Source organism: Myotis nattereri, assembly GCF_964212035.1.
Source record: "Myotis nattereri genome assembly, chromosome: 2".
Lineage (NCBI taxonomy): Eukaryota > Metazoa > Chordata > Mammalia > Chiroptera > Vespertilionidae > Myotis > Myotis nattereri.
The window spans coordinates 201497571-201569659 of NC_138076.1; the positions used below are offsets into that span (position 1 = coordinate 201497571).

The 72089-nt window shown below is 40.2% G+C and overlaps 1 protein-coding gene across 1 annotated transcript; it reads right to left on the reverse strand.

Annotated features, from left to right (window-relative positions):
• Positions 1–3638: 3638 nt before the first annotated feature.
• Positions 3639–57310, reverse strand: IGF1 (insulin like growth factor 1; the record flags this gene model as incomplete). Its single annotated transcript, XM_081083138.1, is given in 5 exon segments — positions 3639–3801; positions 3804–3909; positions 5281–5462; positions 52742–52898; positions 57248–57310. Coding segments are annotated over 5 exon segments (555 nt in total). The 3' UTR covers positions 3639–3754.
• Positions 57311–72089: the final 14779 nt, after the last annotated feature.

Consider the following 72089-nt stretch of genomic DNA (forward strand, 5'->3'; position numbering starts at 1 on the left):
GAGAAAAATGGTGGTTTTCTGAAAGTTCATTCTATGACCTAAAAATAAAAGTTAAGCGATTCTCACATGGGATGGCCGGGATTCTTTTTAAGTTGTAATTATTTGTAGAACTGGGTTCTTTGGTTGGAAGGGGTCTTAGGTCACTCAGTTCTCTTTTCCCACCATGTGCTTGAAACCAACTACCATATCACTGAAGAGTGTTGGCAGCTGAAGCTTGAAGTCTGGGGAATATGAGACCTACTTCCATTTGAGGAGATCTATTTCTTTTTCAGATGGCTCTATTTTTTAGAATGAAGTAAAATAATATTAACAAAAACTTTAATAGTGCTTACTACGTACTAGGCACCAACTTGTTCACTATCATATATATTTGTACACACACACACACACACACACACACACACACACTCTCAAATCCTCACAACTGTAGATTCAATTAGATAAATTCAACTAGATAAATTCAATCAAGTAGATTCCGACTGACAGATAAGGAAACTGAAGCACAAATAAGTTACATCATTTGCCCAAGGTCATACCACTAGTAAGCTAAGCAGCATTTGAAGTTAGTTACACATTCTCTACTCTTAACCCACTATGTTTTACTGCTTCTACAATCTTTATAATTCTCCTTCATGCCTAGTACAGAGGTTTGCACATGGTAGGTGCTCAATAAAAAATTTTTTTCAGCAATTTTATTTTAGGATCCGGAATCTTTACATATCCCATAAGTTTTACACATAATCATCAATTTTCCCTAAGAGAAGCAGTTGAAATAGTAGAATTTTAAATGATGGCTACTACTCTGCCTACTTCAGGAAAGTATTGAGGGGACTAATAGCTACATAACATTTGCTATAAATACATTTGATTTTAAAGGTGGCAGATGCCACCTTCGGCAATTGTACTTTTGGCAGTAGGTCCTTGAATGATTTCAGTTGAGGCTAGAGAAGGAAATTGTAAACCTGCAACACTTGTGTAAGCACAACTCCTTTGTCCTTTCTTTCTTTACTCCGAACTTGCCTCACCCCCTGTGCAAGAACGAGAGGAATCATGCCATCTCAGCAGTGCTATGTGTTTTTATAGCTGCCTTTCTACCTCTATTCATCTACCTAGAACACCCATTTTTCTGTTCATCCACCCATCCACCCATCCATCCATCCATCCATCCATCCAATCCACCCATCATTCATCCATCCATCCATCCATCTATCTACCCAACATTATATACCATGTATCGCTAGGTGCTTAGTATTGATTCTAGAAAGGGGGAGATGGAAAGACAATGATAGGTTCTTCCTATTTACTTAGTTCATATTATTCTGAAGTCACATCTAGCCATTCAAGATAATTGCTTTAGTGTTGATAAAAACCCATTACAAAAAGAAGTGGGTTTTAATCCATAATCTAGGATTTAAACATTCTTTAGCTAGAAAGTTCTATTGCTTTTTTTTTTTCTTTTGATGTCCTTGTCTTCTTTTTGGATGAAGTTCATCATTGGGTGTACTTATACTTTATCCAAAGTCTTGATTTATAGTTGACATTTATTCACTCATCAATGAAAGAAGGAACAGACAATTCTTTAAGGAACCTTTTCATAGGACATTAACTGTTAATTCTTCTGCTCAACTGTGGTCGCTTGAAGAGCCATCTGTGTTTGCTGGCTACTCTCAGATGGTAGTCACAGTAGGCCTATGTCTGAGGCTGGTCCTAGAGCATGATGTCTTAGCAAGAGTACTCAGCATCTCCTGGATAAGGTGGCTGGCCATATGGGTTTCAGGTACTAGCTGGCTTTCATCGATCTAATAACCCAGGATCCACTTTGCAACCACCACAGCAGTGGCTTGGCTTCCATCTGTGGCTTTGCTATGCTTCTGATTGGACCGTTTTCTCCTAGATTGAGCCTTGGGCATATTCATATATTATATAGGCTGGATTTTCAGTGAACCATGAAGGAAGAATGGCCCTGAAGTAGAAGGCATGGAAGGACCAGGCAGAAAGGAGGTTTCTTTATACCATGACATCATCAAAGTAGGCTACTTGATGAAATGCTTTGCTTCTTGGTTCTTGGTTTAGTCATCTTCTTTTCCCAAGGGTCATCATTTGCTTGGCTGTACACTTATCTCTCTCAACTCTTATAATCAACAATTTGGATGATCTTGAGACTTTTTGCTTTATTATCTGTGAAGACCCTAACCCTACTGTTTAAATCAAGGAAGGTGGAGGAGAAGATCTCTAAGACCTACATTCTGTGATTCTATAGAGCTTTTCTTTTCCCTAAGGGAAATCCATCAACCCTGCTCTCATTTACTCCATTCTTTCTGGTGGGAATATATTAAATTAGTAGGAGACTTCATGGGGCCACTTCTACCCCATCTTTTTCTTTTGGAATTCTTATTAGTCCATATTGATTATGTGCTATTCTCTGCTGGCCAGAAGGAGGGCATCTTAGAACCCAAGCACATCTTTACCCATTTCTGGATCTCAGTATTCTTATCTTTAAAATGAAGTGATTGAACCAAATGATTTCTGAGGCCTTTTACAGCTCATACTATGGTCCTAGAATTTCCATGGAGCTGAAATGCCTAAGATTTCAGATCTAAAAATCTAGGAGTCTATGTGTGTGTTTGGGAGAAAGTAAGAGAGAAACAGCAACAGAGAGTATTCTAGGAATCAGAAGACAGTAATCATATATCAGAAGTCTCCTGTTATGGGCTGGATTGTGTCACTTACCCCAAAATTTACATGTTGAAATCCCAACCTCCAGTACCTCAAAATGTGACTGTATTTGGAGATGGGGAATCAACATACAGGTAATTAAATTAAAATGAGGTCATTATGGTGGGTCCTATTCCAACATGACCATTGTTCTATAAGAGGGATAAATTTGGGCACAAAGATATGCATAGAAGGAAGATGATGTGAAGACACAGGGAGAAGAAGGGCAATTACAAGCCATGGAGAAAGGCCTGGAACAGATTCTTCTCTAATATTTCTCAAAGGGAACCAACCCAGCCAACATCTTGATCTTAGACTTCCAGGCTCCAGAAGTATATGAAAATAACTTTCTGCTGCTTAAGCTACCTAGTCTGTGGTATTTGTTATGGCACCCCTAGCAAACTAATACATCTTTTATGTCTGATTCCAAAGTGGAAAAAAAAAAAGGTTCAATGACCTTCTCTCATAGGTTACCTCACAGGCCTCACAGGCCTGTAGGCAAATACTGGATGCCCTTTGGCCCAAACCAAGACATGCAGCCTCCAAGTTCATTGCAGGAAAGGAAATCTGGGAATTTCTATGACACAATTCAATCTTGTGGAGAATTTGGGGCTAATATTTAACTCTGGACATATATTGACATGAGCAATTCTTCTATTATAGATTCACACAAAATTTTTAAATGCATACAAAAGCCTTGATTTTGTAATCTTAATTTTTTTATTTAATTGTTTTTGGGGAGCAGGAAATTTGACTCTTTTATAATATTTGTTCTTTTTTCATTCTTGCTACTGCCTTTCTTTGGGCTTTCTTGGGGATTACATGCTTCATTTCCATTTTCTCCATGTTTAATAGCTACATTCTATAACAGATTCCTTCAATCCTTCCATCACGGGTATTAGCTAGCTCCACTAGGCTACTGTTCTTCATTTCCTCTAGCATTGCCCACTTTTCTGTATCGCTGTCTGCTTCTCTCTCATCGTCTTTGCCCCTCTCCGCTCTTCTCCTCCATTTTCCTTTTTGCTTCTGTGTTCAGTTTCTAGCTCCAGTCTCCCTCCTCTGCTCTTTCTTCTTTCCTTTCATCTGCTGACTTGCTTCCGTCCCCTCCTTCTGTTTCCCTCCTGGGTGTTTCTTTGGCCCACCTTTCCTTCTCCTCTGAGACTTCTTTTTCTTGTTGGTAGTTGGGGGCTGATACTGTAAACATCACAAAAATAATGGCATTGAGAACAGGTGGTCCCCTTGGTGTCCCGGAAGACAGCCTTAGAGTTAGCTCAGAATGCCTGGGCTCCATGGGATGCGGGAGACAGCACTGCTGTTGGACAGGTGTCTACACCTCAGTCACCAGACCCAACATTCCAGAACTTTGGGGCTCATCTTGGACCCCCACCCTCTAACCAACTAGAAATTGAGAGGCACTGGGTCACCTGGGAAGAAAGAGAATTAACCTGCTTTCACCATCCCCAGCACAACTTTCCAGTCTCATTCACCAAAAAGTAACTTCTGTGGTGCTTGCTCCCTGACCATTGGCTGCTGTGTTCTCTGGACACCAGGTTGTGCCCCGTCTCTTTCTACCCCTCAAGGTATCTCCCTGGAGTCACATCTTTGCTCAACCCTCATGGTCCTCCTCCAGTCTCGGCTGCAGTTTACGACCAGGAAGCAGCAAAGGTGTCATTGTAAACATCTTGATTTCTCATCTTGGGCATTCTGCACTATGCTAGTCTTGGCTCCAAAGATTAAAACCACAGGTGGTATTTTTTTGTTTTGTTTGACTTTTCCTTTTGTCAACAGAATCCCTACGGAAACACTTTCCTTACTCAACCTTCCTCTCTTTCTTCTTCATTCTTCACCTTCTCTTTAGTTCTCATTCTTTCTACCTCATGACTAAAATGTTAATCACTTATATTCACTTGTTTACTCATTCACTCATTCATTCATTCAACAAAAGTTTATCAGGTGACAAACATGCATCAGATGATTTACATGCTCTTGATGGCAGAGATAGTACCTCTAAGGTTTGTTTAAAATCTAGCTTTTAAAAAAGACACCTGCAAATTTTGGTCATTAGGAATTTCTAGGTATTCTTTCAGCCAAACAGAAATTTCTATTTTTAATGTTTTTCTTTAACTATGTTTGCCATTGGATGTGAATTTCAAATAGTTCCCATTTTAGAGTTGTGTTTTTTTACACCTTTGCAGAATACCAGGACCTGAAAGTTTCCAGGTTTTGTTCTTAATTACAATTATGACAGATGTTAACACTTGCCCAACAGCTGTGCTGTGCAGACACATGGAAAGCACTGTATGTGCAGTAAGTTAATTCTCAGAGCGACCTGATGAGGCAGCTATTACCATTCTTCACCACCTGCTGGTCATCTGATTGTCCAGAGCAGTGCAAAAGAGAATTTGCAATGCGGAGTGACCAAAGGGATGGACATCTAGGGTGAGAATGGAGCTATTTTGACCTGTAAGACAGGAGACTATGGGGACTAAATTACTGTTTTGTCCACCCACACATATAAGACACAGATCTCTTGAGGATGGCGGGATCCCACTCCAGCTGGCTTACCTTCTGAGCCTTGGGGACGTCAGTGTGGCGCTGGGCACGGACGGAGCGGGCTGACTTGGCAGGCTTGAGTGGGGCGCAGTACATCTCCAGTCTCCTCAGATCACAGCTTCGGAAGCAGCACTCGTCCACAATGCCTGTCTGAATTGCCCTCCGACTGTTGGAGCCATACCCTGTGGGCTTGTCTGTACAAATGAAATGCAGAGTGGCCTGGCTTTAGAGTGGAATATTCCAAATTCATGGTTCCACCTAGACTCTGAAGACTCTCCTCTCCCCATGCCTAGTCATCCCGCACATTTGTATGTGAACCTCTCTTTGAAGCTTCTCCCACAATTCCTGTTCCTATAGATCCTTCTGGATTCTAGTATGTCTCCAGGAACCTGTATCACACTCGTTTACACTCATTCACAACATACTTTGTGTTAGTTCTCCTGATGTTCTCAGCAGCCTTCAGCCAAAAAACTGTATGGCCCAATCCAACCCTTTCTTTATATATTGGCTTGAGAGGCTGCTAGGGATATTAATAAAAGAGGACCATGCATTCAGTTTCCTTTACCTTTTTAGAAAATTTGCATCGTTTTTATATGCAGGATGGCTCAAATATTTGCTCTTTTGCTTAGTTGCTTCCACTGTATGAACATCAGTGAGATTTTAAATCTAGGAAAGACTCCTACTTTCCTGGTGTGGAGGCTGAAACTCGGGGTTGGGAAGGACTTGCTATAGGTCATTCTGCAGTAAATGGTAGAACCAAGAGTTTAACCCAGATCTTCTCTCTGCCAACCCCAAGCGCCTCACAGAGCCTGGAAGACCTGTTGCACAACTCTGGACAAGTCATTGAAGCTTCCTGAGCCTCAGTTTACTCATTTGTAAAGTGGGATTAATGATATCTTTCTTGTGAGGGTTGTTTGAGGATTACATGAGATAATATATGGAAAGTACTTAGAGTATCACTAGACACATAGTAGGTCCTAAATAAATATTGGGTTGCTTTCTCTGAGCACCCCTTCCCAGGAACTTACATGGTTTGTGAAGAAGCAGTGTTACTGTTGACTGCATCCAGAAACCTTGGAACTTGGAACTGATGACAATACCGATGTGATAGGGCTCTCGCTCTTATCACCCCAGAGAGACCAGAACAATCAATTCTGTCTTCTTATAGAATAACTATTAGACCGAGACAGAATGAACTAAACGTCCACCTTTCCTGTGACCTGGATTGCCCATAGGGAACAGGATGAGTCAAATTTCTCTTGATATTTGCAAATCAATTAGACCTCTTTACTTGGCAAGTAGGTTTTAGTCTGGTTTCATTTTGTTTTGATTTGAATACACTTTTCCTGGCTCTAGAATGAAAAGAAAGGACAAAACAAGCTTACATGGACCTTAAAATGTACCTGGATCCTTTGTAAGCTTTTTGTCGTAGCAGAACTCTTGTTAAAACGAATCTTGCTTATACCAATATATAAAACAGACAGAAGTAAAAGTGCCCTGATTCAGGCAAGGGCAGGGGGACCCTGTCTCAGCTTTCTCTCCTGTCCATTAACTCCCTTGGGAGGTAGGAGGGGCAGGAGGGAAGGAGGGCTGGTTTTCTCCACTGACATTCAGATTTCATGGTGGAAAATGTGTAAAACATTGATCTAGAAGAATCCAATTAATCAATCTGACATATAGTCGATCTTAACTCCTGACACAGGAGACAGCACGATATTTTACATTTAAAAAGTCTGCATTTGCATAATAATGACACTGTTCTTTAGGATGGAGTTTTGAAAGTCGAAATCCACAATGTATATTTTGAACTCCCAGGGTAATAGCCCACCACCAGCTTAGTCTGGCAGCCTTGTGGCCCAAAGGGCCAACTGTTGGTGGCATCCTCTGAGAACACAAATTGTTTTCCTGGTGTTTAGCACAGGAGCCCATTGATGCTTCTTCACAGAAGGCAGGTGTATTACCATTCTTAGGGCAGCAGAGGGTAGTAGCTCAGTGAGGGTTCAGTTTGTGGTCTCTCTGGGTGGGATTTGCTGCTTTAGCTGGAGGCAAACCCTATGGGCTCCTTGTGATTGAGGGGTTTGGGGGAACCAGGCAGCTGGCCCCCACTGGTGCCTCAGCAGGGTTTCCACTTGCCATGGAAGATCAGCTGGTGTAGAAGACTCAGACTATAAAATAGCTGTGCTCTTTTAGTCCACAGATCAAGAATTTAGGGAAAGAGAAATTTAGGACTCTTTAAAAAATGTTTTGTAAAGAAAGTACCTTATGTCCATATTTTTAAAAATGTTGAAACAGTGGTATAAAGACTTGGATTTGGCTATAAATGCAGCTATCAGTTATCTTACCACAATCCTAGAAAGATGTTTTTCTTTGTCTATTCATAGTGTCTACAATGGACTGATTGTACTTCATTGGGCGATATATGAATATAACAGTAGTTATCTATTGCCTTTTAAAGTTTAATTAGTCCTTTGAAGTGTCCTATAGGCTTGGTTTCTGGTTTTATATCAAGATATTTAATAAAAATAATTTCTTGCCAACTGAGAGGCCCCAGTTGAGGGTCCAAGTTTTGCCCTTTATCTTCAAATGCCTCACGTTACTTCTTTTTACAGAAGCAAAATAAAGATACTTATTGCTATGGGCTAACACTAGAAACCCAATACACTGTGGTTTACTAGAAAGGCAGGAACATAATTTGCTCCAGTATCAAGTTTGGGGAAAAAAAGGGATTTTTAATGACCTCTAAATTGCAGCTCTGGTCATTATGACTAATTTTTAAATGTGATAGAGTGAATTGTTATATTCTTTCCTTTAAAAACTTCCCATTAGGCACTATGCAATTCTGCTCCAGTGGGTGGAATCAGACCTTGGTAGGTGAATGGGAAACAAATATTGGCTTAATATAAGAGAAAATTTTTCTAACAATTTGGGCTCAAAAGTTTTAAAAATGGGACAAACTTCTTTTAAAAGTAATGAATTTCCCATTGCTGGAAGTAGTTAAGTAAAGGTGGTATGAACACCTGTGAGAGATGCAAGGATAATATTCCTGTTTTGAACACAGTACATGGTGCTATGGTTCTTTCTATTCCAAAGAATCTGTAATAAGTAAAGAAATGCAGAAGAAAACCCATCCAGGCCAAATGTTCAATATGGTTGGAAGCCATTTATGTTGTCTTCAGGAAAGAGGTTAGAATACTTTCTAACTCAGAAGATGAAAATTTATTTTCTATTCATCATTTGAGCTTCCCTGAGATGCTCAAAACATTTTTCTTTACTTCAAGGGTGGGGAAGGTCTAGCCTGGGGGCCATATGAGGCCCTCAAAATCATTTGGTCTAGCCCTGCCATGGCATTAGGGGTGAGTAAATTTAATGTTTGACCAAATATAGTAGGCTCATTTTTAAGTTGATAATTTTGTAAGGCCCGCATATGATGTTATAAATATCATCATATATTTCTGCCCTTGGCAGAAAAAAAGGTTTCCCACTCCTGCAATTGATGCTAAAACAAAAGACAGGTGACTGAGATAGTTCCTTTTGCAGCTAGGTACAGTCTCAGAGTTCTGTCCTACTGGCATCATGAAGTATCTCTACACTCACTTGGTCATTAGAGTGAACAGGCATTTATAAAAGTTGGCCATTTAATGCAGGCCTTGACTTGTCTTATCGCGTGTGTAGTCACAGTGCACTACTGTATCTTGAAAGTTGGCCAACAGACAGAATTCCAATGGTTAAACAGATGGCTTCTATAATAATAGCATTTCCCTTTAAATAATGCATGATCAGTGGAGTAATTCAATAATCTACAGGGCAAACTTGCTAGTTACAAGGATTTGGGGCAGAATTGTGGCATCATCAAAACCACACCAATTAGCTGAGTCTCACATTTTGTCTGGGTTGCAAGCGCCTCACTTCCCTCCATCCCTGAAAGAGAAGGTGTAATGCTGAGAGTTCCCGGGGGTCATCACTTCTTGAACAGAGAGCTCTAGTCATTAATCACTGGTAAAAATGGTGCTACCTCTATTGGTTCTACATGTGGTTGCATTTCTTCCAGGTTTCTGGGAAGGCAGTTGGAAACGTCCCCACTTGTTTATTGAGAACGCTTCAATTATTTTAATTTTGCCACTAATTGAAGAATCAGTACTTAAATAATGGAAATGGAAACATTTTCCAAATGGGGAAATATACAGTTCTGAAGACATATACTTAATCTTTGGGTTCTGAGGAATAAAACTATTCGCTAGAAATTGCTAACAAAAGGAGGTTCTAAATTTGATCATATTTTGAAAGCAGGAAAAAAAGAAGTAAGATAATTCAGGTTGGATTTCAAGGGCTATTTCTAGAAAATTCACAGTTATGTTTCTTACAGAAAACACAATGGGATTTTCATAAAAAAACTAATTTGCATTTAACTTTGATTAACGGAGGCTTGATTGCATGACCAAATATTACTGTTAAAATCTTTAGAAGGCAGAAAGTTAGGTGTCCTGCACCAACTATTTATCCATAACTTCCAGACATGATGCCAACTTGGGATAACTGTGTATTGCTAGTTTCTTAGCTCAGCATTGCTCCACGGACTACCTTATCTAATAAAAATGTGCTCAGTAGACATAATTTTGCATGGGATAGTAGTAGGAAAGTTGGGTAAAATGTGAGTAATTTTAAAATTGTCTCCATCTTAGCATTTCAATTGCTATTTTCATTTCTGGTAAAATAAGACTCACTTCTCAATATTTCTTACACATTTTGTGGCTTTCTGTGGAAAACAGGACTCCTTTCATGAATTCCTAATAGAAAAAAATAGTGATATGACTATTATCCAGATCCAAAATGTAATACTACCTTGAATGGTTATTATTTTCTGAATAAGTAGGATTTACATTTTACTTAAAGCCCTTTGATAAATCAATACATTACCTTTTAAAAATTTTATGGAAATCACACTTGAGTTAAAACATGTGCTTAGTAAGGATAAGAAAAGAAGCTTTTGCTACCATAACTAGCCGCATCATTATGCACTTAGATTAACACGGGTATGTATACACACATATTCAAACATATAGCAGGAATCAAGTGACTTACCATTAGTATTGGAGCCATTGCCAAACACTGTGAAATCAAAATTGGCTTTGGAGAAGTTTTTCTAAAGTATATGTTTAATGCCTGCCTTATACGGTGCTAGAGAACTCTGTATATTTCTGCTTTTCTGCAGAAAGATTTTTCCAAGTAAGACTGACCTTTGGCATCTGTAAAAGTGAGCACAGAAAATGTTCTCTCTTCTATGAACTGCATGTCATAAGCTTTTCTCGAAAACCTATCAAATGTAGGCATCGATTTCACTTTGGCCCTTGTTAATTTTTAATTGCCAGTGTTTGCTGGTCCCACCACTTCTCAATTGGACAAGGACATCTTTTCTAGGAATCACGACCCTGTTCAATCTGCCACCACCCCCAGCAGCTGTTTCGCAGCTACTAAATCCTCATAACCCCAAAGACCAAAGTCTTCCTGTTGCCCAATCAATCAATGTTTGTATATCTTTGGGTCTAAAAGGAGCGAAGCAGAGCTCCAGGACATTGCACCCGTCTTCAAATCCTTTCTTTTGGAAGCTTCAACTCCAAGGGCAGGTGTGAAAATAGTGCTATTCAGTCTGCCTCTGTCTCCAAGGCCAGGTGCTTCAGCACAAGGCCTAGGAACAATAGAACTAGAGATTCAGAGGAGAAACATAACTGTTTTAGGACTCTTTGGAGAAATGGGCCGACAGAGTGGGAAGCAACATTATATATTACTTTAGCCTGATATAAAGCCCTGGGGGATGATTGTCTTGCCAGGACAGCACAATTTACTAGCTTAGGTCTGTTTCCAGGGCTTAGAGGAGATAGACATAGCCAATAAAAAAATTACACTTTGGCAAGAGAAATACTTTGCTGGACAGAAATATTTTCCTAAGGGAATAGTTTGGTTTATCAACATCTAAGGTAAAAGATAATCAAGTGTCAAGAGATCATTGTTATGTTTGAATTGTTTCAATTGGGTCTGGTCTATAAGATAGTTACCACTTTCTGGTTATATGTCTTCAATTATTTAGAACATATTGTAAGATTTGAGTATGACCTCCCTGTGACATATGTTGGCACTGAAGTGCACCCCATGCAGTTATTTATATCATGCAATGCCTTACCCACCAGTGCAGGAGGCAATATGTGGAGTGACTAAAAGCACAGTTTTGGGAGTCAGACAGACTTGGATTCTGCCACGTGTTCACTGTTCACCTTGGACAAGGCACCAAATCTTCTAAGACACAGGTCCTTTTATGTAAAATAGACATAATAAGAGTAACTCCCAGAGCTACTGTGAAGATTATATGAGAATGTGTGTGAATTATTTTTCATAATGTCTGGTATATAGTAACTCTAAATAAATGTAGCTATTATTATTATTATGGAGTTGAATTGGCTAATACAGCTATCTGGGCAGGTATCCTCTTCCTCTCTTTCTCCAAAAAATGCACCTTTTCCAAAATTGGTTGAAAAAGATGGCCTTTCTAGGTAGAGGAGTTTTGTTCTCCATGAAAATGGATGAATAACTTCTTTTGAAAGGATATCCAAGCTTTATGTTATTTATAGGGGTGGGCAAAAGTGGGTTTGCAGTTGTAATACAAATAAATAATAGAATAATCAATAATTAATAATGCAAGAATGAATGATCTCTGTGTTTCATGTACTCACAACTGGAAAACTTTTGCCCACCCCCTATAGACTGCCCTGAATAGATTAATCTGAAATAGACACTTTATTGGAATGGATCCTCTAAGCAAGGCAAACAAAGCAAAGTTGCATGGGCTTCTCTTGACCTATTGTTACCTTTTATTTCTTCCAAATAACCCACTGTCTAAAATAATTGAGTTTCCAGGATTAGCATCCATTTGTTTATTAAAAAAATGCTATGACCCATGGGATGAACAAAATACATGGTCAGAGGGATTTCCCAATCACTTTCAAGCAGCTTATGTCTTTCTCTCCCCTCTCTCCCTTTCATGCCACGCCTCTTTCTTTTCTTTCCTTCATCTGCATCTTCCAGTCTCCTGCCATTGGTGGCCATTGACCATTCTTTTTATTCACAGATAAACTCTTGGACCAAAGCTCATGCTATGTGACTAGGCAGCTCATGGTGGACTAGGAATTAGAGTTTAGCTTCCTCCCTGGAATGACTAAGAACTAAGGCTCTGTCTCCTGCCAACCATGCTTTGGGGATAAGTAGCTCCCAAGTATACAATGTCACCAGGCCTTCGTAATCACTACTCCATCTTGGACCCATGCCAGAATGGGTTGAAAACAGATCATACGAGGAATAATAAGAAAGGATGTTGAGGAATCACATACGTGGACCTTGGTTATCTCATTTTTTTTTTTTCCAGACTGTGACGGAAATTGTAAGATGAGTCTGGCTCCAACCTGGACATTGTAGCCAAGCCACCAGCATTATCTGCTCTACTTACACTGTTATTGTTAGTTTACTCTTTCAGATGTGGGAAGAGATGCCTTGTAGGCAAAACAGAAGGCCCTCATGAATAGAGGGGAACACCCCTCTTTCTGGTACCACAGAAAGATGAATCAGCCAAAGGGGTATTAAACCACATTCTCTTTATTTTTAGTTTCACTCTAAAGTCTATCATTTCTCTTTTCTTTGCAACTTGGCACCTTCCCTGTGTTCTCTGGGGCCCTGTTCCCTGTCAGTCTCCTCACTCAGGCCTCTGTGTTTTGCTTAGGGTGCATGTGGAGATTTTCCCAGGGGTGGGTGTGACACGGTCAGGATGGCAGGTTACAGGGTAATGTCTGCCAGGGAAGTCTGGTGTGAAGGGAGAGATACATGAGGTGGAGGCCCCTAAGGAGAGGCATCCGGGTCTGTGTCGGAGGGTGGTGGAGTAAGCTGTCGGAAGGCAGCTTCCACAGTGGCAGAAACAGTCCTTGGCACTACTGCAGAGCAGAACAGCCCGAGTCAGCGACACTTTGAGAGAAGGCAGAGGGAGAGAAGAGAGGGTGGGTAAGGCATTGCATGATATAAATAACTGCATGCGGTGCACTTCAGTGCCAACTGGGTTGTGTGTGATGTCCCTTTTATGCCAGTGTGTTGGCGTGCGGAGTATTTCTAGAGCACCAAGCACAGAGCAATATGCAGAGAGAGAATGAAAAGAAGGCAGTATGGTATATAGATAGCAGCAATGGATTCTCGCCCCAGATCCTTCATGTGAACTCACAAGTCACCCAAACTCTCTGAGATGCAGTCTTCTCACGTAGACAACCAAAGTACTAGAACTACATAATAAGATCAAGCACTTCTTCCAACAATCCGACTCCAAGGATTATCTAGATGGTTATGCTACCCACTTTTAATATATATATACTGTATATATATATATATATATATATATATATATATATATATTTTATTGATTTTAGAGAGAGAGGAAGTGAGAGGGATAGAGAGATAGAAACATCGATGAGAGAGACACGTCAATTGGCTGCTTCCTACATGCCCTCCACCAGGGTTTGAGCCCGAAACCTGGGCATGTGCCGTAACCAGGAATTGAACCTGGGACCTCTTGGTTCATGGGTTGATGCTCAGCCACTGAGCAACACCAGCTGGGCTATGCTACCCACTTTTTAATCAATAAGGTATATACGATATCTCAGTGTTTCTCCCTAAAATGAGGGTGATACATAGAGAACAGTGGTTCCATGAGAGAACCAGGAGTTGCCTCTGTTGGCTTTAATTTTAGATAAAAACAAGATTCATGGGCTGAATTTGAAGAAATCTAGGATCAATGTTGAATTTGGTGGGGGGAAAATGTCCAATATGGGAGGTGAGCTGGAGTAAGGGGAAGGAATAAGACCATCTATGGGGATTGCACAAACCTGCTCAAGACAGGATACACATGCAGTTAGGAGGAGGATAAGAAGGATGAAATTCATTGGCGGAAGCTCTTAAAACAGTAGAAAGAATCAAACTACATTTTGAAAATCAGGGTCCTAAAGGCTTTGAGGAATAAGGAAAAGCATTGGCCCTCACTTGCATGGGTGTTTGGAAATGAGAATGAGTGTGAGAAGACTCTTTCTGGAAATCTCTGGTTCTGGCCTTTGACCATCACACTTCCCAAAGCTGCACCTTCAAAGATGAGTAAGTGACAAGCTCTAGGAGGGGCATTAATATTGTTGACCAGAATGTAGAACTTCCTAGTGCTCAGTGAGGCCAACATTTTATTTCACTGCTTTCCTTGGTGCCTGTCAATGGTATATGAATCTTCTGTACAATATTCAGTTCCTTCCAGAGGGACAGATGCATATTTTTCCTTGAAAAGTCCAGCTATGACTACATGTTATCTCATCTCCAATGAAGTGAATGGGCTCCCAGGCAGGTCATCATCTCAGCCTTCGGTACCCAACTCCTGCCCAGAGGACAAAATTAGAAGATGACCATTATAAAGATGGCTTTTCAAATGCTTACCCCCCCCCTTTTTTTGTAAAATAAACTAATGGCAAGGTTATCAAAATTTTAAATCTGTACAAGGAGTTCTCAAGCAAGTTTTAGTATTATTCATCAAAATATCAAGCAAGTACGCAGACTAAGGCTGAATGGTTTATTTAGAAAGAGACTATATTATTTCAGGATAAAACTTTTTCCTTAATATTTTATTGCTCAAACATGACCAAGAGACTTTAAGTGCTTTGGACATGAGAGGAAACTCAAAGTCTGTTTAAGAGGCTTCTTAGTAACCTGGCAATCACGGAGCCTGTTAGCTTTTAGCTACCCTCCTGCACTCCACCCCCAAAACTATTATTTTTCTGAACTAAAGAGGTGATTATGAATAAGAAGAAAGAGAGGTTTTGGTTCAATTGGAGCTTGTCTCCAAGCTAAATCCTGTTCTCTATTTCATCTGGGACCAATATAGTGCTTTACATCTCCAAACCTCACTAACTGCTTTTCAGCAAATATTCTTATCAATCAATAAAATTCTCTGATTCTCTTATTTATTTTACTAAATTCAACAAAGAAAAATATTTTTAGTTTGTGATATTGGCTGAAAAAATCAAACTATTTCTTTTCTTACTATTCAATCATGCTGTGAATGACCACATTGCTCTGGAGCCCCACTCTGAGGCAATGGTCACTTGGCCTCCTAGCCAATCACTCACTTCTGTGAATTTCCTTTCTGAGAACTGGGGACAGTTGCCCCAGCAGTCATTTTCAATTTATCACAAAACCTATGCATGGTTTCAGAATGAGTTAACTTCATTAGGAACAAGCAATGTAAGGCCTAATGTGTCATAGAGCTGAGAGGATCCTTTGGGCCAGAAATATTACTTGTGGGACATCTTATTTCCCTTAATACTTGCCTCCTGTCTGTTCTCTTTGGCTCAGATCTGTGTTGAGAAGTCTGTATGGAGGGACTGCTTATGCTAATATTTAGGCATAATTAGCTCTGTCCTAACCAGCTGGAAGTGAAGGCCCAAGTTCAGGGGCGAAGTGCTCTCTTCTAATGGACAGTCTTTTATCAGGGCAGCCGCCTCTCTTCTCAGATTCCCAGTAAGTAAAGATGCTCCTTGACTTATGATGGGGTTACATTTCTATAAATCCATCATAAGTTGAAAATATCTTAAGTCGAAAGTGCATTTAATACGACACTGAAGAGTATCAATTGTTTACCTTTGTAGTCATGTGGCTAGCTAAGAGCTGTGGCTGGCTCTGCTGTCCAGCATCATGAGAGAGAATCTTACTGCATATCACTAACCCAGGAAAAGACCAAAATTCATAATTCAAAGTATAGTTTACCATCGTAAATTTGAGAAATAATTAAGTTGAGCCATAGTAAGTCGAGGACCTTCTGTGCCTGCTTCTTTGTAACCCCAGTCTAAGCCTCTCACACCTGTGAGAAAGGAGAATATCAAGTCCATGGGCCTCCAGATGGGCATGGTCTCCATAATTACCACGGTGTCAATTAGATGCAAATTTGTATAAAAACTACATATATAAACCGTAAGTTGATGAGAAAAAATGACCGGTCAAGGTCTGGTAGCAGCTCCCATATAATAGGGATGGGCAGAGAGAAGTGAAGATTTTGACTGTATAGTAGCTTATGATAAGAGAGTGTAGAGAGAGCTACATACATCCTCATTCCTGAACTGTGCATTGGAATAATTGGCAATGACTTGTAAAGGAAAGAATAATTAGAAAAAGGGGACCATTGGCTTAGAAACATTTTAATCTACTTCTAAGATTTGCTAAGTTATTGAGTTTTTTTTTTATTTTTAAGCAATTTCTAGTCCTCTTCTTCTTCTTCTTCTTCTTCCTTTGCTTCTGGTTCAAGATGAGACTTTGGTAAAAGTCACTTGTGAAGTCTTAGCCTCCTAGTATCTTCTCATCCAACCAGTACGCCCACCATCCCCTGATATCTGCCCTCGGCAGACATTTCCTATAGTCAGACTATGAACTATCATAAATTCCTCAAATTTTTTCAGAACATCTGTGCCTTCTTTTGCCACATCTTTTTTTTTTTCTGGTACTCAACAGGCCATAAATCACCCTGAACTTATCATTTCAGGCTGTTGATGTCTCAATGCTCTCCTTTCAGCCAAAAATTCTCCTCTTGTCCTTGTCTGTGACTTTTGCCTTCCCAGCCTTCTCCCCCCTGTCTGGGTTGGTTATCTGTGCCCTCGCCAAGAATGTCTCTTTCTCCTAGCCTTCTATCTGAAATTATGTATTTCTTCAAATGTCAGAGTTTCTATACAGACTGTGCTACCTGGTTTGAGCATAATTAAGCTCCCTAACAGGACTTTAACTTAGTAGGGTGACACTCGTTGCAGTAAGAACACTTGAGAAGACACAAATCTAGAGGATACTGATGAGCTAATGAGAGAGAAGAAACTATAAAACTATAAGACAGAGTTTTATCCTAGGTGCTCCAGAGAGTGCCAGAAAGACCCAAAGATATAATCAAATGAGATTGGAAACTTTCCCATTAAACACAAGTTTCTTTTGAGATTGAAATGGGACAATTCATTCTTCTGTTCATTTTATATTTAAACTTATTTATTTGACATTTAGAACAACAGGGGGCCTTACAATAATACACTACCAATAGCTTCCCTTTGTTGAGTACTTTCTATTAAGCTATTATAGCAAATATTACTTTCCATATCTTATCTCCTTTCCATCCTACAGCAACTACATGGAGTAGGCATTATTATTATAGTCATCTTACATATGAGGAAACTGAGGTTTAGCAAGGTTAATAACTTAACCCAAACCATATATCTAGTAAGTTGCAGAGCCAGTTCATCTTAAGTTGGGGACATCTTGAAAGTGGGGAACTTCCAAGGTAAGGAAAAGTCTGAAGTTGACACTGTTACTGGGATTCTCAGAGGTACATAATGCTAACATCCCTGAAAATAAGAGTGAGGTCATCTGAGTCAGCCCACAAAGCCCAAGGTTTGAGCATGTGCAGTAGACAAGAGTTTTCTTCTAAATGCTCCAGAAAGTGCCAGAAAGAATGTCATGCATGGCTTTTTGCCAGAGAGAGAAGTCTGTGTAATCCTGCCATTGAGGGCAAAGCTGGGTATTGGATGCTCACTTTTCACCCAGTACACTGTGACTCTTTGCAGTTTCAGCAGGGACAAGTGGCTCTATCATGCAGCCAGAACAGCTTGTTTCTGATCTTCTTGAATTGCACTAAGTTATAAAAACTTTATCAGAAATTGAAATGTAGACACTTGACCCATAATCTTGGCATCCCAACAAATCAGATTATCTTCATTTTTCCAGATGCACACATTTTGACATAGCTATAGTCCTAGCCTAAATTTAGTGTAGTATTGTTTCTTTCACTTAACAGTATATTGCAAGCATTTTTCATATTGCTACATAATCTTCATAATTACAATTTTAAAGCTACAGAATATTTTATTGAGTAGATCTGCCATCATTTATTTCTTTAACCACTTTCCCATTATTAGACATTTAGGCTATGTCCAGTTTTATCAGGATTTTAACTGACATGGCATTGTCTCTGTGCACATAACTTTCTGCCTCTTTGAGATCATTTGTAAGAATTAAATCCCAGGAGTAGAGTTACTGAGTCAAAGGATATTACCAGACAATCCTATTTTTCTTTCCTGAAGGTAAATACATTTAATATTTTTGATGAAAGCTCACAGTTTTGCAGAAGGACCAGAAGGGAAGACCAAAGGCCCGAAGCCGAGAATTATATCCAGATTTTCCTCCAGGACTAGAAAAGAGACAGCCAAGGTGGAACACAAACAGGAATCTCACCTGCATCCCATGAATGAGAATAAAAGAACCAATCTCTGTTTTCAATTACTAGTGCAGTTTCCTCTGAAAGAAACATGGGTGTAACCAGAACTTGGGCTTAGCATCCAAAGGTTTGCCAAGTAGAAGAAAAACCAAGAGAAATGAAATTGATGACAAGAGACCCTGATTCCCAAATTTCAAAATCACCAAGTACTTGTGGGTTTTCTTCTCTAGAGTGGGAAGAGGGGGAGCCCAAGGAGCCAAGACAGCACCACACCCCATGTAGGGAGTGGGTAATCAATTAAAATATCAATCACTCTGCATCTATGCACCTACTGAACCCTCTCTGGATCACCAGGCTTCTGCCCAATTTGCTGTGTCTCAACCTTCTTTCAAAAAGCAGTACTCTGACAATCTGCCTCCTCACCCAACTCAAAATTGGCCCCACTACATCTGTCCTCCTTCAGCCATATTTCTCTCCTGCTGAGAAGTCATGCAATCCCTACTGTTTATTGAGCACCTACTATGTTCTAGAAACTGCTCTTAATACTGAGGATCTGAAATGAACAAAACAGACAAAAATTGAGATAACACGTCATTGTCCCCTTTATACCCTGATGTCTGTGATAACCGTAAAGGACACCATCGTGCAGGGTTGCTGAAGTCAATGACAACTGCCCAGAGCAATTAAGTCTGAGTTTATCAAGAGAAGTTGCCTTTGGGTCCCTGTGGGAATTCTTGTCTGAGGACCTCGTTCCCACTCACTTCTCTGGAGGTGTAAAATGATTTATTTGTGCATCATAAACTGGCTCTAAACTATCTATTAGCTTTTATTTCCTGTTTCATGATGACTGGCCCAATTCCTCAATTTGATCTGAAGCATCTTCGGGGTAGAAACTTGTCTCATATTTCTGTGTCTAGAAGCACAGCACTGGCCACTTAGCAGGCACTTCATAAATGCTCATTGGTTAGTGGATTGAAAGGTCAAGAATACAAACAGTACACAGAGAGACACAAGGTAAAGAAATGTTTACAGTGGAAAGAAAAACACCAACATCAGCCCGTCTCCATGTCTGTTTCCTTTCTCATTAAACGGGGATGATAATACTATCATATACCTACCGGGTTGTGCTGTGTTAAGGCACGTAAGAGCTGAGAACCACTAGGGTCACAGAGCAAGCACTCAGACCCTTAATAGTTAATCATGAGGCTGTGTGATGCAGTGGTTAGAGCGCAGGCTCTGGAGCATTTGCCTGAGGTTAGACGCTGGCTCCACCATTTCTAATTATGTGGCTGTGGGTAAGTGACTTAACCTAAGAGTTCTCATCTGAAAAGGGGAATGCAAACCCACCTCACAGAGCACTTGTGATGAATGCATGAGTAAACACTTACCAAATATTAGTTATAGTTACTCAGCAAAGAGTCAGTGAGTGAATAGCCATTATGTGCCTGAACTCAGGGTTCAGAATACAGATGAGGACAAAGCGCTTCTCCCCCACCTCCCCAGAACCAACTTCAGAGAGTGCCCGGCAGTTCACAAGTTACTTTTATATATATTCTGCCCTTCAGTCATTTCAACAACCCATTTAGGAGGTAGATGGATTTATTCCCATTTTATAGATGGAAAAACAGAGTTTAAGTGACCTACAGATCTGGAGGTTCCTTTGATTCCAAATGGTAAAAGTTCTCTGCCCACAGGCTTGCCTCCTAACCCCCAAGAAAGGATGAATTTCAGATTCATTGATCTTTGGGGGCTCTTGAAGTAGCCAGTGCTTCTCATGAGCCTGCCTCAGCACCCTCTACAGGGCTGGTTAAAACATCATCACGGGGCCCCACCTCAGAGTATCTGTATCAATGGTTGTGAGCGGTGCCTGAGAATCTGCATTTTCACAAGTTCCCAGTTGACCCCGATGCTTCTGGGATGTGGACTTCCAACATGTGTGTATAATGTATGATTAAGTAGCAGAGTACTAGGGAGGAGGAACAGGTCAATGAGGACTGCAGTCCTAGGAAAGACCTCTTACACTTAAAAAAATCTCCAGAAAGGCTACCTATCTCCTTTGATAATTGCCTGATAAAGGTATCCATATGTTCATCTAGTAGCAGAATCAGTTTTACTGCAAGAAGGAACATAAAAGTCAGAACCCTCCAAAGAAACTAAACTGAAATGAAAAACACATGTTGACCTTTTTCCCTTTCCTGCATTTTTTATTGGCACAAGTCTGTGTCATCCTGACTGCCAGCTAGCACCTGAAGACAACAAGCTAGGTCACAGGGAAGGGAGTCAAAGCTTTAGCAAATTCTCTGGCCAAATGCAGAGCTAGGAACACAGGGATGTCCTATGGTATTGAAAGCTGCCTTTACTAAGTACCAGGTTCACTTTAGTTTTAGGCTTTCAAAATTGTCAGGTGGGTATTTGAGCCAGTCTACACAATTGTCAAACTTAGTTCAGAAGACAGACTTTTTGAGAACCCAAATCTACCTTTTCTTGCTTTCACCTTTTATGTAACCTCCCAGGTGGAGTGGAACAGGTGGAGTGGGTTTTTGGCACACCCTCAGGAACACATCATCAAAACATCCTTTCACGAATCATTCAAAACTCATGGCAAAGGAGATGAAGGGAAATACAGCAGGTGGTTACATAAACCAAGGACATTCAATTTTGCAAAAAGAAAAAAAAAATCATAATTTGTCACCCAGGCTACATACAATCACCAAAATTTCTCCAGCATGTGGCAGAATCAATGCTGCAGAGGAAGCAGAGTTAATGAAGCCAACTGCTTCCATACAGGAGTGGCAGGAAGAGGGCAAAGGCTGCTGTTTCTTTTCTGAGCCCTTCTCCTGAGACTGTGTGAGGCTCCCATGGCTTGAAATCAAATGGTGCCCCGCAGGCAGGAAATCCATATTGGGAGCAAGGGGAGGGAAGCAGGGCCACTGCTGGCTTGGCAGTTATAACTTTCCTCTAGGTCCCTGTTTCCATTTCCCTTGAAAGAAGGAGTTGGGTTTTTAATGATTCCCTTTCTAGTCACTTTCTTCCAGTTGCTTTGCTAGGTCATTTCAGCACACGCCTTCTTCACAGACCTATTTCTGGAAAAGAGCAGAGGGACAATGACCTCATTTGCTAATTGGGAAGCCAAGTGGGCATCCCCAGTGTTTGCGGGTACTTCTGTGTTGAAGGGTCTCCCCACCCTCCCTGGCTATTTCTCAGGCAGCAATCACCACGAGGTGGCAACAGGCACAGGGACACTTATCAGCCCCCCTTGTGTACTGGGCACTCTACCAAGGCTCCGGGAAGTTGGGGGGAGGTAGAACACTTCGTCTGGTCCCAAGATACCCATAGGCTAATAAGAAATGTGGACCAAGAGGTTAACGTGATCTGATCACAGAAACTTCTTAGACTTTAGCACCAGCAGGTCCTTAGGAACCCTCCAGTCCATGGATGAATTTGGTTAGGAGGCCCGTGAACCTTCTGCACCATGTGCAGTTATAGATGTTTGTGGATTTTCCTGGAAAGAGGAAATTTGGACACTCAAAAGATTCTCAAGAGGAAATACTGCCATTTCTGACAACATGGATGGATCTTGAGAACATCATGCTAAACAAAATGAGTCAGAAAAAGTTAACCTGCATAATTATATTAATCAATGTCACTCCAATAGATTCAATAAAAAAGACCCATATGATTTCACTGATCCGTGGGATATAAAACTGAAAGAAACAAGTGAACAAATAAGACAAACAAGTAAATAAAAACTCATAGACACAGACAACGGTATGATGCTTACCAGAGGAATGGGTTTAGGGGGGTACTAAAGGGTAAAGGGGTGTTAAATATATGGTGACGGAAGATTTGACTTTGGGTGCTGGGCATACAATGCAATATACAGATGACTTATAAAATTAATTGTATATGTGGAAACTATGTCATCCTACTAACCACTGTCACCCCAATAAATTTAATTGAAAAAAAAATAAAAGATTCTCAAAAGGGTTCATGATTTGAGGAAACTAGTGAAATACAGGTCCAGATTCCCAGAGAAGCTAGTCTGTCCCTTTCAGAAGCACCCGGGCTGGCCTGCACACTGGCTGCTGTGATTAGAATCATATTCCAAATGCCAACTCCAACATCAAAAGACTTCAAAGCATCCAAGGTATCTCTGCAGCCGGGCATTCACCAAACATGTTCTTTAAGAGGTTCCATCCGCCAAACCGGTTTGGCTCAGTGGATAGAGCGTCGGCCTTGGGACTGAAAGGTCCCAGGTTCGATTCTGGTCAAGGGCATGTACCTGGGTTGCGGGCATATCCCCAGTAGGAGATGTGCAGGAGGCGGCTGATCGATGTTTCTCTCTCATCGATGTTTCTAACTCTCTATCTCTCTCCCTTCCTCTCTGTAAAAAATCAATAAAATATATATATATATATATATATATATATATATATATAAAAGAGGTTCCATCCGAAAAGCTTAGGAATCAGCTGCAAACCTTATCACGCTGGCAAGTCTTAAAGTTCACCGGCCTATTTAAGTGAAGAAATCTATCTGATGCCAGTGAGTCCACTCTCCCCAATTAATGGCCTTGGATCCCTGTTTTCCAGGAATGTCTGTTAACTTTCTGGGGAACTAAAGGAACGGTATTCCTGAAATTCCTCTTGTTTATCACATCTTTTGATTAAAGAATTGATGGAGTCCTTCAGAAATGTAAATAATTTAAGAAGCAGCACATTATCAGCCATTAGCATCCCAGCAAAAGTTAAGTCTGAGAGGAGAGACAAGAGGAAAGTTGGTTTGCTAAAAGGGATTGGTTCAGAAAAACGGAACTCTGCCTGCTAAGCTGTAAGGTCTTTAGAGCCCCCTCTTTGGAGAGGTCTCTCCTGTCTCCTGCTTCTCCTCAACCACCCTGAGGTCTATCATTCCATTATTTCTTTAAAACATTTATCAGGATTTGACATTGTTTATTTATCGTGTTTATTTATTGGTTGACTTGTACTTTGTCTCTCTCCTCCTCCACCACTTTTGGAATGTGAGATCCATGAAAGGATGTCCTCCTCACTGCTCTAAATCCAACACTCACCACAGCTCTGCAGAGAGGAAGTGCTTACTGAAGACATTTTGCACACACAGTGTGCACATTACACTGAATGGGTAGAGAAACTGATTTGTTCAGAGCCCCAGTGTCTATATCATTTGTGCTGGAAAAGATGTTTGTTGAATAAATGAATGGAGAGGGGGGGTCTGCATTGCTTTTCATGTTCCAACTGTGCTTTGGATCTTGGAAGAAATGAATGATATTCAGGCCCTTCTAGGACTGATATACGTTGAGGTTTCTTCCTCAATAACTGAAATAACAGACTAGAATGTTTTTCAGATTGCACTAACGCAGAAAAAGATCTTCAAACATTAGGAGGTAGGATTAGAATTTAAAATGACCTTGTACAATTTAGATATGGGGAGGTCATTAAAAAGAGGAGGATGTTTAAAATGGACAAAAATGGGCTCCAACTGACAAAGAGAAGCACTATAGCTAAATAGCTGTGGGCCCTGAGTGAGCAAGAAAGTACTACAACAAAATTGTAACATGAGGCAGGTGAATATTGGGAATTATGAAATGAAAGCCTAGAGTAATTCTTCCACAAGTCTTGGCATCACTGAGGTTTTAATTAGAGTGGGAACTCAGATTTCACCCTCCTATTTTAAGACTCATTTGGGAAGCTGGAAAGGATCCATATAGGAGTAAAAAAAAAGACTAACTGGATGGAAAATTAAGATTTATCCCTCACAAGAAAAGGCTAGGAGGTGACTTAATCACCACTGCCAGGTATAAGCAGGGCCATTATTACAGAGTATTCCACCTTATCTCCAGGACTCGACAAGGGCAAACAGACTCCTGCTACTTTGAATGTGTTTCCACTAAAACATCAGGAAGAATTTCTTGATTATTAGGGGGAAACGTGCAGACCCCAGGGCACGGTGGGAAGCTGCCCTGGAGATTTTTAAATGTAGGATGACAACCATCTGCCTTGGAAGGCTTAGTTAGAGGCAGGGGACTGGACCTACAGGCCTCTTGGCTTTCCTTCCATCTTTGATTCTGTGTTCAGATTCATGGCTGCTAAGCACCCCCATTCTACAATAATCCTCCATTCCCATCATAAGACAGACCCCACACTGTCAAAATCCTGATGGCGTCCCCTGGGAGGAGCTGGATTGTTCTCTTCTGAATGGGAAGGAAATGGATAGTGTTGCTTCAGCTGCTTCCCTTCTCAAGCCCCCACAGAAAGAGGCCAACTCTTGTCCTGATGGGCTTCTCCAAATACTGGGATGGTCTCCTCTCCGTCTTGTGTGGGATTAGAAAGTGTGGATCCAGTTGGAGAACATTGACACCGCCAAGAAGCAAGGAACATCTGAGCTACAAGGCACTTAAGAGCTCATTCAGACCGATCCCCCTGCTGCTAAATGAGGAACCTGAGATCTTGAAGGATTGAACGAGTCTTTCCAGGTCATGCAGCCAGTTCTTTCCACCTAGGACTGAAATCCAGGCCTTTTACACTATGTCCTCACTACCCATGTTTGTACTTCAGTTGGAAGAAACATTTTTAATGCAGGTAGAATATCTAAAGACATATCTTCATTAGCTGAACAGCAGGTGAAAAAATGAGCAAAGAAGAATAGAAATTCTATTAATAGGTTACGGGATACCTGGCAGCATTATTCAATCTGAGTGAGCAAGGTTGGGTCACCCATACTTTTGAGCAGGTCAATTTCCGCACATGTAAGTGAGCCTTTTGAACCAAGAACATTATTTAAGGCTTATTCCAACTGCAATATGTTATGATTCTGTGATTCAAAATTTTGACTACAAAAATTATAATGAATAGAAACTCAGTTGCTGGGCTAAAGGCATGAGTTCTTGTGCAGATCATTTGTGATGTAACTGGAGGATGCTCAGTCCCTTTAAGACTTCTCCGGTCTCCTACTGCTCCTGCAAAATCCCAGGTACTCATGACTCTCCTGCCTCCTACCCTTGATTCATCTTTTAGAGTGGCTAGAGGGAAGGGAACAGGTGATAGAGGATGTCAGGTTCATGGATTAAGAGTAATAAACTAGGAGTGGGATATAGTTGGCAAGCAAATTGTGGAGTGAACGGACTGGGAGAATTGTGGTGCTCCAGATTTTCAGAGCTTTGGGGAAAGGCATGGTCTTCCCAAGGAATATTAAAAGGGTTCAAAAGCCATTTTATGTGACGCAAGGAGATTGGAAAACCTGGGGACATTTGGTTTATACATACACTATCTCATTCAATTCTTACAACAATCCTATGAGATGGGTATCATTATTATTCCAATCTTAAATTTGAAAATACTAAGTCTTATAAAAGTTTATTAATTTCTCTCAAGATCACCCACCTATTAAGTGGCCAAGCCAAGTTTCAAACTCAACTGTGTTCAAGCACTAAGTCATTCTACTTCAGTGCTTCTCAATTTGAGAAGAAAATTATTGCCTAGACAAAAACCAATGGACTGAATTTAGTGTATCTTAGAGCATCTTCTCAGAGAAATTTAGTATGAGACAATGAAAAATAAAGCCCAGGACATCTCTTAACTTATTTACTGTTATGACATAACAGACAATACCAAAGAGGTATATTTTTCTTTACCCTTTTCCAGAGTGACTTTTTTTTAAAAATATATTTTATTGATTTTTTACAGAGAGGAAGGGAGAGAGATAGAGAGTTAGAAACATCGATGAGAGAGATCAACCAGCTGCCTCCTGCACGCCCCCCAGTGGGGATGTGCCCGCAACCAAGGTACATGCCCCTGACTGGAATCGAACCTGGGACCCTTGAGTCCGCAGGCTGGTGCTCTATCCACTGAGCCAAACCGGTTCGGCTCCAGAGTGACTTTCCATATTAGTATGCTTGGCCTGATAAACAACGACGTGAAAATGAATGCTACTTACATTCTAAAAAGCCCACTATTGTTTTAGGTTCTTCTTTGAGCTTTGCTGATATTATTTGTCATTTCTTACAGTGATGAGAAGTTTATTAATTGCTTTTGTCTTGTTCAACACCATCCAAAAAAGACAGAAAGGAAAGGGCAACTAAGGATAAAGCCATTCTCTTGAGCAGCTACTCATTATGCTAACACATCTGGCTAATGGATAGGGTATAAAATTGCTCAAGAAACACAGTCACCAGGAGCATTGTTCATGTTTTTATGCCCAAGTTTGTCTAAAGCCTGGAGCAGAGCCAGGCTTCTATGCAGGCAGAATGATAATAATAACAATAAATGTTGTCTGAACATCCATGCACCAAGCACTATGCTAAGCATTACTGGTCATCTCACATCATCTTCCAGGAACTTAAGGGGGAGGTTTTATTCCAGATTTTAATAGCATGGGAAATAGTTTAGGGATCATGCATCTCATCAAGTGATGCTGCTAGGATTGGCATCAGGATCTGACTTACACTATAACAACCTTTGATTTTGCAGTGCATAGGTAAGCTCCTAGGTAATATGACTTAAAGAGTGCTGGCATGGTCCCTCTGGCAGGGATTCCTACTCATTGCCCCGAATCCATTCTTTCTCTTTCCATAATAATGGAAACACTAATTTTCAGTTGACTTTATTTCCTAGCATCCCTTGTAGCTACATGTGGCCATTTACTCAAATTCTAGCTAATAGAATATAAATGAAGGTGCCATATGATAACTTCTGGAATTCTTCCCTAAAATACAATTGTCATGCATTCTTTGCTTGTTTTCAATCTTCTTGCTGGCTGTAATGTTCGTGCTAAGATGCTCCACCAGCTATCTTGGGCCATATAGATGATGGCCATGATGTTAGGATAGTAAAGTAGAAAGCTAGAAGGAACCCTGAGGATCCCTGAGGATTTTGTGGAACAGAGTTTCTGTTCACCAGATAGTTCAGCAACCCTAAACTATGTATCTTGAGACTTCTACATGAAATAAATAAACTTCCATATTGGTTAAGCCAAAATAATCCTGGAACTCTGTTACTTGCAAAATATCTTAATTATAACCACTTACTGAATGAACAAAGTTAATTGAACATTACTAGCTGGCTACTAGTACCTGCCTAATGTCCCCATTACAGTTTTATTCCATTGGGTTAAGATATATTTATACAGAGCTACTAGGAAGGAAGTTAACAGACAGATCACCCAAGGTGAATGAATGGGGTAGGAGGAGGCACAAAATAGGCAAGTTTGAGGTGTCTATAATTCTGTGTCTGGTCTCTGTAGGTGCTGCTACAGGGCATAGGGGCCAAAATGGAAGGGGCAGAGCAGAGTTAAGGCCATCCTTGCTCTTAACAATATGGAAGAGGCCCAATTTCTATTTTGTCTACTTAACAGTTCAGTTCTTGGGCTATTCTTTTCTAGGAAATTCACCCAGATCTGTGATTACACAGAGCAAAAGTTCAGGTTACATCAGTATTGAATTAATGGTGATGATGATACCTTTGAATCAGCAGTACTAGACTGAAACAGGAGAGTTAGGGTCATATGAATACAAAATTCTCTCAACACTGCCTCAGCTTTATAGGGGAAAAGGGGATGACCCTCTCTGACCAGCCATTCACTGATTTACTCACTCATAAATTCACTCAACAATCTTATTGACTATCTACTATTGTCAGGCATACTTTCTATGGATTAAACCTAAGGACACTTAAATCTATGATGACAAAGTCATTTTTATTCGATTCTTTCTGCAGAATTAAATGAAAATAAATTTAAAAACAAGTTATTTTAAAAAGCAAAACAAACACACTATTGGTTACCTGACCTATTTAAGGCACTATCCTAAGTGTTGTGGAGGATGTTAAATATGTTGGATAGGCAAAGCCCCGGCTTTCAAGGGGTTTATCACTCAGCAGGGGTGTGAGATAACCTATGAATAACCATCATACAAAGCAGAATGAGTTTAAGTGTCTTAGCAGGTACAAGCTACAGTGAAGGTTCAGAGACGGAACCCTGCTGAGTCACTGAGGGGCTTTCTCCACTCATGAGCGAGGTGACCATTTCATGGATTGCTCCAACACCATCGCTATGGTTTTCTGCTTGCAGGACAGGGGAGGCAGTAGAGTTGTTCTACCACTGGGGGGATTTTAGCATAAGCCTTTGACTAGGCATTACTTCTCAGTAAAGAGATTTTGTGAGTTTGAAGGTCTTTTCCAACTCTATAATTCCATAGTTCTTCTACTTTTATTCTTGGCATAAACTCTTGCCCTCTGGACTTCCTAAATCTTGTCATATTATAACCACTTGGCAGAAATGAAGCACAAACATGAGTAGGCACAGAGACCTCCAATGTCCTCCTACCTCATGGATTCTCCTTTTCATCTCTACCATGAAGATGAGACAAAGAGAATCTCCAAAAGGAAGTGCTCAAGCATGTCGAATGTGAAGTCCCCTGATGAATACTTAAAGGATTTTAGTAAAATGATGGACTTTTCTGAACTGAGCAAATCCATCCAGGGTAGATCTGACTTTCAGGTGTGGATTTTTACATAGTAGATTCTTTAAAGGAGAAGCACTCTTTTCCAGGGCTTTTATATTGTTCCTTTATCACTCTTTCTTTTTCTTACTAAATTTTATGCTTTTCTTGCCCAGTTCACTCATTTAGTGCTCAAAGCTAAAAATCTTATTTTTACACAACTTGCATAGAAATTGCTCCATTACAAAGAATAAGGGAGTAACACAAAGAGCTAAGTGAACTATTTTGGCTGTGACAGGAACTGTATTTGCCTTTTGGCACTGCTTTCTGACTTTCTTTGTGAACTCTCTCCTGCTCTGATGGCCCTAGCAGTTTTCTGCCATGAATGGAAACACAGCCACCAGGCAATGCTCCACTTGGAGGCAAATGGACTCCTGATAGCTCTAGGACTAAATTAGACCTGATAAAATACTGCTTTTCTGGATTTCTCAATTTCTTTCACCCCGGGTTTGGAGGCCAAGGCTATGCACCATCTAATTTGGAGATTATGGTTATTACTCTATGTTGGCAAATGTAGATAAAGGATACAGTTTCTTTTTTTCCCCTTTCAAACTCATTTGGTGTACTTAAATAAGTTTTCTGCTATTTTTTATTTTGGGTTTTTTTTTTCAAGCTCTACATGCTGTTTGTCAATATTCTATTCTTCTATCTATGCATATAGCTTTGATGAATTCTTTCCAATTACAATAAGAATCTAGTAATTTCCTTGGGTAGATTTTCAGAAGAAGGGTCTTGGGTCATTTCTCCTAAACTGTTATTTGCAGGATTTGGGATATAAGAGTAGAGAATCACAGAAGTTCATCCTTGAAAGAGGCTTCAGATTATCTTCTCATAGAAGGTTAGTCTGATAGTTTCAGAAGAGAGCAAGGAAAAGGATTTTGGCAAATTTCAAAATATACATTCTAATGTCATATCAACTGAGTCACTGTCTCTGAAACTAGATCAATAGTTCTGTTCCCATACCTAATGTAACTTGTACATTTCCAGAACTCTTTTAGGTATACCAATTGACTCCTTGATAGAAATTGAGTTAATTGATGGAGTTGTATAAATATCTGTGATTTCCTTATGGTCTTCATCTTCAAAGATTAGAGAACAATTGCTCTCTGTTCCAAGGAACACTTGAGAATGTATCGAACAAGTAATTTGAGAACTATCTAATGTGTTCTACCATTCTCTGTTTTGTTTTTTTACACAGAGTGGGTAATATATTTTCAGGAAGCCAGCACCTTGAGATCAAGGAATCAAGATATAGGCCAATGGACATTGAATGGTTTCCTTTCCTTAACACCTCAGGAATTGTGGGCCTTACCCAGGACAAGAGACTCCAATGTACCGGGAAGTCTCAATATGTATAGGAAAACAGAGAGGTACAATAAGTCTGACTTCAGATGGAAACCAACATGTCACACAATTTAAGTTGCCTCCCTTGGTTGATTGTGATAGAAGAGGAAAGACCAAGAGCCCCAAATGAACTTAATAGAGAGGCTTCCTTGCCACAAAGAATCTAAAACCAGCGGCTATATCAGTGGTGTGCAACAATGCATGCTATAGAGGAAAATAAGAAGAAGATATAAGAAGATGGGAGATAGAAGAGAAAGATATACCAATAGTTGGGAAGGAAAGAAAGCTTGGGGGATGTATTGTTTAGTTCTCCCAGATGATCCCAGGGCACGAGATCTTACCATTCCTTGTTCTCTCTTAGCCATCTGTACCTTTCTGGCTGAATCTAAGCACCTCAGGCAGGAACCCTGTCAGTTTGGTTCAATTCAATATTGCCAGCACAAGGTACAGAGCCTGTCATGTAATAAATGCTCAGTAAATAGCTGTGTATTCACTCATCATATTTTAGAACTCAACTTTGTGGTTCTATAATGGTCAATCCGTCTAATTACTGGTCTTGCTGATTAGATAATTGTAGGCCACTTCAGATATTACAAGTATTTGACATCCTTCTGCAAGGTATAGTCCTGTGCTTATTGTTGTTATTGACTTTCTGAGCTTGGAGATAAGTAATGTCAAACATTAAAAGTATACTTAAAAAAAAAAAAAAGACAAGGCATTCTCTTCCTACTGGCTAACCTCACCTATGGGACAAAAGAATCTTCCAGGCCAAAAGGAGTAGGGTAAAATAGAGAGAGCTTGGGCTGGAATCCACCAGAGCAGATTTTCTGAAAGCTTATCTTTCTTAGAGATTTTCTAAGAGATATTTAAACAGCAAAGCAACTTGAGGACATGGGCCCTAAAGAGAGAACAGCACCTGCCTCGCTGAGCAGCCTAGTCTGGAAACTGCTGGGTTAGCAACACGTTGCACCCCATGAAAACTTGTGACTTCAATGTGAAAGAGAAAGGCTTTAATTAAATTGGGTGTTTCTGTGTCTCCCACAGGAAGGTGGTATTTGAGGGTTGAGAAGCTGAGAACTTTATCAGAATAAAGGAAGCCTTTTTAGAAACCCTGGAACCCCACTGTGCCTGGTGCTGTACTTCACCCCTGTGTGGCTATGTCTTTGCCTTTAGAAGCACTGTTACCATTAGCATTCTTTTGCAGGCAAGCAGGGCTAAACCTGAAATGATGTTCTTGGTCTGTGGCCTGGGATTATCTACACTGGGCTTTTATAAACTTTTTTATGGGTTGCAGGTTTTAGAGAGTGGGAGAATTCCTTGTGGGGCTCAAGATTTCTTAGGGTTTTTTTGTTTTAGTTTAGGAAAGAGGGTCTTAAAGGGGTGTGGTGGGTTTAGGGCACATTTCCTCAGGCTTCAACCAGTGGATTCTGTTATTCAATACAATTGAGGCAATGCTAATTTGAACACTTACCACATGCAAAGTACAGTTCCAATATCTGAGGATGTAAAAGGGAATGTGATGTCTATTATGGACGGAAGAAGTTTGCAAATGAGCACATACTTAAGTCTAATACAAGATTGGAAACACTGCTATAGGTACAAATAAAGAAAAGTCTGTATTAGGGAAAGATAAGTTCTTACTGATGGAGATGGATGAAATCTCACTAAAGAAGGAATATATAAGCTTGGTCTTAGATATTACCCAGTATTTCCACAGCTAGAGAAGAGGGGATGGCAAAATAAAGGCTTGCTATGGGCAGTGTGTTGAATAGGTGGTCAGGGACCATGGGCACTGGACTCAGCAGCTTGAGTTAAAACCCTGGTTTGTATCACTTAGGAGCTATGTTCCTTTATGCATATTATGTACTTCTGTGTGGCTTCACTTGTAAAGTGAGGATAATGATTGCACCCACTTTAAAGGTTTGTCATGAGGATTAAGAGTTAATACATACCATGCCTGTAATAAGAGCTCAGAAAGTGCCTGCTATCATTATACTTTAATGCAAACGTTGTTCTAACCTCTGTCTTTGGGTTTATCTTGTACTACTGTCACTAGCATTGCACCCAAACACCTGGCTGGCTGGCTCATGCACATGTCCACGTATCCTATTCTCTGCTGCCCATGTGCTTTTCCATTTTTTTCGCCACCCAAAATCTCTCCATCTATCAAAATCCTATCTATTCAAAGCTTACCTTAAACACCAGATGACTTCCCAACAAATGTGAATAACCTTATTACACTTAATAGGCATCATGGCAAATTTTTGGAAGCTGCCTTTCTGAACCTTGCTATTAACCAAGGCTACTACCAACCTCTGGGGTGATTCATGAGGTCTGAGGAATGTCACAGTTTCCCTTCCTTCTCCCTGGAGGGGAGTGCATGCACCGGAGGTGGGGGGGGGGGGGCGGGCGGGAGTGGGCAGAGAAGAGTCATCCTTCTGTTATTTCTAGATTTCACTGAAATATGACAGCAACACAGAAGGAGCAAGATAAAGCTGGCTCACTGTGTGTGCTAGTGTTTCACTTAACCAGATCTAATGGCCATTGCCATCTTTGTGATATGCCAGGACTCAGACCTCTTCATGAAGGTCCCAAGAATATTCTGGGACAGGCTGTTTTGAAAATCGTTTTATAGATTGAGCCAGAGGAGTGATCCAATGTGGATGGAAGATTTCCCACCAAGGGGTCAATCGAGTCAGTAGCCAACATTGGATGTAGAGTTGGGCTGTTGGCTAGAACCTCAAATATTTGATTGGGAACTGGAGGATGAGTGGGAAGAAGCCTTTCCTAGTCTGTGTTTACCTATCAGTCTGGGAACAAATTGGGGATCTCAGGCTCATGTTTCCACATCTCACTGTGTCAGGGTCCACCATTGATGCAGTACTTGGCAGAAAAGTTTGGGACTAAACAGACTTCTTTCCCACTCAGCTCGCAAGCCTGGAGAATCTGAGCTGGGGGTATGGGGGAAGGGCAGGAAAGGAAGGGAGGACCCACAGTGCCATTCCTGAGTTTTAATTAAAGGAGGAAATATTGGCTCTGACATTCTCGATTTGCAAGATCCAAATGTATCTTGACTTTTTTAGAAGTACCAAGGGCTCAGGTTTCACTGGGACGATCCTGCTCAGAACTTCTGACTCAAAATCTAAAGCTGCCCAGCTTCTTGGTAGTTGAATGCACAGCCAGTGCTGTGGCAAAGTGACATTCGATGGCTGTGAGTTGCACAACAGCATGAAGTCAGCCTTCGGATGGGAGCTGGATGTTGAGCAATGCCATTTGGAAGAGAGAGGTCATGCACAGAAACCTGTCCAACAGTTCTAAGAATTTTATATCTTTAAAACGGTTCAATATATTTCTTTATGTGTTGGGACCTAGGCTTTCCAAATCCCTGATTAATTTGATATTTTTCCAGAAATTTCCCCGAATTTTGGGTCAGGCAGTGAATTTCCAGTTGACAGATAAGCTCATTTTAAACTTTTTTTGTTGCTGTTAATCCTCACTCAAGGACATTCTTGCCATTGATTTTTAGAGAGTAGACGAAAGGGAGAGAGAGAGAGAGAGAGAGAGAGAGAGAGAGAGAGAGAGAGAGAGAGAGAGATCATTGTGAGAGAGACACATCAACTGTCTGCCTCCCACACATGCCCAGACCAGGGGCCAGGAATGAACCTGCAACCCAGGTACATGCCCTTGACTGGAAATCGAACCCTCAGTCCTTCCATATGTGGGCCGATGCTCTACCACTGAGCTACACCTGCAAGGGCAAGCTAAACTCCTTTTAAATAGCCCATAGTGAGACCAAAATAAGGCATTTAACATGGGGGAATAATTTCCCAGTAGGGCCCCTGCTATTGTATCTGTCCCTTCTTCCCAATCACTCCTTCCCCAGCTTCTTTCTTAATGCCGAGTCCGGGGTGCCTGAAATCAAGAGCATCCATGAGGCAAGGTAGGGAGACTCTGGTAAGATTTTTTGTCTCTCATTCCCACAGGTGGGAGACATACATTCCAGTGCATTCCATCGAAAAGGATGGGAGCACCCTGCTGTTTCATCTCTAAATCCTCCTCCCAAGATAGACCTAGACAGCTTGGATGGGGAGCTGACATTTCTCTCCCTGGCCCTGGGGAGAGCTGAGTCATGCACACAAGGACAAGGATTTGGCTTATCAGACCTGAAGAACTGGGATCCCTTGAGGTAATGTTCCCTCCAGAATGAAAGGAAAATGGCTGCATATCTGACATGTGCTCAGTAGCAGCAGCTCTGGGATGTGGCCCTTCCTCTACATAATCTTTCCTGTCCATCATTATGCTCACTGCTAATAGCTGTTTGCTAAGGATCCACAAGTACATGGTAATTTGGTAAAAAATCTCCTTCATGAAAAGAATTTTTTTTTACCTTGATATCTCCCCCCCCCCTTTTTATTAATACATGGAAACAACCAAAGTGTCCTTCACTAGATGATTGGATAAAGAAGGTAGAGACATACAATGGAATACTACTCAGCCATAAGGAAAGGTGAAATACTGCCATTTGCAACAACATGGATGGATCTTGAGAATATTATGCTAAGTGAAATAAGTCAGAGAGAAAAAATTAAGAACTGTATGATTTTGCTCATATGTGGGATATAATGTGAAAAGCAGCAAATGAACAAACAAGAAAAACAAACTAACAAAAACTCATAGATATAGACAACATTATGATGGTTACCAGAGGGAAGGGGGAGTGAGGGTAGTAAAGGGTAAAGGGAGTTAAATATATGGAGACAGAAGAAGATTTGACTGCGTGGTGGGCTCACAATGCAATATACAAATGATATAGCATAGAATTGTACTTGAAATCAATATATTTTTACTAACTAGTGTCACCCTGATAAGTTTAATTTAAAATATAGAAAAGGGCTTTTGTAATAGCATATGATGACCATCTTGGGAGCATCTGAGGAGAAAGTTTTGCCCCTTTTGAATTCTTAACACTGACAGTCAATTTTTCCATATAAAGAAAGGTGTGTGTGTATTTTCTAATCTAGAAAGTAAGGAGTAGCCCTGGCTGCTTTGGCTCAGTGGCTAGAGCATCAGCCTGTGGACTGAAGGGTCCTGGTTTGATTCCGGTCAAGGGCACATGCCTGGGTTGTGGGCTTGATCCCTAGTAGGTGGCATGCAGGGAGCAGCCAATCAATGATTGCCTCTCATCATTGATGTTTCTATCTCTCTCTATCTCTCCCTTCCTTTCTGAAATCAATAAAAAAATATTTTTTTTTTTTAAAAAGAAGAAGGTAAGGAGCAATCCTGAGGAACTGATGAAATATGAACAAATGTACGTCAAAGACTAAAAACTGAATTCTAAACTCAAATGTCTTCATTTAGGGGAAAATCAGAGAAAACACCTCAGGGAGGAAAAGGTGTCAATTCTAACTGTTAAAACGTAATAATATTTTGTCAGGAGTTTTTCTCTCATTTCTGTTCAACTACAGACTTTCAGCTAGCATTAATCTAATCAAGAGGGAACAAATCTATTTATAATTGACATAAATGATAGTCCTATTTTTAGTTCTCGTTGGTGTTCCATGTTTCTCTGTGGGAAATTTTCCCTGAAACAAATGCCTACTTTTTGAAGCAACTGTATTTCAGGGACAGCCTTGATCATTTCTATTGCCCGAGCGATGTATTTAATTAACCTCTTATCCCTCCTTGAGGATGGTTGACTAGGGAAGCACTGCCCAATGTACAGCGACTCCTAATTTTGCTTTCACAGGAAACATACCTGACCCCAAAAGGAATCGCAGTCCTACTAGGAATCTGCAGGAAGATGCATGAATACCACGTTGGCTAACCTGTTTGCAACTTCAGAATGTACCCTGCCCTAGTGCCCTTCAATTCGAACAACCTCAAGTTATCGCTAGAAACCTGTAGCTGATCTTGATTCCCTGAGAATTTGGTGATGACTCCATAGGGATTATCTCACCTCATACTCAATGGGATCCTTTTTATCTCTAAGACCTTCCCTGGCAGGTTCTGTTTAAGGCCCTTCCAGCCGGGAAACCCCAAGGGACTAGAATAGCTAACACTTACAAAGGCTGCAGGGCAGGGCTGATTGTACCCATTTTATAAGCAAGAAAATTGCTCAAAGGCACCCAGATTATAACCCAAAAAGCCAAGTCTCCTTAGGTGTTCAGGTCTCCTCACTTCATATCCTGGATACACAGTAGTCTATAAAATGCTCCCAAATTTAATTACATTTTAGAAGAGTGACTTTATTCATTTTAGCCCATATTTAACAACTGGTCATTTTTATCCAAATCCATTTAGTTGCATCAAATTCTGGAACCACTGAGTTTTAACTCAATAGCCTTGTAAGTTGTTGGCAGTGCTTCTGCCAGGACACACAGGAGTGAGAACTCTTTTCTGAGCATTTGGTACCTTTAGAAATGGACACTTTTGAAAGCAGTGTGCAGACCTCTTTTTGTTTCACTCTTTCCAGGGCACTGGAGCTCCACCTGGTTCAGCTCACTATTTCAGCAGGGCCCCCAGGAATGAACTGACTCCTGTTATTCTGACACTTGTTGATATATGGAAGGGTTTGCCGATGTTCCTCGTGAGACATGCAATAGTAAATTAATTGGAAGATCACAGCCAGCTTCCAAGAAAAAGGATCATGTTCTGTTTACCTAAATTCCCTCAGTAGTTTCCTTGAGAAAGGGCATTTCTCACTCCCTACTTGAAATGCCTAAAAGTCCACGGGGGCCTTCTGTCTCAGTCATGTCTGCATTTCAAATGAGTTCTTGCCTTCTTGTGGATACACAGAACTAATCTAGGCCTGGACAGCCCAAGAAAAATGGATAACAATTAATTCCATGTACACACTGACTGTACTGTGTACGGGGAATTTGTGGGATAGCACAGAGATGAATAAAGCAGTCCTCATCTTCGAGGAGCTTAGAGTCAACCAGATGATATAGAGAATGAACACTCACAAAAAATCAATATAGAATAGGTGATAAATGTTGTGAAATTGCTACTCAGAGGAAAGAAAGTTGACACCTAGTAGGAGATTTTACAGAGAAGGTGACATTTGAAAGAAGTACAGAAGGAAAGTTCAGGAAAATAAAACATGTAGTAGTAAGTCATCTAGGCTGGCTTTTGGAATATGTAAGGGGCATTTGTAAACTCAAATGCCTATCAGAACCAAGCAAATCATATAAAGGAGTCAAGTGGGCCAGAGTAAGTTAATAGAGAGTGGTGGAGATTTCAGTAAAGCAGAAAGCATGTGTCAATCTAGAGGGGAGAATACTTTAGTAACTATTGGTAGGTAATTCAAAGTTTTAGAAAAACACTATATTTGCCAAACAAAATACTTCTGAAGATTGGATACGACTTACAGACTGCCAGTTGGTGAATTTTGCTGAAGGGAAACATGAAGAAATACAATTGTAAAGTTAGAAAGAGGACTTATATAAAATGCCTTAACATCAAATTTGGGTGTTTGGATTCAATTTACTTAGCTGTGGATGGCCACTGGAAATTGTTTAGAAAAGGGATAAAGTGATTAGAACTGTGCTTTAGAAAGATTAATCTCTTGGGAGGGATGGCCGGTGTCAAGCAGTATTGGACACAGAGCAATCATTGAGGAGGCTGTTGCAAAATAGTTTTAGTGAGTAATGAGGAGGACCTAATAATGATGGGAATGGAAGGGACACGTGTAATCTTCTAGTGAACTTGTTACAGCTGTTCTGTATCTTGGTGCAAGACAAACTACAGTGCTACAACTTGCTGTGTTTGAAAAGTGGGGTCTAATGGTCTCTAGTGTCTTAACCACCCCGAGTGATTGTGTAACTTGTTCAATTGCATTGGCTGGGAACCTGACCTTTCCTGCTTTACAAGGTCATTGGCCAAAAACTCCACTTGCTCTTGAAGAAATAAACTGTTGGATCATTTCTAAATTATTGAATATTTGGTTTTCCAGAGTTGGATTCTTCGCTCCCTGTGAGGACTTGATTGTCTTTGAAATTCTATCTGAGCTGTACACTTGTTATGTTTGAGGAGAACTATGAAATTCCTTAAAGATAAGTTTTGTGTCTTGTTCATATGAAACAGTAATGGCTAGTCTACTGCCTGCATGATATGCAAAAGCAATACATGAGGGTTGAACTGAATAAAAGAGAAAGGTGTATGGTTAATATCCAGCGAGATCACACATATCTGGGGCAGGGGTAGCATGAGTTAATCTATGCTTAGACCTGATGGGTATATAGATGAATAAAGAAAACCTAGAATGCACTGTGGTGAGATTGAGGAGCACCTATCCTGCCACTCAGGAATTCTGGCCAGCAATGCTAGGTCACCCAATTTTTAAAGAGAAGCTGTTAATATTGTTTTTATTTAAAATCTCTTGATTTTTTATAATTCCAAAAATTAAAAAATATTCTGAGTGGACCAAACAAAACATGTTTGTAGGCTAGATTCAGGTGTGTTGGGAGTAGGGCCTGCCCTCATTTTGTGGCATCTGCTCTGGAGTATTAACTCCAAGAGGATATGGTTATGCTTTATTTAGTCTTTTCACTGGAGGTACCCAGTGAATGGCATGGACTCGAATATCATAGGGGAGAAGTATTCCTGTCTGACCCAAGCTTGGGGCTGTATGATTGATGTTTAATGGGTCCCCACATGCTATCATGAAACCTCTGTGAAGACATGGCTTCATCCTCCCTTGCATTGCTTAGCACAGAGCAGATACCCAGCCAGTGATGCTATAATTAAATTGGTTAGTGCTATAATTTTACTTCTATACATGGTACTAAAGCACTGAGCAAAGGTAATGAAATAATGCTAATAAAGAAACATACAATAAGCTACATATCCAGTTGTATTTCTTAAAGGATTTTAGAGATTTCTATGCAACAACAGTAAACATTAGTTCTAAAAAAGGTCTTATCTTGTCAACATTCTTTTAATGGGTAGAGTGCTAAGGAGTCAGGGATATTGTTGTATTAAAATGCTGTGGATTAAATTCAAATAAATTAAATATACAATTGCGAGCTAAGTCCAATATCACCTTATCCTAGAGTTGAATACCATCAAGAAGTGGCATGTACTTAAGTTTAAAAAAACATATGTGGAAAAAAGTAAAAACTATACCTGTGATGTATTACTTTCCCCCTGGAAAATTATAAAAACAAGTGGAATGTCTTACTTTACCTTAATATAATTGTTCTAGTGGACACAGGTTTTGAGACCTATGGAACCAATCACCAAATTTATCAAGTTTATTTAGTGGTAAAGCACTGAGTAAACTCAGGATTCCTTAATTCCCAAGTTCAAAGTCCTCTCCCCCACTTTTTAAAAATGTCATTCAAGGAATAGAAATTACAACTGGACCTCTGTTCCTCGTACCTGTCCTGCTGTGGGAGAATGTCTTTCTGAAGCCATGTCCTTTAGGTAACTTGACCTTCATTAATAGGCTCAGGCTGGGGAGTGTGCTGAGTTCCAGAACAGGTCTAGTGCAAGCTGTCACCCAGGGAGTCAGCTGTCTCTTTGAAAAACAGTTTCAAATTTAACCTTCACCTTCTAATAGGTGACAGAAACCTCCTTAGCTTAGCTTAAAACCATTTCTTTTAAATCCCAATAGCAACCCTAATGAAACTAACCAACTCAGAGTCATAAGAAATAATATTAGAACCTGGCTGAGCATGACAAGGGAAACAATTTGACATGAATAAGACACACATTTGTCCACTTGGTACAATTAGAAAAATAATTTTAAGGACTCTTGCTTGGCTATTCTTAAAAAATAAAAAAAGTAATGATTGAAAAAGAAACTGGCAAGATCTTAAGACTGGATCACAGCTTCTGGCCCCAGTGATGGGTTTGGAAATTGCAGCCACAGCAATTAGGAGTTCCAATTTTAGGTTCACAGAAGGTCAGGCCATGGGGTTATCCTTGGAGCAATTCTATATTTCTTCTGAGGACAGGCTCCACCAACTTGAGAGAATTGGGACTTGATGCAGTTGAGTCAGCCTGTATACTGTGAACGACCACAAGCACGTTTGGTCCCAACAACATTTTCCAAATCTTCAGTGAAAGTTCAACCCTGACTATTTTGTGTTCTCTCTCTTAATGGGTGGAGTCACCAATCAACAGGTATCTGTTGTTTCCTGTGATTCCCTAGACCCGGGCTCCTCAAATATCTATGGAGAGCCAAAAACATCACTACATCAAACTGAGAATGGAGTTATAATATTAATGCAATTAGCTAGCAGTCAAGACTATGCCAAAAACATAACCATCCCTGTAACGGGGGACATTCGCTGTGCTTTACAAACTCACCATGAAAGAATTGGATCCATAGGAAGGAACATGCTGAAAATGGTTTCAATATGATCCTCTATTTTTATTCAATATGCATTGATTGAGGGTGTCCAGCCAAAAACAATGAGAAAATGAGCCAACACTAGTCTTACCCTTTGACCATATTATATATAGTTGCAGCTGAAATGTGTTATATGTTTCAGGAATAACAAAGCATCCATATGGAACAAATATTTGGCAGTATGGTAGCTGATGAAATCAGGAAAAATTAGACAAATTATCAATCTCTTGCTCCCAAATTACCCAAAAAAGAAATTAGATCCATTTTCAGTAGCTTTGCTTTCAAATTTCTTCTTTCTATGAGTCACCACTACCTTCTGCCAAACTAAATATGTCTATGAACTGCTGGAAACTTTAATGGAAAGAAACATAAAACTCACAATACGTAGGAAAATTTAAGCTTCTTCATGGAAGACCTTAATGGAAGACTAGCAAGTCAGGAATATGTGGAGACACAAATAATGCATCAACAGTTTCTTTTGTTTTGTGCAGCATTTGAATTAACACACAATACAAAATGCATAAACATGTCAACCAGCTAACATTACTTCAAATTAAAATTACCTCTAAAAATGATTAGCTCATTACTTTTTTTAAACCTTCCAATCCATCAAACTACTAAGGTCTATGAAAATCCATAGTCCTATAGTCAGGTTGATCAGATTTGGACTTCATGATGTTATTCAATTGGTAGAAACTGGAAAAAAGGCTTTTAGGAATGGTTAAGAGCTTGAGCTTTCGAAGACTACCCTGATGGATTACACCAGAGACTATGATATAGCAGTTCACTCTGTGTTTATGGACTGTGGTTGCTAGTACTACCTTCATGTGAGTTTCAAGGTTGAGTTTAAAGTGTCCCACTGTGCATTTAGTCCCACTGAGAATGAGGTGACTGAATTGTGGCCCTGGCTTTTCCAGCAACATGCTTTATGACCTCATGCACATCATGTTTTTTCTGGACGTTGCTTTCTTCATCTGGGAAGTGAGAGCACTGGACCAGATTGCTGTATATGGTTCTTTCTAGCTCTCTAATTCAATTATGCTTTGGCAAATAGAGCAATTCTCATAGTGTTCTCTGAGGGCTGGTGCTCTATCTGTTATACCTGCCTTGGGCTTATTTGCCAGGGATGTAGTACCATTTGTTGAGAACCTTCCCTTGACTACCCCTATTTCTTTTAGTATGAATGCCTCAGATGAAATAAGATAAAGGAATTGAGTGGAGATTGTTTTCATAACCAATTTTCATTGGTAGAACCCATTTGTGAGGCCTCCTATGGTAGCCCTTAAAAACTCCCTGTTGATTAGAATTAGCTTATTGTTGATCTAGAAGTTTCATTGGGGCAACCATGAATGGGTTTCAAGAGCTGACACTCAAATAAAATAGACTTAAAATCTATACCTTCAGTCTCAGATTCACAGTGGTGGCAGTAGCAAATGGAAAGTCATGGGGTATATTCTGGAGACTGGTAGATGAAAATAGCTTTTGGAATAACTTTTCCAACATCAAGTCAAGGAATTTTAGTGCCCACCACTGGATGCTAGGGAGGTCAGAGACAATTTTTAAAATTTACTTTCTTTTTATGAAAGAGCTCAAAATAGAAAGGATGAAAATTCCCACCGGCAGTAACTGGTATTTGATTGTGTGGTTCAGAAGTGTCTTAGCTGTGCCAGATGTTGTGTCTCTGGGAACCATTAGATGCGAAACCTCAGGGATAGAGTCAAATAGTCATTGATCCACATGCTGATAAAACTCACAATATTGATTTCATCAAAACCACGCTTAAACAAAAAAATTCAATTCCCCTAAGTCAGGCTGTGATAAGGAATCAGTTGAGATGGGCAACCTGAGAGCGCAAAGATACTTTTCTGATTAGTGAGTACATTTCTTCTGCTGAACACTGCTTTTTGAGGTTAAGCAGAAATCACCAAGAGCTTACTTGGGAGAATAGAAATCTTTCGCCTATGTGTATGATGCTTCAGTGACTACCTAACCACCTCACGGAGACAAACTTTTTAAGCAAGTTCACTCAGTGTGGTAAAGTGATAGGCCCCATCTCTTTTTCTCCTTCCAATGAGGACATAAGCAGTAATAATGAGTGAGCATTCTGAAGATACGCTAATTAATGCTTGGGTCATCTAAATGCAAACAGATACATGAATAGGAGAATACCAACATGCTTTTCTTTTTTATTAATAAAGTTGAGAAGATACACTGCCAAATTAACTTTTCTAGATTGCAATTATTGCAGAACCATTGAGCTAATGGGTCAATGTCATTAATGGTTGAAGCCAAACCACCGAATTAATTTAAGGACAGTGATTAGAGGGACAGGGCAAACTATTTGATTCAGTCCATCAATAGTGACACATATGGATGGCCCTTTCAGTTTCCAAAGCTCTTCTATAGTTCAGCCCGAGGTGCAATGTTTTTACACCCATTTTAGTAACGAGGAATATAAGGTCCAAGGATATTAAGTGACTGCCCTAAGGTCATAAAGCTGTTAAGTAGGGAAGCTGGGTGAGGCCCAAACATAGAACTTATGATTTCCAAATTAATACTTTCATCTTCTCTTTCTGCTTTCTGGTGGGACTGCTTATGGACAATAAAACGACTGTGGCGATACTGAGATAGGAAAAACACAAGAACGAAGGAGAAAAATTGTGGCCGCTGTCTCTCAACCAGGCTTCTTCACTTGTGAGGAATTGAGAGTTGATTTATTATATGACCAAGAAGAGAATGGCCACAAACGCTGAGGTCACAAAGATAACCAGCTTCTCTTTAATTTGTTCTAGATGGTCGCAAAGTTCTAAGCACACAGCTCTGCTCTGTACCATTTCTGTCTCCCATTACTCCTGTTACCAACATAAATGAGTTTCATGGCCATAAGGTGAAAGGGAAGGCCTGTAAACACCTTTTATTTAGCCTATAGGAAGAGACTTTTATTTTTTCAGAGAAAAGCTTTCAAAACTACAATCACTCTTCTCATTGCTTACTCTGGGCAGTGCCCACAAACTCCTGATGAACCAGTGATGGATCATTCATTTGTGTTGCTTGTTTCACTCATGGCTTTCCATATCCCTAGTCACTTCTCTTCCAGAGACTTCTCTAGTCCAGTAGTTCTCAGTGAGGGGTGATTTTCCCTCCCTCCAAACCCAGAGACATGTGGCAATGTCTGAAGGCTTTTTTTTATTATTGTCTCGACTGGGAGGAGGGGACTACTGGCATCTAGAGGGTAGAAGCCAAGTATGGTGCTAAATTTCCAAAAAGCGCAGGACAACCTCCCTCCCCCAACAGAAATGATCTGCCTTCAAATGTCAATAGTATTGAGATTGAGAAACTGTGTTGCTAACGGCAGTGCTGGGAGAGGCAAGTGGGGGAGTTGGAAAACGAAGTAGGATTTAAAAGCCTGCTATTTGGTCTCACAAAGAGGCTGAGGCTGGGGATAGGGAGGAAGGAGAAGCGAGGGGGCTGAAATCGGTAGTGCCCCCAAATCTTTTAAATCGAGAGTTCTAACTCTCTGTGCTCCTTTCCCCAGTTTCAAAGATAATCAGGAATTGGCTGCGTGTGGATTGGCTCAGGGCAGACTTTCTTAATCACTTCCCTCTGATGAAAGACCCATTTCATCAGGGTAAATGGCACAGAGGTGCTACCATCTCCCCAGCAATACTCACAGATCGGACTCTGTGACTAACACATTTGCAAAGTTTCAAAAGACCCCTCCGACAGCCTCTCTACTGCCTCATAAAGACCACAGATGAAAGAAGGAAGTCTGAAGAGATTCAAAGAATATTTGCTTGGAAGATTGCAAAAAAAAAAAAAAAAAAAATCAGGTGTAAATTTTTTTTGGCTTGGGGCTGTCGGAGAAATCTCCCGAAAAAAAAAAAAAAAAGCTGATCCAACAACTGTTCAGATTGTTTCAGATTTTCCGGGAGCACAGCTTTGCTAAGTCATTCCAAAGCAGTTTTACCCAAGTTGACATTGGAGAGAGTGACCAGAATCAGAGTAGTATAAGATATAATAACACTCCAAGTTATGAACTGAAGTGGACTTGGAAGGCCTGAAGCACATCTGAGGGCTTTGAGCACAGTATAGGTAACAGGTAGGGAGTCACTTCAGTTTGTACGAATTTCTACAGCACAGAACAAAAGTGTTAACTGAAGTCTCAGGTGAGTTTATTGGATTGAGAGAGGCACCAAAACCTACATTCATTTGGATGAGCTTGATTGGAGGCCCCTCCTGATCATTTTACCATATCAGGTGACTTTGACATAGGCAGGCTTCATTGCTACTAAAGGCAGAACACTGCATTGGAATCAGAAAACAGAACTGACAATATCTCCTTCTGCCTCTGCCACTAGTTAGCAGTGCGACCTTGGATCTGTCACTTCTCTCTGTGTTTCATTCTTGGTGTTTGACTAGATTATTTTTCAAGGGCTTGTAGCAGTTTTCCAGGTTATTTCCTTTGAACAATGAGGTAGTTTTATGAGGGAGATAGTACAGAAATGGATACTTAATCAATGATCAGGTTCTTGGGTGTCTTCCAGGGTCTTCACCATGCACTTTTGGGGGGGCATATAAACTCTTATCCCTGCAGAATGGCTGAATGTTTAATGTAAAATGTTTTAATTTGAAAGACTGTGTGGTTTCCTCTGGTTGCACAATTTCTCTTCGTGTCCATGCGGCTGCTGATCAAATATTGCAAAGCCATCAATTACCCTAGGACAAATGCAGAGGGCCATGTGCAAAAGTTCTGGCCAATTACATAAAGCAATATGCCAGATGCAAAGTAAGTGAAGGGTTTTTCTCGGTATTCAGGGTTCAGTGAAAAAGTAAGAGGGGCAGCTATGCCAAGAATGAAAAGCCAGAGCTTGCCAAGTGCTTCTTTAAGTAGCTTTAGCCAATGTGAGACTAAACAATGCATTAAATAGGCCTACAGCTTACTGCAGTTAAGGAATTGCATGTCAAATAACAGCTCTTTGCTATGTTTTAAACATGATCTCGCATATAGATAAAGACAAACAAAATGCTGGGTTGTCATCGCCTTCATCTAACAGCTAATAAGGCCTGAGGATTTGAACTTTCCAGGCAACCAAAAGTAATGCTTTATGATGTCAGAGCCTGCTGATGTCTCACCCAGAGGTGTAGGATGGAACTTTGCCAGGGCAGCAGCTCAGTGCAAACCTATTTTTTGCCACCCTGGTTGTTAAAGATGCCTGGCTGCAAAAAAGAACAAAGGCTTTGTAGTCCATTGTTGTTGAGAACAATGAGAAATCTCCTTGGGAGATCTTGTGCCTGTTTTTAGTGTGTCTGATTCTTTGTATGGGCTGTGAAATCAGAAAGAAGTCTGCTAGAGGGATGAGATGGGCTCTTCACCGAGGCCTCGAGGAATGCTGGCATGGTGTATGATGTCTGGACAAGGTCTACAAAGACCCAGAGAATTCAAAGAACACCCAAACTCTCTTTTGGATCCAAAATGTCTAACCTACCAGCCACTGAAGATACAAGACATTCCAATATCCATGGTCCCCAAACAACTGGTTGCGTGATACCTGCACAGGTATCCAACTTTGCAGCTCCCACTACTCATTTCATGGTTAAGTTGGGGAAGTCTCTTTCTGCCTGGAACACTATCAAGATGATAATGCCTTGTGACCACCTCTCCCTTACCCCCTCTCTCATGGCACCCTGAAAAAGGTCCTTGGTCCAAATAATTAGCTCTTCTCCAGTAGGTATTTGAGAAGAACCAAAAGAACTAATAATTGCAAAAAATGAAAAGTTGAGGTTTGCTGGCAGAGGAAGAGGAAGACTTGAAGTTGGCCTGAGGAGGGACTCCCCCAGATCATATTGCATAACCTGGTACCTATAGGTGAACTATAGTGTTCAGTCTGAGTGGAGTCCAATAATCCAGTCTGGGAAGGCTCTTGAACAGGAACAGCCTTTCATCAAAGAAGACTTTTCTTGTGCACCTTGAGGAAATTGTTATTTCCTAACATTTTCTAGAAGGTGAAATTACATGGATATCTTCCTCTTGCCTCCTTTCAAAGAAGTGTTCAAAGTCAACTAGTCACCCAGGGGTTCTTGTTCCTCATTTCTCAAAAGAGGACTGGGATTTTGGAAGCATCTCCCTTTGCTCCAACACTTTGGGCCTCTATACATTATGAATGGCCAGATGAGCATGCTTTTTGGAGACAAGAGACCTTAGCTTTGGTTCTGGATCCATCCAGTGAGGTAAATGACAAAATCTCAGTGTCTCGCATTTCACATTTGTCCAAGGAAGCAACAATGCTTGCCTTCCAAGACTGAGGTATAGATAAATTGAGAGAGCTGATACTACTGAATTTTGAAAAAGTAACTATACTAGTCAAGCATAAGACATTTTTCTTGTTAGTGACCCTACTATATAACTGTTTCTGCTATTAATAGATTATATAAGCTGTGCCTAAGGAAAGAAAATGAGTGCATAATAAATTGGCTGTTCAGATACCTCAACCTTTGCCACAGACTCTGCAACTAATCCCAGAACAGAACAAATAAGTATCATGTGTATGGTGCTTACCATATGCCAAGAAAAATTCTAAGTTAATATGTTCTAATGTATTAACTTTTTAAACCCTTACATCAGTTCCATTAAACAGGTCCCATGTTACAGATGAGGAAGTTGAGGAACAAAGAGGTTAAGTAATTTGTTCAGGGTCATCCCCAAGTAAGCTACACAGGTGGTATTCAAACCCTGGATTCTTGGCAATAGAGACCATATTCTTGGTGTTGGAACCTTCACTCTTTTGCTTCTTATAATTTTCCATCCGAGATGAGATGGTCTTGAGAGCATTGAAATGTCATAAAAATGGAAATTATTTTCTAATTTTGCATAGACCATCACTTTCATAGTGGTTCCTTGGTCCTTAAATATGTCACTAGACATATTTAAAGAGTAGTAGCAACTACTTAGGGTCAATATAAAAAATATTGTTTTTCTTAAGAATATCTGTGGCTTATTAGCTTAGTGGCACTAATGATGAGGTCAGGGCATTAAGATCAAACCCTACATATGCCAATCAGTTTCAAAGAGAAGAGTTTTTTATAGTCAATGACTGGACTAACTTTGACCAGCTGTCATACAAATGCATGGCTGGTGGCCTGCGAGGTACCAAGCCAAAAAATGCCAAGGTGCAGCATAAATCCAGCCCTACTCAAGCAATGCTAAGTAAATTGGGTGACTATATCTTTGAATGACCCAAATTGTACCATCTCTGCTTTACTTGGAAGGCAGTATCAATAGGCTGGGGGAAAACTTTTGATCAAGGTTTAGAAGGCTACAGATTCTTATTTTCTCCTTCTAATTCAATAAAGGACAGCTAAAATCTGACCTCACTTGTCCCCATCATGTCCAAGAGAGTGAGAAAAATGTAGATGAGACAGACTCTGTTGGTCTTTCCCAGCAAAGGAAAATGACAATCTACTTTCTTTCATGAGGTATGTGTTCCTTTGACCAGATGAGCTGTGTATATTCTCTGAGGGGTTGAAAACCAACTTAAACAACAACAACAAAAAGAATGTGGTTCTTTTTTCTTTAAGTGGGCGTAATCTTCTCTTAGGGAACAGACAGAATCTAAAGAAGATAAAGGAGATGAAAGATTCTTTGGTCACTACTTAAACCCAAGGCCCACCTTTCTTGAGTAGTGCCAAATCTTTGTTAATTACAACCTAGACTATGAGTCTGTTAAAGTTGGAAGAGGTCATTTACTTTAACAAAATCTCCTTGTTTTATAGACAAGGACATTTCAACCCAAGAAGTTTAAGTGTTTGCCAAAATCTTACAACTAATGAGTGACAGGTCTGGGAGCAGTTTTCTGAGCACAATATTTCAAATGAAAGAAACTTGAGTTAATAATAATAACCTAGATGGAGGAAGGTTGTTTCAATCAATAACAATGAAATTCATGGCAAAGTTTCACATGAACTCTATATAAGCAGTATGTTTTAACACACAAAGAATGCCATTTGTTTATTCAGATCTGTTCTTAATAACTATGCATTGGAAGTACGTTTTATAAAAGCTATAAATCTGGAAGATCTGAAAGGGTAACCAACTTTCTTTTCTAATTGACTTACTTCTCTGTTTTTTTTCCAGACTGCCGAGGTAAAGCATATACAATTTATTTAAGGGATTGTTTATAGACTACTAAAACTAAAAAGGACCCCAGAAACTCACTTTCTTTTAGCTGCTGTTAATTGAAACCATCCAAGATGGTTGGCTGTCCATCAATATTTTTGAATTCTCTCCAAGGAGAGAAATTCCACAAGCCCTTGAAGAACATGTTAAAATGGTTAATGGCTCTCAAAAATTATGTCTATAGTAAACTTAATGTTTCCTATTTCACTGGAAGCTCGTTTCCTCTTGCAGTTCCACATAAAATAAGGTTATAACAAACCACCCTCTGTGAAAGCTCCATCAATCTGGTAAGATAACAGCTAGCTGTTTTTCAGTGTGCCACCTCTATTAAGCCACCATTTTTCTCATAGGACTATGAGCACACAAGACTGGCTGATACGCTCTCTTACTCTGATGCATAGGGAAGAATCAGTAATTAGCTCTTCATTGGAACTTTCATTTCAGAAAATGTCTGGGGAAGCTGCATTAATTATAGAGGAAGTGTTTCATTTAGCTGGGAAGATGCTTACAAAAAAGATAATCTAGATAGTTGTTTTCCACAGTGCTCTAGTGGGACTGGGGCTTGTAGAGAAATATGAGCTCATTCACAACACTGGGCCAAATCTATACAAAATTAGCATGACAGAAAATTTTATTCAGTTGTGTTTCTAATAAGGTTAAAAAAAATCTTTCCCTGTTAAACATTCTGGCCCAACAAAAAAGATAGATATGGAGGCAGTTTTCTTTCAGATGTTTGAATTTCACACTAAGATAAAAAACTTCCTTTCACTACTAAAAAAAAAAAATTATACTTTCAAAATGGGTCTTCAAGCAGCTTAAGGTACAAGGCGCAGCCACAGTAAAACTTTGAAAATAGGGGTAAAAAATAGTAAGAGTCAATTTACAGGGGATGGAGGTGGAAAAGACTGCTTTGTTCTAATAAGATTTCAAAGACTGTAAATGCTTAGAGCTGACTTCTCCACACACAGTAAATCTCAGGGGACAAACATGAAACTAAATAAAATTTCTTGACAACAGTTAATGCCTGTAAGAATAATCGGCTCAGACACAAAATAGACTATCATTGTAGCTTGGGGGATAACTAGAATGCAGCCACAAGTTTGTTAGTATATATTGCATTCATTTTTTTTAAAAAAAGTAACAGTTTTTTCAAATAGCTGCATAAATATGAGGTGAGAATTGTCCAAAGTACTTGATAAACCTAATTCTTGATGGTGTTGAAGACTAAGATCTCAAACAAGTAATTCCATTTCATTCAACTGGATTCAGTTCAACTCAATTCAATCCTGTCAGTTCAACAAATATGAGCCACTACTATAGTAGCCAGGCATTGAGTGAGGTACTGGGATTTAATGGTAAATAAATATAGTATTTCACATCAAGGAGCCCATTAAGAGGGTAAAGCCTGGTTAGGTGATTTCAAAAATGGGACAACATATTCAGGAAAAGTATAAATGATTCTGATCTAATCTCCCACAGTTATTTTTCTCTTATGACACTTGATAATACTTATGTGCATTTTTTAACCTCCCAACTAGTGACTAGACTGTGAATTCTTTGAAGGCAAAGTCAATCTCTCTCATTTGTTTCTAGGTCTCATTGATGACTGGTATAGGGTCTTACACAGAGCAGATGGTCCATCAATGTTTTGAGTTAAAGGATTTAAATGGGCTAACTTCTCTTGGGCAAACAGGATTATCCAGTTGAGTAGAAAGTTAATAAGAATACTTTTGTGCATGAGGGTCGACATCAGGGAAAAGATTTACATAAGCCACAGAATTGTATAAAGCAGAACTTATGAAACATAGAGTCTCAATGACAACGCTGACGATAATAATACACAATTTATAAAACACCTTCCTTTTCAAAGTCATACTCTAAACATCAAGAGTTGCCATAGATTAATGTGCCCTTTTCAATTTCAAAGCATTTGCTTAAATTGGATTATTGTAGTAATAATAAAAGAATCCTTTCAGTGCCTTGAAGTTGGTTTCCATCATAGTTGTCCAATACTCTTAAGTGTCAGTGTGAACATATATATGTACCATGGGGTTACTTGGGATGAAATCATTCTTTCTATTCTCATTTTACCATCATCGTCATTGGAGGATCCAGTTTCCATGCACTGTGCATGGAAATCCTGGAGCATATCATGTTGAACAGGACACTTCAACCTGGCACATAACAGAAAACACTTGTGGGCTTGGTAATCACCTGGTGAACTGGATCAAAGGAAACTACACAAATGGATTATCAAGGCAAGAGAAATCCTCTTGGGCATAATAAGTGAGGGCTACTTATTCGTTTTTAATGTGGACCAGTAGCAGCACTGTAAAGATTAATGGCAACCCTTTGCTGAGGGAAGTTGATGCGACACATTTGCCTTTTGTAAAATAAGACTGCTGCTTGATAAGAACCCACCTGGTGAACTCATTCATCTGCACTGCAACCAAGAGCTGGACAGAATCACGTTATTGCCAGAGAAATAGATGAATTAGCTCAATTAAAGTATTGGCTGGAAACAGAGTGGGATTTTGCCCATTCAAATAGTAGAAAGCACATCTCATTCTCTGTCACTAGTTGTTTAAATTCTATTTGTTGCCAAATCCACAATGTGTACAGATCATCAGTCCTCCTTTCAGCCTCTTCCTTCCCATCCCTCCACCCATCCACCCCAGAAACCTATATATGGACCCCTGTCCCAGCGCCCCTCCTACGCCCCTTCCCCACACCCACCACCTTCCCTGGGAAGAAGATGAGAAAGACTTGAAATGTGTGAGTCAATCCGGGAGCTATTCAAAACTTAGTGGGTGACTGAGGAAAGCTGTCTACACTTGAGCGATATGAAGCTCTAAGAATGATTCATGCTCACCGAGGACCTGAGCGGCCGTTTTCCGGAACTCTCCAAAATTCCAAAAAAAAAAAAAAATTATACAGAATGAACATCTGGCATTAGATTTCACTGTACTGTAATGTACAAGCTTCTGGCATAGATTCTTTAAGTGATGAGTTCCCTCAGGCAGCACCGACTGTTGTTTGTGCTTATTATTTGCAAGCGTTGACTTGGCCGTCTACTTTTCATTGACTGTCGACTTTTTAATCACCTGAGACCTCCGTGTGGAATAAGTAACCCCACACTTGTCAGAAACCCCTTTCCAGATGGTGATATCACTGGAGAGCCACAGAAAAAGGCTGTGCCAAAGGAAGGCAATAAACAAAAACTCAAGGTCAATTTGTGTAGAGGGCAAATGAACCTGGCATTTCTGTTTGCATTTAAAAGAGCCTGTGTATTTGCAAACATGCCTTTCAGGGAAGTTCAACCTCTGTCTGTTCCTGGAGATTTCATGTAGCATGGAGACATGGGATGTGCCCTCTTAATTTTTTTCCAAGTCCACCTTATTATTTTACTCCAAATTTCTTGGCACTTCAAACAGGTCTACATGTTTCCAGATGCTTATATGTGCACACAAAGGTTTAGAGAACAAAAACTCAATCCCTGAGGGCCATTCTGTCCCCTCCCTTCACTGAAGGGAATGGGAATGGTGAGGGAAAAGCATAATAGTTGCCTGAGTGCCCATCAGGAAATAGTTAAAAGACAAACTGCTAAGGAGGAAAATTCCATTTGAAATCTACAAAACCTGCCACAGCCGCACTGAAACACTAGGCTTACTTTAAGGTGAGGAATCGCAGGCTGAGGGTGGCTGCCTGCCACGGGCAGTCATTCAGTTCTTCACACACTCTCTGTGGTTGTAAATCCACAGAGCTGTGAGAGGGAGGGCTACTTACTGAAATAAAAGCCCCTGTCTCCACACACGAACTGAAGAGCGTCCACCAGCTCAGCCCCGCAGAGTGTCTCCGGTCCAGCTGTGACGGAGCTGGTGAAGGTGAGCAAGCACAGGGCCAGGTAGAAGAGATGGGAGGATGACATGATGTGCACCTTTACCTGCCGAGGAAACAGAAGGAGGGTCATGTTTCCTCCTGGGTCCTTGCAAGAGGATTGGGGGTGGGACAAGGGTGAACTGACCCCCCACACACATTCCATCACTGTTATGAATCAGAACCACCCTGCACAGAAGGGCAACAGCGTGCACGAGAGACCGCAGGGTGGCCTGAGCTGAGCACATCTGGACACCAAATGACCTGTGTGTAATCCCCTTGCTACTAGGAAACCTTGGCAAAGTCCTCCAAGGATCCCTTCTTTATGGGTTCCTAAACCTTTTGAATTATCAAAAGTTAAATGTGCTCAGTCCAGATTTGGTGCCAAATATGTTTTATTAATTTACATTCTCTAAAGACAGGCCATCCACAGATAGCATATGCATTCATTATTGACGAGAGTATTAAATTAACCAGAACATCCTTCCCTAGCTACTGATTAAAAAGAACTTACTGTGGCTTATAAAAATACTATATATCATTATAGAGTTTTTCTTTTTTTCACTTAAGATAGATAGAAAGAGAGAGAGAGAGAGAGAGAGAGAGAGAGAGAGAGAGAGAGAGAGAGAGAGATTTCTTACCTGGGGGATATCTTACCTACAGAAGTTAACACAACCACAAGTGGGAATATAAAAAACAGAAACAAGAAAAAATGTGAGGATTTAGGAATGAAATTGGCTCTTGCTAAGTAGACCCTACTCTTTCTGCATTCTAAAGCCCTTTGTGTCAAGCTCAATATCACATCAACACGTGTAGAGAATGTGTAGAGAATGCTTTCCATGAACAGGGCACCAAGCTCAAAACCTACAAAAGCTTTTTTTTTTTTTTTTTTTTTTTTTTAAGTCCCAGGAATTCTGACTTCACCTCTTGGAGGGACTTACATGACACTGGATAAATTTTATATCAATATATACTGAGGGACCCCTGGTTGGCTTCACTTCGCAGTGACAGACAGCCAAGTGGCAGCCCTGCCAGAGGCAGAATTCCTGTGGCTCACAGCTCCATCCTCACTCTCAGTAGAAGAAACAAGGCTAAGGTGATCATTAAGTGTTTCCATATTACTACTTGTGGCACAAAGCTGTGGTTTCTTCCAGGAAGGCTCCCAAGGCGAGCAGCTTCCCCGTTCTTAGATGCATCTACTTTCAACAGCATTGGAAGAGTCATCAGAATAGGTTAAGTGAAAGACCCTGTTAAAGGTCATGGAGTTAGACTGGAAGCTATTAGGATAAAAAGAGCCTCTTTGGAACCTCCTAGTAGTGGCAGGTCCATTCAACCCCATCACTTTTGGAGCAACAGACTCAAGTCATTGATTTTGTGCCATGCTCCTTGCTCTCCATGAACTCTCCATTCAATGCTTCCACATCAGTGGCAAAGTGTGCCCCATCCTTTTAATGAAGATTTCCATGTTGGTAGCCAGACCTTCAGCTCAGAAATTGGGGGTGGGGAGAACCTTGGACTCTTGTTAAACAGTTGACTACAAAAAACACCTTCTATTTGCAAATCATCATAAGTAATGGGCATAAAATAGAAGAGGAGGTAAAAGCACAATTGAACATTTCCTCCATTTTCTCAATAGGACTCTACTGGAGTCTTATGGAAACCCTCCACACACATGAAGCCCAAACCACTGAGACTGCTAGAAACAAATCATCAGCCAATCCTCATTTTCCTTAGTTATAAAATAATTAGTGGGGCTTTTCCCCTTCAATATTTCCAGTGGAAACCTCAACAAAACCAATTCAACTGTACTTCATTGCCCTTTCAAAAAAGCTACTTGTAATTGATCTTACAGAATATACCCACACTCTGGCAATGGGTCAGTTCTAGGATGTATCCTTATGCTATCAACCTTATTTCTCCATAGTAATGCTCAAAGCCAAGCACTTGCAATTATAGATTCCTTTGAGTTCTTCAGTTGTCATGTAATTCAGGGGAAAAGGTACTCAGCTTACAGCCTTAGTGAACTGATAACATAAGTAGATGTCAAAACTATATTTTAAATAGTTATTTCTGGTATAACACATTTAAGCCCAGCAATACATATAAATCTCTAGCATTTAAGAATTTAAAATTTTTTTTACAGCTTTTTCTCTTTTGCTTAATTATATTGTCAGATAAATGTCAGCACTTACAGTTCTAGGACAAGATAGAACCTTTAATGCATGTTCCTTTAGTTCACAAAAACAGTTCAGTACACCCACGAAGAACCAAAGAATTTATCACATCATGTGCCCCCAAACAGAAAACAATAATGAACTTGTTTAGGAGTTAAAAGGTTGTAACAAGTGGCCCCCTATGTTCATCATTCCCTTGGCCTTTTGTTTTGCCAAACACAAAAGAAATGAAGAGAAAGGAAAAATATGATAGAAAGGAAGGCAGAACCAGAAAGAGAAGAGAAGAAAGGAAGAAAAAATATCAGAACACTCTTTCTCAAAAATCCCCCACAAATCCAAAATTTTAAAGACTTTTCTTTTTATCTTAAATCAATGGAATATCAATTGGTTCCAGATGTCTGGGCTACAATGAAAATGCCTAGCAGAATTTGAGGGCAATAGTCATAAGAAAATACTCACTGTAGGTGTAACCATTTTTGTTTGTTCCAGAGCTTTTACAGCAGGTCAGGCTGAGTATTATGAGGCTGATGTGAATAGAAAACTGAAGACTTAAAAACATGTGCTGCTTTGTGGGTGGGGTTTGTGAAAGCATCTCGTTACATTTGGACACCCAAGCAGGTACGCTATGAGTCTGGGTAAACTGCCTTTTGTCCATTCAAACAATGAACAAATTATACAGCTGGGATTTGAGTCAATCTTTTCCCTTCAATCAAGATACCAATTTCCATTGTACCCCAGACAGTGACCCAGGCTCCAGCCCTCTCCCTTCCCGTCTCCCCTCTGACTCAAACACTTGGAAAATGTCTTGAGACTCAGAGTACAATCCATCACCTTGTGAGTCCTGCCTCCAGACAGGACATCTTGACTCCCTGAATGACATCTGAAAGACCACTCACCTCCCTCAAACCACTTCCTGCCCCAAATGCAGGAAAAAGGAACAACTTATTGCTAGCTCTGCTTTTGAAAAGTTCAGCATACACAGCATGGAAAGTTCATTTGGAGACAGTTTTCCAAACTTGTAATTAAGGCAGGCATAACACTCAACGGCCTCTTGTTGGGAGACAAATCCCCCACCTGTCAGACCACAGAGCATATATGTAAGTTGACTTGATTTCTTTTAAAAGCAAAGTAGCCAGCCTGTATCTTGGCATCTCAAGGGCAGCAGAATCAGGTGCCCGGACAAGGATGGATCCTTAACTCCTAAGCCACTTACTCAGAAAAGTCCCGGCAGTGGAGTATTTGAAAGCAGCAAATGAATGCAGTACCCAGGAGCAGGGACATTTTATGAATTGAGACCTCAGGCAATTTCATCGGGAACCAGTGACAGCAGCTTAAAAGTGCTTGCAAATTGGAAAAACACATGCCTTGAAGGATATAATTTTGCTGAGAATGGAAATTTGAACTGGGGCCAGTGATTGGAAACGAGAAGTCGCGGCACGGACGGTGGCACCCAAATTGACCTAACGAGACTTTGCAGCACCGAGTGTAAAGTCAGAGTTTTACAACACAACCCCCCAAGCCCAAACTTTGCCCGAGAAAGTCCTCTTTAAACCAGAAAACTTGGACAGTTAGTAGAAAGTCTCTGCTTCCCATATACAGTATGCATGTATTTAAATTATATGAATATGCAAGTTCAGCAAGAGTTGTCAAGTTCTTTTTCAAGAGCAAATTAAACTCCTCTCTAACTTGGACTTTCTGGGCAGAAGTGCAGACAGTTCCGGGACCTTAGTTTCAAAGATCATATTTAAAAGATTTAATATCATCTAAAATGTAATTCTCTGTATGTGGCATGCCTTATAATAAAAATCCTGACAAGTTACACACACACACACACACACACACACACACACACTCATATATACGTAAGAACAATTTCTTAAATTAAACATCTGCACCTGCAAAAAAAAAAATTCCCAAGTTCATATCCACTCTCGATAGCCCTTAACCATAGACAGGATTTAAAGGACTCTTCTCTAAAGACACCACTGAACCCCGGCGAAGTGGAGGATTTAGCATAAGTACCTTGCAATCGTTTCTACTCATACATATCTCTGTGTAAAGGCATCTATCTCCCGGAGCTATCTTTTCAAATCCCACAGAATTGCACATTCAGCAATTTATAAATAACTCCCAGTTCCGAAACAATGAAAATTCTAAAGTGAATAACATTTCTAGGAAGAAGCAAGCAGTACACAAATAAAAGCAAATCCCCCAATGATTTCAAAGAGTAAGAAATATTTACCTTCAAGGAATCACAAAAGCAGCACTTAAATAATTGGGTTGGAAGACTGCTGACTTTTCCCATTGCTTGTGAAGTGCAAAGTCTGGGAATGAATTGGTTAGCAGGAATAATGAGGCAAGAAGAAATCCAGAGAGATGGGAGACGTTGAGAGCAATGTCACATTTCAATTTTGAGGACTTTATTCCATTGCGCAGGCTCTATCTGCTCTGAATTTAGCAGTGACAGTGAGGTTTAGCAAACAGAAGAGGGATTTAGAGAAAATCCTCACATTTATCTACAAAACACAGACACTGTAGACAGGAAACAGCTGGGGGAACATTTGCCTTCTCTCTCTCTCCCTCTTCTGGCAAAGTTATCGAGTAAGGACTTTTTTGGGCATGGTGACAAATAACATCATACCTTTGCATTTTAAAACTAGAGCACAGAAGCATTTTTTTTTCTCTCTTAAAAGAAGGTGTGTTAGTGACAGGGTGAGCAGATATTAAAAATATTGATGCTACTATAGGAGAAGAGGATCTGTTCTCTGATTAACTTTCTCCTGGGCATGAAGACGCACATCTGTTAATACACCTTATCAGTATGAAAGGAGGGTATGTGGCAGGTGGGCAAGCAATTTTACATTCTAGCAAACGCAAAATAAAAGAGTGAAGCAAAGACACCCCAAGCAAACCTACGATTTAACCCTGAAATGACTAAGGTAAACTCGGTTGGAAGACAGCAATGGGGTGACCCCTTGTCCTACTTGCCAAGCCAGAAAAATGAGCTCATTTCCCAGAACCTAGGAAAGGGGCAGGCAGCGTCGCAATTGGCTCCCTTTAGGGAGACACCGGTTCATGCTTTTTGCCTGTGACAGGGCAAAGACTTTGCTGAGCTGTAAAGCCGACTGAAAAAAATAAAATCTTTTCTTTTCCTTCTTCTACTAGGCTGCCTATCACCCCCCCGCCCACCCCCACCACCACCACCACCAGGGGAAAGGACAAGCTATTTTCCCATTGTTCATATTTTTCTGCATAACTCTCTCTCTCTCTCTCTCTCTCTCTCTCTCTCTCTCTCTCTCTCTCTCTCTCTCTCGGTGTGTGTGTGTGTGTGTTTTCTTTCTCCAGTGTTTGTGTGTTCTAAATAACACCAGCTGGATAGCAATGCCCTCTCAAGGGTTATGATGTCATTCAAATCCCTCCACTGGATGAGTGGCTGGCAACATGGCCCAAGCCAGCTGTTTTGCTATTTATAATGAACCCTTGCCTTTGCCATTGAGAATCAAGTTCTGATTGCTCGTCAATATACTTTGTACCGATTTCTCTTTGGTTTTGTGAGGTTATAGATAAGAAAGTGGATTATGAAACAAGGTTGTGAAAGTCAAGATAAGACAAAGCTGTTTCCCTGCATGTCTAGCAGGCATGGCTGCCCAGGGACGGTGGGAATAACCTGGACCCTGCATTCCCCTCTCATGACTGTCAGGGACCACGATGATACTGATGCGTCCACTGAAACAGAGGTCTGCTGGAAGCCGTAGTCTGGAAGTGTCCCGTGGATAGAAAGTTGATTGCAGGCGTCAGTGCCCTCAATGGCAAACCTGGCTGGTTTCAGAAGGGGGTTCAGTTTGATCATTCTTCTGTGTAGTTAAAAATTCACAGCAAGGTTCACCTTCCAGGAAGAAAAGTTAGAAATTGTTAGAATTAATGCCGTCTGAATGGTGCACAAAGTCAACCTCATATAGTGAGTGCCTACTATGTGCCCAACTACATGCACCATGGTCACGGCACCATAGGGCTCTCAGCTGAGTGGCAGAGGCAAAGAGGAAATCGTCACTGTCATGTGATGGGTATTTTCTCTTTTAAAAATATGAACAGTGCACATGGTGGGGGAGGAACAGATTCTCTGGAAAGACAGGGAAGTGAAACCCGGTTGAAAATCTAGAATGGGGAGAAGGATGGATCATGAGAGGCTTTGGGTACAAGGTTGGGAAGTTTTAGTGGATATGATTTGACCTGAAGAGAATACAAATAAGTATCATCAAGAGATGGCCAGGTATGTGGGAAATTCTTGTACTTTAAGAAAAATTCAAGGCTTCCTTTAATGATATCCTCTTCATGCATTTAATTTATGACTTGGTGTACCTAAAGTCTCTTTTTTTTCTTCAGCTTTTGCAGATCACCCCCTTTGGGAAAAACAAAGTCTGTCCTCCTCTCATAGACTCTGATGATGAAATCATATAACCAAAGAACTGCATCTATCTTCCAGGTAGAACTGCCATTCCATCTGCACAGTGTCAGGTACTGGCTGGAGTCTTGTCTCTGAGCGCCTTGCTCCATCACCAGGTGAAGGCCAGGACTTTCCCATTGCACCTTTAGCATATTTTAATTGTCCCAGGATGTCCTAGGGGCTCACTGCATCTTTCCAAAGCTGGAACCCGGTCTGGTATACCCTCTGGTGTGCCCCGGGCAACCATGGCCTGTGAAAGGCTGCTTCAGGAGACAGGGCACATACCATTCCATCAGACTCTGCGCTCCTGTGATATCGACATACTGACTCACAGTGTCTTGGTTTCATAACCCCAATTACCCTTAAAGGATAATTGAGTTTTAATTTATGTCCCAGTTTTTGTGTCACAAAGAAAACTGAAATTTCAGTGAGTCGTAATTATCATCAGCTGTGCTGTGGAAACACTCCAATGTGAGCTCCCAGTTTCCAATAGGGAAAGCAATTTCCTGAAGTGATTATTGCATATTTCAATGTGGGGAATGGTCTATATGTCTGGGTAGGATGAGCCAACCAAAGAACAGAGCAGTAATTTCCTAGAGAAATGGCCATATTCTCTGCTAATTCCAGAGTCAACATGAAAATGAAAGGGCAATAAATATGCCACATGATTACTTTTTAAGGACTGAGCAAATGAATGCACCTATTACTAGAGAGTCTGAGGTGGCAGTAAATCTAATCTCCAGGACAAGTTCAGGTCATGGAGTCTTACTGGAGAGAACATATGGGCTCATTCTAAAATGACTGAAGGACTGTGTAGTCTCCTGCCTGGGACAACCTGGCAGCTATGGGAATTGTGTGCCAACAAAATAGCTAACTGCACAAATGTGCTCATCATGAGAACATACACGCCTGAAAATTCCGATTCACAGTTTCACCTTTTGGGTGTATAATGCCTGGTGGGTATACATGCTCTACCCTAAAGCCTACTTCTTGAGTAGCATATTTGCAGTAAGCTGCTGCCTCAGAAGATTTCTGATGCCTTCCTTTAAAAATATAAAGTTGTTCATCTCCTTAAAGCACAGGCTGAGTGAGAGTCACAGAAAAGGGGTGAGCAAGGCCCAGTCCCCACTCTTACTGCTCAAGCCATGTTGCCAGCCTTCCCCGTGCCAACTGCAGAGGAGCTGATCCAAAAGGTAATTTCATATCCATGTGCAATAGGGCATATTTACAATTTATTTTATTAATGTTTTTGCTGACTCCCAAGAAAAGCTCAGAATGGATATTTGGAGGTAGGAGGACTTTGGAACCAAATAAAGGGTGAGGTCTAAGGTTCTAGGGCCACCCACCAGGCAAAGAACTTGGGGAAACTATTGGACATGTGTCCTGGATCATGGTTTGTGGGGAGGGTTGGTCTGGGAGTGTATTCTCCAAAGTTTGAGATCAAGAGCTTGTCAATTCAGAATGTAAAACTCAGAGGAAAAGGCCGGATCTCAAAAATACAACATGCTGCCGAACAAGGAGACTAATGTCAGCTCCAAAGATCTGCTCAGAAGGGGCTCTGTTATTGCTCAGAAAGATCTTATGTAGCTCAAAGGAGTTGCTTTAAACCCTTAAAGGAGCATTATCCCCACAGCTAGGGAAAACCGTAACAGGGAGAAGAATTCCTCTCACTAAAGAAATCAGTGTGTTCTTTTCAACATCAAACTTGGATCTTATTTCTTCTAAAATGTCAAAAGGGCAAATGCTGAAAGCAGTCAGAAGCAAAACTGCTGTGGTTTGGGGGCAGCAAAAGAATTCTTCGTAAAGGCAGACAAGGAGTCACTGCATGGGGCGAGGATGGCTTGGTGGAGTGAGAGAATCAGAGGATTCACCACAATTGTCCCAAGTTGAACAGAAAATGAGGAAAGGACACATCACCTCCGAACTTTAAGGGCTGTACCCACCAAGCGCTTTCTTTTGGAATAAAAAAAAAAGTGTACGCCCTCTAGTGGTCTGAGGGGAAACTGCCACCGTAATCTTAACCATTGACATGGCCTTTTGGAGAGAGTGGGCGTTTTGAAAAGATCTGGATTAAAATATATTTTAAATTGCACTGATCTTTAGTTTTATGAATCCTTTTAAAATAAAATGATCTATGTTTTAAAGGGGAGAAAGTGCTAAGGGGAGAAAGAAAGAAAGATCATCAACTTCGTGAGGACACAGATGTATTCTTCACAGCATGATTCCCCACGTTTAACTCGTGGTATGGGCTCAAAATACTGTGTTGATTGAACGAGAGTCTGGAAAATTGATGATGATAAAGGTAAAATGTTTAACATAAAGAAGAAACTCTCTGAGCGTGAAACGACCAATTCCTAAAAAGGAACAAAGAAAAATAAGAAAAGTGAGGGAGTGGGCAGCAAGGGTAGACAGAAAAGGGACTTCTTTATAATGAAACAAATGTAAGTGCTCACGGATGGATCGTAAATCCAGTCTCCCTGTCTGTTCAGCATGTTCTACCACATCAGTATTCAACATGTGCGCTAAAATTTTAATAGTCAAAGACACGCTATCTAAGAACCACATATGTGTGGAAGTGGTTCCATTTTTAATGATCTTTCTATCCTGAATTTACCAAGAAGAAATTCTCAGTTTGGTAGTAGCTAGGTTCCGTGCCTAACACTTGCTTATCTTCCTTTTTGAACAACAGCAAACCAATTAGCCAACCAAACAAACAAAGACTCCTTAAACCCAAAGGCTTAACAGGCAGTAGTTTTATGCTGAATTTAACAGTACTGTTTTTTGTTTTAAGAATACATTTTACTTAGGGCAAGTGATGCTGTTTTGAAATAGACACTTTAAAGTTTTGAAAATATATGTATCCAATTCTTAAAAATTTAAGAAAAATACTTTAAAGTAAATAATATTACAAGTGGCAGACAGTTACGATGAAATGTGTACAATTGGTGTTTGAATGTCTGGTGTTTGGGATTACTGCAGCATAACATGTCATGCATTAGGAGACAAAATACCACAGTGAGAAATCAGGGAACAAAGACCCTGGACATAAAAAAATGCCACCACATAAACAAATTAATTGTATTTCTTGATAATTCAGAGACCCTGTAGGCTCACACATTTTTCATACCAACCTTTCAGAGTTTGGAGATGTTGAAAAAGGCTTGGTAGAGTGAAAAACATTTGAGTTAAGTCTAGAGGCATCAGCTTACTTCCAAGATAGACAAGAATAGTAAAGGCTATTCCAGGCAGAGGGAACAGCATGGACAAAGTTATTTAGGAATAAGAAGGTGCTCAGTGTTGGGGTGATCTGGGAGCTGAGGTTGTATTCACGCTCTCAGACCCCTGCACTGTGGAAGCCCTTTATCCTCCTCTTCCCATCAGTAGAGTTTACATAGCTGCAAGGCTGGAAGCCAGTCTTAACTCCCTCATGATCCCCTGTATACAAAGCTTCGTATGTAACTAAATCTGTGATTAACTCTGGGAATGGCATAGTGCCTCAAGGTAAATATGCAACAAGAGACTCAGTCACATTATAACCTAGGTCAATCTGAGCAGTCCTGGGTAAGAAGAACTGCGGTGTAGATTGATCACCCAGTTCTCTTGCCAGAGGTTCCATTTTTAAAAGATTTAATTATAGTCTTTATGCCTTGGTAAGTAGGTTTTAATGGGAAAAAATGGTAACTCTTGATAAGGATTTTTCCACTGTGAGGGTTGAGGCAAAAAGCTCTTGTTTCTGGTGAACTCTGAACTTCCTAGAAAACCTGGTTCATTAGACACTTTACTCTTCATGTGGGTCACTTAAGGAGCTTTCCCTGTGCTCTTTGAAAGTGGGGCACAGAAACTCGAGCTTCAATTCTTTTCTTTTTTAATGGGTAAACAGCAAGTACTGGATTTACCCGCTGTCAGCTTCAATCAAGCTGAACATCTGGATGATGCCTTTATTTTTATTGATTTCAGACAGAAATGGAGAGTGAGAGAGATAGAAACTTCAATGATGAAAGAGAATCATTGATCAGCTGTCTCCTGCATGTCCCACACTGGAGATCCAGCCCACAACCCAGGCATGTGCGCTGACTGGGAATCGAACTGTGACCTCCCAATTCATAGGTCGACACTCAACCACTGAGCCATGCTGGCCAGGCAGCTTCGATTCTTTACTTAAAAGTAGCTGTTGGGAACATTTCAGACTTCTTGGTAGGGTTCCCTGAATAAACAGAAGTTTGAGTAATCAGTTGAAGAGAAGATACAGAATCTAGGGAAGCCCTTGTTAATGATCCATCTGGTAAGCATACACCCATGGAGACTGTACCTCATCCTCCACCCAGCACAGACCCTTGAGCATGGACTGAAGGTGTGCCATGCATACTTTGCAGGCATTCAGATGGGCCTACAACACACTTCGCTCCTTTTCACACCCGGGTGAAGGCCTCAGCTTCTTCAAGAGCCAAAACAAGTATTTAAACCCAGTTGGATTAGCCAGGGTTCTCCAGAGAAACAGAACCAACTGGGTCAATACTCTATCTATCATCTATCTGTATGTCTGTCTATTTATCTATCATCATCTATTATCTATCTATTGGATCTATCATTTATCCATTTATTTTAAGGAATTTACTTATGTGATTAAGGAGACTTGGCAAGTTCAAAATCTGAAGGGCAGGCTCAAGACTCAGGGAAAAGTTACAATTTGAGTCCAACAATCATCTGCTGACAAAACTTCCTTTTCTTCTGGGGAGGCCAGTCTTTTTCTATTAAAGCCTTCAACTGATTGGATGAAGCCCATCCATTTTATGGAGAGTAATCTGCTCTACTCAAGGTCTACTGACTCAAATGTTAATTTTTTTCTAAAAAATACTCTCACAGAAACATCTAGAATGTTTGATCAAATATCTGGGTAGTATGGCCTGACCAGGTTGACACGTATAATTAACCATCACACCAGTGGTTCTAATAAAGGGCACTCACTGGTCTTCCCCCACTAAAACTGTACAATCAGAATAGGTTTTACCCAGTTACAGAAAAGAAAACTCAAGTTAATAGGTTACATTTCCAAATTTTTCCTTCCATACATTTTTCTTAAGCTTTTGGCTCTTGCACTTACTATTCTCTAATCTTTGCCAAAAAAAAAAGTCACAGGACACTTGCCTTGATTATACCATTAATAATTTACAAGATGCTGCTCATTGATGACAAGAAAATCGAGTGTTTTATATTTTCCTGCCACCAAGGGGAATAAGTGTGCATAACACACACACACACACTCACACTCATAGGACTCAAACACACGCACACGATCATTCACATAAACATCTGTGCTTAGTCTCTCTTGCCAGTCAAAACATCCCCTTCCTCAGAGGCCTCCTCTCTTTCTGATGATCATCCTGGCTTCTTCACAACTTGTTATTGTTCAGTATTTCCTTAGTCCCAGCATAGTGCTTCATTTCTAATAGGTTTGCAATTAGTAGTTGTTAATTAATAATGATAATAACCAACAGCATTGTTGAGTATCAATTATATCTAATCTTTTATTTCATATTATTTTCATGATCTTGCTTCATTCTCACCTGCCTCAATGAAATATTCTTCTTCCACTTTCATTTCAAAATGTCCCATTCAGTTCTTAGAATATACCAGATTCTCAAAAATATTTGCAAAATGAATGAAGAGAAAATTGAGCTAAAAAAAGTTAAATGGTTTGTCTAATGTTCCACAGGTAGTAAATGACAGAGCCAGGATTTAAACCCAGGTTGGTCTTGATACACAACACTCCAAGATTTACACATTTTTAGTAGATGGATGCTCTCTTTCATTATTTTGTGGTATAAGCTGCCACCCACCTCCCCCGCCCTGCTGCACAGTATGATGCTGCACTTTAATTGGTGCTCAATCAAGGAGTAATTAATTCTAAATACGAGTTTAGAATAATTGTAATAGTCATTTCCAGAATAGGCTGTCTGAAAAGTTCAGAGATGAACTCTTAGGATATAGTCTGGTTATAGCCATGTTGGAGCATCTTAGCGGAAACTAGCAGTGAAAGATTATGCTTACTGGTTCTCATCCCTATCACTTCCAGCTCGAGATACTCTCAGAATACATAGAGAAGAAAACAAGTGCCTCCAGATTTTTCACTGTACTAGGTTGCCTCTAATAAAACAAAACAAACCACCAAAGCTGTAGCAATAGACAATTACTCTCCAGAAGCTAGAGGTACAAGAGTCCCAGCCAGAAGCTCAGGCAAAGCCTGCCTCAAACAAGAAGCCACTTGGACTCATCTAGTTACAGTAAGATCAGAGGCAAGGTTCCCTGGGGTGTAGTCTTCCTGGAGGTTTAGATGTGGGTCTCTGAAGTAGAGCAAGGTACACTGCCAAACATTGATCTATAGAATCCCACTCTGATTTGAACAAATTTTGTTCTGATGAGACATAAGGGCCTAAACATGTCCCACTTAATGACAATTTATGCTCTACTTCTTGGAGTCCTAGAGGCTGGGGCAAACTCAATCTCTGGCATCTATACTTCCTGAGGTTAATAAAGCATCTATAAGTTGTTGTGAGATGGATAACAGGAAATCCCTGTCAACAGGATACTTATGGCTTCTCAGAAAGCTATTGCTTTTCTTCTCTGGCCATTTCCAAATGGCTCTTGATGGATTAGTGTGACAGTTCCTAAAGGCTTGCTGAACTTTCTGAAATTCAAGGTAGGACGGTTTGACCAGATTATGGGCTCAGTGGCTAGTATTCTGGCTTTTGTTCCAAGTTAGTCTTTGTGTTATTTTTACCCCCCCCCCCCTTTCTTTCCCTGGCTAAAGAATACTAGCTGAACTCATTCCCTTTAATCAACTGCTCTCTGGCTTTACATCCCTGATTCTTCCCAAGGAAAATGGTGACTTAAGATTTGGATCTTGCTGGGGCTAGAGCACTGCCAATCCAACTGGCAGGCTCCTTCCCAGTTGGGTTCCCATCAAGGTAGCAATCCCACATCCTGGACTGGCTAGTGGCTCTGCCAGGTGCCAAGGTTGTTAAACTGACTCCATCGCTTTGGAAAGCAAGAGACTTCCAGAGGCAATTGTAGCATTTGCAAAGTTTGGAGAGAGGCTGGGGCTGCTGAGTGAGGGCATCTGTTTTTCCCAGGAGGCTATCTAGGTCATGCCTTCCAACATCTGGACTTTTCCAACCCACTCATTTTTGTGGCTTTTGCAGATAAAGCAAGTGTCATCAAACCACAGACAATTTGCCATGTGTTGCCTCTGTGGACGGCCTCAGTGGGGCAAAGGACTCTTGTGATCCAAACCCAACCAACTCTTCGGACCCAAACATGAAACAGACAAAAGATAAAACCCAAAGCTCCTGGGGAATGAGATCTTTTCAATGGGAGAGAGGAACCAAGAACAGATGCTATGTGTAGTCAGGAATAACCAGGCAGTAGCAATTGTTAGCATTTAGCACTGGTGGGGATAAATTTGCATTCTGCAGTTTATAAATAAAACAGTTCCACAGGATTTTCATTGAGCCCATTGAAAAATTTCAGTGGCAACCATGTCCCAAGTACACCAAACTTGGGGCTGTCTGATTCTACACAAGAGGAATATCCTTTGTGACTGGAAAGCCACTTCTGAAACACATGACTGGAAGGTGCATCTCATCCACTGGGGCAGTGCAACCACCCACAATGAAGCTGGGGTCATCCCAAACTAGAGAAAACATTCTTCTCTTGGAAGGATTGAACTATGCTGCCTGGAAAATAAGTTTACACAGTTCAGTGTCAAGCAATTAGGTTAAGTCCAGAAAATGGGCAGGAAATGCCAGGGCTGGACTGACATGGGTGCCCTGAGGTACAGCATCACTTTGAATGGGACTGTTATTTACTTTCTTAAATACATATCATGTGGCAAAATCATGCCTTATGCAAACCAGCTAAAATGTGTGATGTAACCGTGTTAACACGTTTTTATAGTCTTGGAAGAATGCAATGGGATTGGGTCTATCAGTCACCATGTAAAGAAGCCGAGTATACATTCCAGATGTTCATTATGTCCCAATCACATGCTGGGAGCAGAGGGGAGGCTTTCTCCTTACCCAGGAAGTCTGATTTTAGTCCTTGAAACAGACACACTGGAAATCTGATATGTTTGAAATTATAATGCTAAATCCCATTTTTCCAATGAAGTAAGTGTATGTGTGCAAAACAAAACAATGTAAAAAAAAACCCACATGGGGAAGAAAGAAAGAGCAAAAGGAAAGAAAGAGCAAGCAAAGGCAATCCTTTAGGACCTTGAACTGAGGTCTCTCCCAGTTCAGCCTCATTTCTACTGTCAAACTGAGCCTTCGCTGGAAAGGTCTATGGGCATGAAAAGTAAATGCAGATGTAGATCAGATCAACTGTATCACTGAGTAACTGACCTTTGGAAAATCAGACGGTTCAATGTTCTCCACAATCAGAAAAAATGCTTTTACTTGTGTGTTGCTTACATTTTAAAATATCCTCCAAAAGGACTTAGTTCAAAGCAACCTCTAATGAGTCTTCTCACTGGAAGGTATTAGACTTTTTAAAAGTACTTAGACATTTAGACTATAGATAACTGCTTCACAATGTTCTTTATCCTGGAGGGTACTGTATCGAATCACACCAACTTTGTTGATATTATTATGGAATCAATCAATCCTAAGCCTTTTACAATTTAGCCTGAACTGATCTTTGCAAAGAAATGTACCTCATCTTACATTAATTCATCTGCCTCTCTGTTCAAATTGGACTACCGACTATCCTCTAGACATGCTTTGCCCTGTTTATACCTTTAGCTTCTGCTAATGTATCTTCACCACCTCAATCCCAGCACTTTTGGAAGAAAATTTCAGCACATTTTCCAATTCCTTAAACCTCCTGCCATCTCTTCTGAGCCCCTCTCAATGCACCAGCTAGAAGAGATGACTTTTCCCTGTGATCTCTTCTATTGCCTTGTTCGTGCCTTCTCCTCTTATGTGCACACACTTATGTGCATATGTAGACATATATATATTCATTTATTTATTGATTACTTAATCCATAAAATAGTCATTGAACATGCTAATAGTCATAGACAACATGCTAAGAACTGGAAATACAACCTATATTTTTCTACGTGTATTCTTATACCCAGCATTGGGATGACTTGATTGTGGCACTGACCCACTTTGAAAAGAGGCCTAGAAACACAAAGAGAAAATGTGCTATGGACACCAACTATGGACTTTAACTAAATAACATGGACCCAAAGTAAAAAAAAAAATGTTTAATGTAGGTAGAGAATAGGCTAGACTTGAAGGATGGTAGATACTTTAAAGTTGAAATAAGATTAGAAATATAAGAATCTAGAAGTAGCTCTTAAAAAATTGAACTTGTAAAAATGACCTGTTATAGTCATCATGGTTTAAAGAAACAATAATAAAACACTAAAATCTCAAGTTGCCTCCAACCTCTTAGCTGGCAAAAGAAGCTTAGTACTAAAAGCTGAATCAAATGTTCTCATTTGAAATTGAAGTTTCTATAAATTGAAAACATAGAGGTAGGAAACAAATATCCAAATGTTCTTGAAAAATGAGCAAGCAAATGGATTAAGAATAAATCCCAGTTAACTCATCTAAATGCTACAGATAAAAATTTTACTCTACTTGCCATGGGCCAGATAAGGTTTCATCACGCCTGCCTGGAGACATTATAAAGACCACAACTAAGTCTTCTAAAGTGACCTCTATAGTCTAAAGTCTGCACAGAACAGACAGCTCTCCAGTATAGATATTTGTATCTTAGTTTGTTCCCTTCTAACCATGACTCCCAAGCCAAAATCTTCAAGCTAAAAAGTCCAGGAAGCTCTAAATCAACCACCCTGACCCACATCCTCTTTCTGTGTCAAGCTTATGAGCTCTGCCATACCAGGTTAGTTTCTGATTCTAGAGAATCATGGTTCTAATTGAATGTAGTGCGTATTCATGAAACTCTGCTGTCTTCCCAGTTCCTTTGGTAGGCACTGTAAGGACACAAAGAAATACAATACATGATTTGCGACCTTGAGGAGCTTGCTATCTTGTTTAAGAGACAGTAAACACACAAAAATAGAGAGAAGCTATAACTATCAAGTACAAAATTGAGCACATGATCAGTTTCTAAATTGATTATTGTTATGTGTTTATTGCTGTGGTGGCCAGAGAGGGAAGAATGGGCCCTTGACCTTGCCTGGCAATCATACTTCATTTCCCTTATCTATTCATTAGCCTTTTCTCGTAGATGGTTGTTTCATATTTTCTCTTCTCTCTCAAGTTTTCTACCATCTACACCACCATCTCCATTCTTAGTTGAAGACCTTACTTCCTATTTCATCAGAGATAGTAGCAGCCATAAGAGACTCTCTGCAAGCTCCTCCTACAGCACTCACCTTCCTACTATGTTTTTGTCACCACATATATGTTTTTCTTTCCTACTAGGTCCATGCTCCTAGTTGAGATCAATCTAGTTGAGGCCAATTGCATCCCCCCTTGCTTTTTCAAGGATCTCGCTCCAGAAATTCTTTTCCTTTCTCCTGTATTCTCAGTTAGCTCTTTCTCCTGCATCAGTCTCATTAGCACATAAGGAAGCTGGCCCTCCTTCCATCTTCATTCTACTTCACCATGGAGCTGCTACCTCACTTCTTCTTTTTGTTATAAGCATTATTTTGTTTTAATTTTAAAAAAATGTTTTTATGGGGAGCAGGGGAAATCACTGCTAAGGATTTCTAAATGTCTGATTCCAACAGGGGGAAAAAAGGACCTGTTAAAAATTAAAAAGAGGGGGGGGAATAAAAGTAAGGACTGGTGTACTGTAGTGTGACTTCATAGCCAATAGTCTAGCAAGTGTGTTAATATCCCCAGGCCTCAATTTCTTTGTGCAACTCTGATTTCTTGGAGTAGACTCTTTGGGACACAAATCATTGGCAAATAATGTACTGCTACTTATGTAGTTGAATTATAACTCTAATAATTTTGGTCTATTGGCAAGGAATAATTTAATCTATCACATAGAACCATACCAAAATTATGTTAGATATATAGATACTGATTTGAGAAAAATTATGGTAAATCAGCAAGTGAAGTAGACAAAGCTCAACTGGTAAATTGCCAAGACGGTTTCTAAAACAGTCAATCTGTAGACATCTAGATGAAGAACATGAACAACTTGATAAATACATACCTATCTTCAGAAGCCAATCAATGTCATCTATTCATCTTACCACTGAGTACTTGGAATCTGGGATGGCAAATACAGAAAACCATGACCATCTTCTTTACAATTTGACATCATAGAAGAAACTACAGAAATGCAAACCCAACATTTAAAAGAGTTGCTATGTATAGTTTTGCTGAGGGTAAGCATGGAGGGGCAACAAAAACATGTAACTGCTACCAGTGTTTGATATACCATGTTTCAAGACAAGAATCAGAAAGACAGCATTGGTAGAAGCACAGAATTTTCAGAGCAGAAGGAACCTTAGAAGCTATCCCATTTGATACTTCATTGAAATGGAGAAAGGAAGAACTGATGAGGGATGAGGTACAATGATCTCAACTGGGCAAGAGAAAAGAAGGAAGAAATGCATTTTTTACATATTTTCACAAATGTGATATTTTGTATAAGAGAAAAATGATAAATAGGATGCTTGAACACATTGGCGGGTACCTGCATTGGAAAAACATTTCTTCTAGATTTGTGTGCCTTTGAAAAGAGAGACTTTTTTTTTTTTTTACAAAAAGGGAAGTTTAGAAACAGATTTTGGGGTGGGTGTGCCAAGCTTAAAGAACGTTCAGGTAGGGGAATAGAAGCATCATGTTGGAAAGAGTAAATAACTGTCTCCCAAAATAAGAGCTGCAGAAGTTGAGGCAAGACCTGGGTTTAAATCCCAGAAGTATCTCTGAATACTTTTATGGCCTTAGGCAAGTTATTCATTCTCTCTGAACTTTCTTAGCTACAATCCCAAATTGAGACAGACTAAGATTTAAATCCCAGCAATATCACGGACTGCTTGAATGACCTTGGACAAGTTATTCATTCTCTGGGAAACTACTTACTTATAAAATTGGGATATCAATACCGATGTCACAGATTGAGCACACAAAAGGTACTAATAGAGCAGATGTTATTAGTATAAAGATGTTTGTATATATTTAGTATAAATCACTAACCTATAAAGTTCTTCAATTTGAAAACTACTTTGTGTTATCAGCATACAGAGTTTTCTGATGGCCTCTCTTTGGTTGGAAAACTGCGTCAAGGTCAAGGTGACCTGTTTCAAACTGACCTGGGTATTCCCAAATTTATCTAAGCCTTAAGAAATAAGCCAGCTAACATGAATGACTGCAGAGCCCTTAGAAAGTATTACTTACAGTAAAGTTTACCATCCCTGTTATTATTCTACAGTGGGCACCAAATCTAAAAAAAATAACTACCCCCCAAAATTTCAGATTCTGAAATTTTATTCAAATCATAGATAATCACATTGATCTTCCTGCCATACTTACTAGCTGTAATTTAGAAAGACATCAAATATTAGTATTTACCTGATTTTGATGATTTGATGAGGAAAAGTTGCAACTGCAATCTTTGTTCCTCCACATTAGCTCTCTAGACAATTAGT